General features: G+C 40.8%; 3 protein-coding genes across 3 annotated transcripts in view; 1 reads left to right on the top strand and 2 right to left on the bottom strand.

Moving 5' to 3' along the window:
* tpo (thyroid peroxidase) overlaps window positions 1-5,628 on the bottom strand; it is a 37,520-nt gene extending 31,892 nt beyond the window's left edge. Inside the window, exons 1-6 of the mRNA XM_084042450.1 lie at window positions 5,478-5,628; window positions 4,652-4,739; window positions 3,581-3,744; window positions 3,024-3,156; window positions 2,339-2,468; window positions 413-613 (exon numbers count right to left, since the gene is read on the bottom strand). Of these exons, the coding sequence (XP_083898576.1) occupies window positions 413-613; window positions 2,339-2,468; window positions 3,024-3,156; window positions 3,581-3,744; window positions 4,652-4,739; window positions 5,478-5,568 (807 nt within the window). The 5' untranslated portion in view covers window positions 5,569-5,628. The remainder of the gene's footprint in view (window positions 1-412; window positions 614-2,338; window positions 2,469-3,023; window positions 3,157-3,580; window positions 3,745-4,651; window positions 4,740-5,477) is intronic.
* A 14,341-nt stretch (window positions 5,629-19,969) lies between these two features.
* Window positions 19,970-21,866, top strand: LOC311059058 (cytidine monophosphate-N-acetylneuraminic acid hydroxylase-like; the record flags this gene model as incomplete). The annotated part of the gene is made up of 1 exon (XM_084076642.1): window positions 19,970-21,866. One exon carries the CDS (start codon window positions 19,970-19,972, stop codon window positions 21,722-21,724), a length of 1,755 nt encoding a protein of 584 aa, XP_083932768.1. The 3' UTR covers window positions 21,725-21,866.
* A 4,942-nt stretch (window positions 21,867-26,808) lies between these two features.
* LOC311056597 (transient receptor potential cation channel subfamily M member 4-like) lies at window positions 26,809-64,602 on the bottom strand. The gene is made up of 25 exons (XM_084073342.1): window positions 64,242-64,602; window positions 63,944-64,011; window positions 63,602-63,776; window positions 62,166-62,346; window positions 60,396-60,559; window positions 47,807-47,978; window positions 46,716-46,777; window positions 45,521-45,748; window positions 44,770-44,872; window positions 44,137-44,258; window positions 43,124-43,336; window positions 42,340-42,417; window positions 41,697-41,795; window positions 41,443-41,572; window positions 40,024-40,166; window positions 36,986-37,104; window positions 36,663-36,867; window positions 35,260-35,375; window positions 34,558-34,690; window positions 34,282-34,456; window positions 32,187-32,352; window positions 31,471-31,688; window positions 30,137-30,257; window positions 29,892-29,973; window positions 26,809-27,961 (listed from the first exon to the last, which is right to left on the bottom strand). Exons 1-25 carry the CDS (start codon window positions 64,374-64,376, stop codon window positions 27,878-27,880), a joined length of 3,492 nt encoding a protein of 1,163 aa, XP_083929468.1. The 5' UTR covers window positions 64,377-64,602; the 3' UTR covers window positions 26,809-27,877.
* Between the last annotated feature and the right edge of the window lie 7,487 nt (window positions 64,603-72,089).

Here is a 72,089-nt window from a genome sequence, read left to right as displayed (position 1 = left end):
GGACATAATGGTGGAAGAAGTACTCAGATTTTTTACTTAAAGCGGCACTATGTAGCTTTTTTAATTAATACAATTTTATTTTGTCCAATCTTTATGGTGGAGTATGTTGATATACAATATAACTTATACAATTGGGCTGGTTGTATTTTGTCTCCCTGCTCTTCTATTGAGACATTTAGATTGAGTGTCAAAGGGCATGTCTCACCTAGACACAGGATCTGACAGGAAATGTGTACACATTTTCACGATGTTTCAAAAATAGCAGCTCTACAAGCTATGAGCTTGTATAGATCTGCTATTTTTGAATAGCCAAATAAATCTACAAATGACACAGATTATTTCCCGGTCTAAATGGGTTAAAAAGTTGAAATATGTACAGCAACAGTATGGAGTACGTACAGTGTTAGTTTACCTGGATAGGAAAGCACGGATGCACATTTTCACATGTGCTCAAACAGTCAGCGCCTCCTTTAAAAGCAGCCTTACTGATGCTTTGAGGGGTGAAGGTCATGTCATGGTCCATGTACTGACCCCACTCCACCAGCATCTGAGAGTACATGCTGTCTTTGTGCTTGTGAGAGCTCCTCACTATGTTCCTGCTCACCTCCCGTACCTGTTTGATAAAGAAAATAAAGGCTGTCAAAATATTAAACGTTTGAATCAGATTAATCAGGCTGGGGTTCTCCAGAGAAGGCTGGAGTTGGAGAACAAGGGATTGAGAGGGAACAGGACATGGGTAGAGGAAGCCAAGACCTGTCAGAGGACCAAAGCCAGGCAGATAGTGACAGAAAGGGAAAAGCCAAACGGATGGAGAGCAATGCCTGAGGGAGAGGGGTGGAGGGACGAGGACATACAGTAGACATGGACAGGCACGACAAAAGTGACGGTTCATTTGCGGATGACGAGGAAGAAGAGGGCGAAGAACCATGTGAAGTGGATGCCAGAGAAAGCTGCTTTGGTGTTCACTAATAGTTAATAGTTAATAGTGCATCAGTCCAGCAAAGAGTTTCCCCAGGAGAGCAGTCAATACATGCACGTGCACACATAGACATCAAAGGGGGCTTGAGCCCCTGCCCTTTTGTCTGTCGGTAAAAAGTGCCCTTGTCTCCTCTGACTGTAAACTGTAGAAACCCCTGCGCCCGTTGGCCAGGCTTGGCCTCGCACCTGCAGTAAAGCTTACTTAATTGAGCCCCGTGCCATGCAGTGCTCGCGCAGAATTATAGTTGATTTACAAGCTCACAACGCGTCGCAACGCCAGGCATTGTGAGCTTGTGGATCGGCTATTTTTTGGGTGCGCGATACCGCCCGGCAAACGAAGTCTATTATACACAATCGAAACCTAAATGAGTGCACAACTGAACGCAGTGAATGCACGCAGAACACGGACCAATTGTTTGAGACAGATTAGGTATATGGACAAAAAAAAAATATATATATAGCTGTTAATTTGAAATTACTTGTCAAGCAGGAGCCTATATATATCTCTCTCTACCTCTCTCTCTCTCTCTCTCTCTCTCTCTCTCTCTCTCTGTGTCAGCGCAGCAGCAGTGGTGGGAAAAGTACTCAATTTCTTTACTTAAGTAAAAGTACTCATTATACAGAAGAATAAGTGGCGTCGTTAGGCGGGGGCTTCGGTGGCTATAGCCACCAATGTTTTATCCAAAGCCACCAAAAAACATTATTAAAAAAAGCTTTTTTAATTTTTTTTATTTTATATCTATAACCCTAACCTAACCCTACCCCTAACCCTAAAACCGAAATAAAGTAACAAAAAACGGGTAAAAAAGTACCCGAATCCGACGAATATCCGCAAAATTTCGCGCGCGCTTCGCGCGCGCAGGGGGCGCGCGCGTGCATTTGTCCGTGCATGTGCCCTTTTGAAATTCCAGCCCCTGCCTCTCCAAATCTCTCTGCACGTCTCTGAGTCAATATATTGACCGGGACATTGAGAATGAGCTGCAGACCGTTTAGCTGTGATTCATTCTGATTAATTATCGTTCATATCATAAAGATGCCAAAAAATATTGTTGTGGAAACAGAAAGATAAATGACAGCAGATTTATAGGCTACATATTTCTTTATTATGACGAAAAGTATGCAAAGTGTGGTTGTGCTACTGAAAATAAATAAATACAATTAAATAGATAAATAAAACACGGCCCCCTCGTGCAGTAGAAGGACAATTACCAGAACCAGGGACGCGTGTCTTCAATAAGTCTAAGGGAGTGTCTGCGCAAATGAATATAAAATCTAAATATTGAATCAAGCAACTTAAAATCCAGAGTAGATGATAAAATGAACCCAGAAGTGCTTTAAAGTGAAATACCCCTTTAGTTACCGGGGGTAGTTGGAAGCCGTTATGTAAGCGTCCATGGTTCCAACCTTTGGGCTGTGTCTCTCCATCCTCATATTCAGCAGGAAGCAATCTGCTCAACGCAGTGTTGCTGGCTCCCCACAGGGGATTTTGCCTGTAAAAGAAATATAGGCCTACTTTTTTTTTTGCATTGCATTGCATTGCAACCAGTGGTGTAAAGTAACTAAGTATATTTACTTAAGTACTGTATTAAGTACAATTTTGAGGTATTTGTACTTAACTTGAGTATTTCCAATTTCCAATACTTTAACTTCTACTCCACTACATCTCAGAGGCTAAATATAGCCCTATTTTATACATAGGCTATTTGAAAATAGTGACAATAAGTGCCATTTTGAGCACAGGCCTTTTACTTGTAACAGAGCATTTTTATATTGTGGTAGTGCTACTTTTACTGAAGTAAAATGTCTGAGTACTTCTTCCACCACTGATTGCAACACAATGCAATGCAATTTTTTTTCTTCCTCAATGCTGGGAGTCAGATTTGAACTCGGGGGCCCTCCCAACAAACACGTGAGCATGTGGTCTTGTACACTATAATAGCCTGAACCACAAAAGGGTACACATTTGGACCCCTTGGCGGTCCCAGGACCCGACGTTGAGAACCAGTAGGCGTAATGGAGGAATATTAATAAGAGTCAGAACCTACCTGTTGTTGCAGAGGCCTGATATGGAGCGGTACTTGTCGACGTGGTTCTGTTGGAGACACACAGCATGGTGTGTGTCTGGTGGGCATCCTGACAGCTCTGCAATGGCCTCCACGTCCTCCCAGGACAACAACTCTGGGAGAGGAAATACATGACATTGCTTTCGGGTGGAAACCTTGTATATTTCCAAAACTGTTGCACAACCTGAAGATGATGTAGTGACCGCCCAAAATAATCAGAACCCCCCATTTTGTTTGACTCCGTTCCACAGATAAATATTGTGAAAATAGCTGATCTACAAGCTCACCTATAGGCTCGTTGTGAGCCTGTAGATCGGCTATTTTCAAAATTGTTGCCTCTTTCTTATATTATTTGGCTTTTTCTTAATAGAAAAAATGATGCAGTAATGGTCTTTTTCTTATTTTTTTTGTATTAAAAAGGTCTTATAGTCCTTAAATTGTCACTTTGCTGTCATCTAGGGACCCCCCCCAAAATCATGTGGGGGTCCCGACCCACAGGTTCAGAACCACTGTGCTAGATGAAAGTGTGTATTCTGAACCTGATGCAGTGGTGTCTCTTTTATATCGGAGTGAGGTTCTGTCCTTCAGGACTTGCAGAGTTGTTGCAAAGACTTCTGCTGCTCTGGAAATCTCCTGGGTTTCTGGTTGGGCTTGTCGGGGGAACGTGGACATCGTATGCACCACGGACCTGGCTGTGTTGTGTCTACGGTGCAATAAAAGAAAAGAGGTGTTTACAGTGGTGGAAAAAGTACTCCCATTTTTTACTTAAGTAAAAGTATCAATACTGCAATGTATAGAAATGCTCTGTTACAAGTAAAAGTCTGGAATTAAAAATGTACTTGGGTAAAAGTACAAAATTATTGGCATTTTCAAATAGCCGAAGTCTATATAGAGCTGAAGTGGTTAATGCATTTCTTTTTTGCAATAATATTTAAAACACCACTGGGTGTTTAGTGGGGATGATTTTAACCCATTAAGACCTGAGGCGATTCTTAAAACAATTCTAAATCTCAACAGTTTTTTGAAAAAAATCTGGAAAAGATTTTTTCAAGATTTTTCAAAAATAGTAGATCTACAAGCTCGTAGCACGGCACTCGGTGCAGCGCTATGAGCTTGTAGATCTGCTATTTTTGAATAGCCCAAAGAAATCTTAAAATGAGACGCAGATGCGTCCCCGGCATTAAGACCTGGAACTGTGTCATTTTTAGATTTGAGCTAAAAAGCATTCTTTTACACTTTGGCTATTCAAAAATAGCAGATATACAAGCTCATAGCGTGGCACCGAGTGCCGCGCTACGAGCTTGTAGATCTGCTATTTTTGAAAAGTCGTGAAAATGTGTGCAAATCTTTGAATATATATTGTTTTAAAGCTAACATTTTTAACTCAAATCTTTGCTTCTGGTGGTCCCTGGAACAACATATTTTGATGGGGGTCCGCGGCTAAATACCTATAATTTTGGGGGTCCTTGACATGAAAAAGTTTGAGCACCACTGATAAACATACGTTTTTTCAGAATACTGTTGAGATTTAGGAGACATGTAGAATCGGCTTCAGGTCTCAATGGGTTAATAAAAGGAGATGATAACTGCAGCATGAGAGGTTGTATTACCTCTGACTGCTGTGGAACAAGGCTTTATCTACCATTTGAAGACTTTCTTGATATGAAGATAAAAGCAATTCCTTGGTGATACATGAAACTGTAAGTAGATCATGAAAAACAACATGTAGACCAGACAATCATCACATTAAAAATCGTAAAGTTTACATGAAGCGATGCCATGTGTATATATGAATACAACATAATACTGTTCAAACTGCTATTGAAAGCAAGTCACAAAGTGAGCGGAGCAGTGCCTCTCTGAGTCTAATGTATGCATCCTTACATTGTAACTATTCAAATAAATGTATGTTACTTTGCACATTTTTGCATATTGCTTAAGTTACTTTGCACAGACTATATAAGTTACTTTGCATATTGTGTAAGTTACTCCCCTGGCCACAACAGAGACACCAGGTTGAAAGTGGTTAAGAAATAGTGTCAAGTATAATCAACTACTTTTCTTTTTCTATCAAGTGTTGTTTAAACCTCAGCATCTGTCTATGAATTCTGTGCATACAGGTACAGTATATCTCAGATTAGGTTTATATCAATTAGCCACATTACGGCAACACTGTCATCACCTAATAAAGTGACATGTGCATGTTTGGATCCTAGCAAGAAAGATAACAAAATGTATTAACTTAATATATAAGTGAGCCAAAACATATTACAAGCTCTACTGATCAATGATGAGCAGGCTGTCCCTTGACAAACTGTTATCACACACATGAATATTAGTCTGGAAAAAACAAATGTTATAAAGATATAATATATCTTTATAAGATTATTTTTTGTTTACATTTTGATTGGAGTAACAATAAAGTTATGTACTTACAGTTTAAATGCCTGTCTTCAACAGAAGAAAACATTGTGAGAATAATACAGCACACAATTCCTTGATGTATGCAGTTAAAGTAACCAGCCATTGTGTGTTTATATGATACTACGGTATTAAACTAAAACACTAGATGCAGCACTTGCACATCTGCTATTTTGACATTACTGAACTATCTTTTCCGCATGTTAAGTATTCACAGTTAAATCCCACACACTGCATTGCTCCCACCCAGTGTTGCCATGTCCGCTTATTATAAGCGACTTGTTTTTAAAATAGCCGATGCACATAGGTTTAAAAGTGCACATGTGGCCTATAGTTGCTTCTTTTGGGCTTGTTTTATAGAGACCTGGTTGCTTATTTCTCGCACAAAATGTGGCAACACTGCTCCCACCCATCTTCGTGTGGCCCATGAACACTGTTGAGATGTTCAAGTGGGCCCTGATCCAGGAAAGCTTGGGAACTACTGGTTCAGAGCAATGCGTCACACACTTAGCTTATTATTGTTCTACTTCAGTGCGTTTCAAACTTGTGTCTAAGTCTCACTAGTGCAGTGGTTCTCAACATGTGGGACCCCCCTGCACATGATTTTGTGGGGGGTCTTCAGGTGACAGTTAAGTGACCATTACTGCATCAAAACAATTCACAATTCCAAGTGCTTGTCAGGTTGCGGGTCCCCAGTTCAAATATGATTATTTTGGGGGGTCACAGCCTGAAAAGGTTGAGAACGACTGCACTTCAAGTCAAATCTCATGAAACACCTGTATTCATATCCGTGGAAAAAAATGGCCTCTATAACGCATGTTATCACTCTTATCACTCTGTAACCGTTTATTTGTATTTATTAATGTCAAATAAAAAGTTTAACGACTGAACGGTATAGGATAACTGATTTTCTTTGGTTAAAGTAAGTGTTAAATACCTTTATATTCTGATAGTAATCATTGCTATACTGTGTTTGTTCAGTAACAGGTATCTCCATGTCTCTCCAGCTCTTTATCAAACAGAAAATGCATTTTCAGGTTGGAATATAAATGTTATCCAATCAGGATAGAGAACTCAGTCAGGATACAGATACAACAAGTGAACTTGAAGTGATGACACAAAGAAATGATCAGACTTCACATTGGAACTGGAACACTATAACAATTTAAGCTGATAAATGGGTACTCTCTCCTGATTGGCTGAACGTTTGCAACCCACCTGAAAATGTGTTTTCTGTTTATTAAAGAGCTGGATAGACAGGGAGACCCCTGTTACTGAACAAACACTCTATAGCAATTATTACTATCAGAAAATAGTGCTTTAACCTTCAAACAAAAAACACTTTATTTCAACCATAAAACAAAATTGTATACAGTCATTTCATGCTTTTAAACATTTGACAAAATAGCTTATCTACAAGCTCACATCAAGTCTTCCTAAGGCCTCTTATATGTGGCAAGACTGTTGATTTTCAGTCCGAAAACTAACAGTACATACAAGTTATAACTTATACTGTTCGGGTTTCATCTTTAGATTTGTACTTTTTTAATTAACCGTAACATGCAGTCGGTTGTCTTCCAGGCTTGTGACGCAGGTCATCATGGTTGGCTAGCTGTAAGGAACAGCACTACGGTGGGCTTTTGCTTTACCCTCATTGTAAACACTTCAGTTAGCATTCAAGGTCCACTGGTGACAGTGTCTTCAAGTGTCAGTGTGTCACACAGCCACGTGACAGCTCCATCAGTCCACTCGAATGACACTTGACTCTGGCTGATGATGTGTTTGCAATGCAAATATAAGTGGGGTAAAGTAACTAAGTACATTTACTCAAGTATTGTACTTAGGTACAATTTTGAGGTGTTTGTACTTTACTTGAGTATTTCCAATTTCCAATACTTTTACTTCTACTCCACTACATCTCGGATCCAAATATTGTACTTTTACTCTAATAAAATGATTTGAAAACTTTAGTTAATATTTACTTTGCAGATATAAGTTATTATTAGGGCTGGGACTTTAACTGATTCATTTCGGTTAATTAATCACCGAAAATTAACACGATTAAAACAATTAATCGCATTTTAATCGCGCTTAGTTTATGCACCTCGGAACCTTTCTCATGGACGAGTTTCAGGCGTAACGATCATACCAGTGCACCAACCAACAGCCAACACACCCCAGTGCACGCAAGCCGATCAGACTGCTTTGCTTGGCCCAGTGGATGGGAAATTTAGATTTAAAAAAACTCTCTGATGGAAGCGTGGATAAAAACACGGTTGTGTGCAGAACTATTTTTTGTTGCTTAAACTTGTATGTATTCACTCATTGATTCACTCATTTACCAAAATCTGTTTTAACTGAAAAGAAATTGGTTCTCAGGTTAAATATTGATATGCGATTAAACATGCGATTAATTTCGATTAACTAATTACAAAGCCTCTAATTAATTAGAAAAATGTTTTTAATCGAGTCCCAGCCCTAGTTATTATATTATAAAACATACATGAACCATTTTAGTACTTTTACTTTTGGTACTTTAAGTATATTTTGGTGCCAATACTTTTGTACTTTTACTCGAGTAACATTTTGGACACAGGCCTTTTACTTAGTATTTTTGTATAGTGGTATTGGTACTTTTACTTAACATATCTGGGTACTTCTTCCACCACTGGCAAATATGAGGCTCTCTGGACAAATGGAGGCTCTCTGGAGTCAAATGACCCTTTATCACCAAATGAATCTAAATCAGCTTTTTTCAAAGTGGGGGTCCAGGGACCCTCAGGGTTCTTTGAGGGGTTTTCCAAATGGACCTTTACAGGTCTGTAACTCTAAGAGTTATGGGGGGGGTCCTTGAAATGAAAAAAGATTGAGAACCACTGCTCTAGATGTAAAAACACACAAACAAACAAACAAACAAAATGTTTACATGCATAGGCCTGTGCGATAAAAGTCAAACATTGCACCTTTAAACTGTCTAGCAAAGCATTTCACTAGTGCAGAACACAGCTATGTTTGTCAGACGTTTATTCACCTGCCATTTGATTGCACGTTCATTTTTAACGACTGCAGAATTAGATTGCTCAAAGGATACATTTCTGCCCGCTCGTCTCCTCCCTCCTCCAGATGTCATGTTATATTGGACGCTGTATTTCTCTTTAAATATGCTTAGGTATTGAGTTGTTTGACATGCATTTTCACGTTTTTAATGCTCCAAAGGTTGAATGTCCCATTTCACAAAGTTTTCGAAATGTATAAAATTATTTTGAAAATAGCAGATGTACAAGCTCACAGTGCGTCGCATCGCGACGCACTGTGAGCTTGTAGATCGGCTATTTTCAAATGGCCGAAATGTATATATGGCTGAAGTGGTTTTGTAACTAGTAACTAAGGTTGTCAAATAATTGCAGTGGAGTAAAAGTACAATATTTGCCTCTGAGATGTAGTGGAGTAGAAGTAAAAGTAGGCTGAAAATTATAAATACTCCAGTAAAGTAAAAATACCTCAAAATAGTACTTAAGTGCAGTACTTGCGTGCATGTACTTAGTTACTTTACACCACTGCTTGCTTAAAGGGATATTTCACTTTTAAAAACAATTATTTTATTTTATTTTTTTATTGTATTACATTTTTTTCCAAAAAATGTTTTCAAAATAAATGAAAAAGTATTGGAAAAAACACAGGCCCCTCGCGTATTAGGAGGGCAGGGTGAGTCACCAGAACCAAGGACGGGTGTTTTTGAGTGGAGTTTGAAGTTATAATGGGTTTGTATAGGAAGGGGGCGTGTCTGATAAAATGAATATCAAATATCTAAATACTGAATCGAGCAACTTAAAAACGGTCTGGGGGCTGACAAAAGAAGATAAAATGACCCAAAGTGTTTTTGTAAAGTGAAATATCCCTTTAAGGGTCCTGCCTCTGCTTTGCTGTCCTGCGCTTGGGTCCTTCACTCCTGTCTTCTACTGTGATAACAACATGTAAATTAGCACATGATCTGGTGCCCTGCACAGTCAAATACAATGCTAATGTAACCTGGTAAATAGGGAGTGGCACAGGACACAGCAATATCCTTGGGGTTCTTCATTTCCCAGGAAGTTAGTGGTTTGTATTTTTGTTACTGTATTTTCTTTCTATATGAAAAAGGAAGACACAACTCCAATGCCACACAGTTTGGCAGATGGCGCGCAAGCCTGTATGAAATAAAATAAACTAGAACAAAATAAAATTATAAATTGGAGTATCTGCATATAATACACAGTACACATTTTGACAGTCAACAGACTACTATGGGTAAATCTACATTGAAATAAATAATAATAATATGGTGGTGGCTCTTTCACACCAGCTCACACACTGAACAAACACTTCGGGGTCTCCGCCCAGTACAATGCGGACAGAGGAGCTCAACTAAGTTGAAAGAACTACACAGCTTCCACCCTCTTGTTTACAATCAAGATCATCTCTTCACAGGATGCACAACACCACATTTGTTTACATTCAAGAAGTTCCCAAAATCTATATGTGCACTTTGATGAGTTTAAATGATAGAAGAATAAAAGTCCCACTGTGTGCAGTGAGTCAGTATTGAAACAAATGCAGTCAGGTAGTCATCAATCATAGAACCGCAATACCGTTTATTACCTCCAGGTTAGAGAGCAGAAGTTGTGCGCATATTAACTTGTGAACGAGAGAGAGAGAGAGAGAGAGAGAGAGAGAGAGAGAGAGAGAGGGGGGGGGGGGCGGGTGGCAGCATCATTCTATTATGCTTAGCTTGACTGCTCTTTGCACATTTGATTGAACACTAGTGCATATTGTTTAGATATTGTATCTGCCCATTATAACTGCACATTTTTGATAAGCCTAACATTTTTGTACCCTAAAACTAACGATTCTTTACATTACATCTCAATCTTAATTTTGCTTCCCTCTGGGCATCTTTCTTTGTCACATCACAGATTTACAGGCGTAAAGAAGTGGGTGAAATTATCTTATTTGTGTGCGGTCCATCGTATTTTAGTATTCCGTGAGAAGAGAGAGGGTAGCGGTAGAGTGAGAGCAGATGAGAAAAGAGAAAAAGATAGGTGAAGGAGAAACAGGCTAAATAACTATACTATATGTACATACTGTATGCAGATAGCGTATCCATATGTGATAGCAGGTATGTACTGTAGGCTCCATGATGTTTAGAACATTACCATAATATGCAGGTGTGTTCAGAATTCTCTTCAGAATCAAGAAGGTTTATTTGTCACTAACTTATACGTATAAAGTACAAGCAGCGAAATGTTGTTGGGACTTGTTCTGCAAATATTGTGCTTACATTCTAACCTAATGATATTAAAGAAAAAAATAAAATAATAATATAATACAATGAGAAAACAAATATAGGTTATTGTCTTAGACAGGTACAATAGCTTATAAATTAGCAGCAATTCCAAAAATGTGCAGGTACACATAATCAATAGCAGCAGCGTCTCAATCGAATGTGCAAATGAGTCAAGCATGAGAGCGAGAAAATAGCCAGCACACAATAAATGTCCTTTTCACAAAAATAATTCAGTTACAAAATGTTGATATTTTCTTTCTTTTCTTTCTTTTTTTTTTTTTTACAGCTGTACTTACAGTACTGTATCACTCTGGTGTAGCCTACTCATTACAATAAAAGCATAAAACAACATAAAACAATCCACGTCAATGCCGTATCAACTTTTAAATGAGCCTATACATTTATACAGGATCTTATCTTCTCTGACTGACTGCACCACTCAGTAGGTCACTGATCAAACACATTGCATTAGGCTATGTTATAAATATGGACTCAAGGTTGACTGTTTTACTGTTACATTATAAACATAAAACATCTGAGTACATACGGATGGAGGGATGCAGGTATAGTACTCAAATGGTAAATATTAGTTACTATTAATTGGAGTCGGGTTAAATTAATTTGTCTTAAAACCATTGACATGGCAGCCTTTTAGAATGCAGATTTGTGGGGGGGGGGGGGGTCATTTAGTTTTTCTTTCAGGACTTGGCGGATGGATTGAGATGGACAAATTTCTGCCGGGAAAAAGGCTTTTACTAAGCCTAGAGCCCTTAGCTGTAAGGCATCTCAGGCGTTTCCCATTTCACATCATTGTAAACAGTGATGATGCGATCATGATACTTGTCCTTCATAATGATGTTTGCCCTGCTCAAACACCTGTACACCTGTGCACACTAAAACATTTGTCACGGACATTGTGCTGTTCCTGCCAAAGTGTATTCTGAACTTCAGCTCAACAGCGAGCTAAACTCCACTTCCCATAGAAATAATGACAGAATCGTGACGTAAGGCTTGTTCTTTTACTGAAGATTCTTCATCTTTTACAGGTCATGGAGTAAAAACTGAAATCAAACATAATGTACAATGTAACATGAGATGTTGTCCTGTTTTCTTTACAGTGGCTTGTAAATACAGTCATTTTTAATACACAATAACCATTAATTGACGTTTTTAACATTAACTTATTTAACTTAATTATGCATACATGAAATTGTCACAACAACATGAAATTATAGCTTCGAATGAATTATAGCTTACAGCATTGCCTCCTGGTGAAGGTATGTAGAAGGTTAAGTTGACAAGCATCAGAAAAGGACACAGAAATGAAGAGCATGCACTCTCTGCTGCTACTGACATAAAATGCTGTTTGTAGGCTCACACAGCTGTTCTGTATCCAGTGCAATTAGCTTAACTCACACACCTGCCTTAACTTAACGACCTCTATTAATCAAGAGGGCCTAATGTCACAGTGACCTCTTCTTGTCAAGAGGGCCTTTCAATATAAGGGTACATTTGTCTTTCAAAATAAAGCCATTCTAAGCAACATAACAGCATACAATATAAATCGCATTATAAGACAAGACAGACATAGACATGTCTTGCCATGGACACGTTTGTCCGTGTATACGGACAAGTTGATGGTCAAAAAAACAAGTTCATATGGTGCAGTCCAAAGACCAGTTTGTGAAACAAGCATGTCAATAATTCATCTCAGGTGAAAGCACGCCAGGTAGAATCTGCATGAGGAGGTGTTTGCTGTTCATACATTGACATATCTGCCCCGCCTCAGAGACAATCCTGTCAGACTCTGAAGTGGATGCTACTGTACTGTGAGTCTTGCATCATTTCGGTACTCCTCAATTGTATGGATTGCTGAAATGTCTGGCCAGGAACAAGGGCCCAGCATCCGCCTTTGAAATTGAGTCGATATAGGAAGTAAAGGTTCATATGAATGGCCTGTAGTTTTGCTGTTTTACCCCTGCTGGTGTCAGAAGAAATAACGCTCCATGCAAGCGAATATAGAAAGATGGCGGATTTGAAATCGTTGAAAAATAGGCTTCATTTACGGTCTGTAAATAGAGTCTATGGGCGTAACTTTGTCCATACCTTTTCCTGTCTATGGCCAGGAAGCAAAGCCACTGCTAACTCTGGATTACCCTGACAGGGTGTCTCCTGACACCTACCTATTAAAATCTAAATTATTAAAGAAAAGCCGACCTGCAAGCTCACAATGCATCGCATCACGACATGTTGTATTTTGAGCTTGCAGATCTGCTATTTTTGAAACATTTTAGAAATTGTTCTAATTTGTTTCTCTTTGTTTGTTTGTTTGTTTGTTTGTTTGTTTTATGTTTGCCTATTATGACATCACCAAAAATGGAGATGACAGCAAAGACAGCACAAGCAGACTGATGAACAGTTTCCTCCCCCAGGCTGTAAGACTGCTAAATAAGTCTAAACAATGAACATTTTCATCTCCCCGATTCTTGCCTCCCTCCATTGGCTCCCTGTTCGTTACATGATTCAAACTGAGAGTTGCTGTTTCCGTTAGGCAATGTGTCTATTATGTTGCACCCTTAATGTGTTTTACCCTGTTTATTGTTTATTGTTTTACTCTTAGTATCTTATATTTGCTTACTGAACGTACAGCACTTTGGTTCAACGCTGTTGTTTTTTTATGTGCTCTAAAAAATAATGTGACTCCAAATAAGTGGAGTTTTTCTGTCTTTTTCTTCTTTTGTGCAGTTTCTGTGTTTTTAATTCTTTATTGCACTGCTGCTCCCCTTGTAAACCCTTGTAAAACTGACATTTGAAATGTTATTTAATGACCTCTTCCATTAAGGGAAGGATTCCAAATAAGCCTGCTGGCTTCTTCCTTTTCTCGCACATTAACTTTAATTTGATATGTATTGTTTCTATTTTATATCACAATGTGCTAATAAACTAAACTAAACTAAACAGGTAGGTTAGAGCATGGTTGTTTTATAATTTATGAACAAGCACTGAAAATAATGGATCAAAAAAACGAATGAAATGGCACCATTGCATAATTCTTAGAAAATACAACGTGCTTAGTTTTGACAGTTTTATGCAATTCTCCTTTATCAAATTGATTTTTAAATGTGTTAATGATCTAGCCCCAGCTGTACTTTGTCCTCGGGTGAAAGGGACAGTAGTGCTAATAGAATCACCAGGGGATCAGTGAATGGAGACCACAAGGTAGCATTGCGCAGCACCACATTTGGTCTGTCATCTTATTCAGTAAAAGGGATACACGTGTGGAATGCCCTACCAAAAAAAAAAAAACTGATCTTAAAATATTTAATGAAAAGGTTGAAATCAAGCCAAAGTACTGGTTGAAATCAAACCAAAGCTGCAAACACTAATTATTTTGTATATATTTTTTATTGGTGAATTGATTGATTGATGCACTTTATTTAGTAAGACATGAGAAACAGTATATGGAAGTACAATTCACAATACAAGGTCAACTAAATTGGATAACTCGTAAGGCACTACGCTTGTTTAAAATGAGTTCCCACGCACACAAATCATGATGACATACAGTATAAGAGACAGACAGATATGAAACGAGACTGTGTTGCATATACACATGTAATACCTCCATTTCGACTAATTTGGGTGTAAGAATTTTTTTAGTAAGAATTTGAACATTTTCAGAAATCTTAGGTTAGGTTTTAGAAGGCGTTTTTAGAATCGCCCTTAGGTCTAAATGGGTTAATATACAGTAGGATAGGCCACGTCCGATTTGATTTAATTTCGTTGGCTATCCCTTGGCCTTATGACAAGGGATAGCCTAAATGTGTATAATAAATAAAAAGTTTCAACATTTTTGTCAACTAAAACTTGCGTTGGAGCCTGCGCAAATGTGTGATTCCAAATGCATAAAGATAACTGATAGTAGGGGGAATTATGTGAAAAATCATTACGAGGTGATACAGGCATGACATTTGGCACACATGTAAACTGTAAACTCAACATCATGTGTGCGTGTGTGCGTGCGTGCGTGGGTGCGTGGGTGCGTGTGTGTTTATCTTACTTTCTGCATATTCTTATTTATTTTACTCTGCATATCATTTATTTTACACTCATCTTATTGAACATTACTGTTTAGTATTGACTCATGCGTGCCATTTGTCGCTCTTACTAGACTGCCTCTCCCACTAAGCTACGGCCGCCCCAAAGGACAATTTGATATACAGTACTTCCAGCAACTATAGGCGTCTAATTTATAAACTATAAACATAGCAACATTGTTTGGTGCAAATGTGTGTGTACAGTATGTCTGTATGTAGGGGACACAGGGAAACTGTCAGAACCTTCCCTAACATCCGGGACAACGCTCCATATGTCCCAGACTTCCAAACTGTGGAACAAACTCCCCTTTGCAGTTAGAACTACAGACTCACTCCCAATGTTACACCGTAATCTGAACACACCTCAGACTCCACTTTAGCCTGTAGCACTTGACCTTGACGACCATGCTGTCTTATGCAAAGGTTAAAATGTAATTTCCTACAGTTCAAAGTACTTCACAGAGTTCACTATTCTAGATCCCGTCTATCTGAGATATACCCATCCATTACAGATCAATGCGAAAGGTGTCACGGCTGTCACGCTTCCCCATGCAATCTGAGTCACATGTTTTTTCTTTGTCCCATACTTAATATATTCTGGAGTGATTATTTTGCCATCCTGTCAAAGGTTCTAAGCTTTGAATACAGATAAACCCTCTCATAGCAATATTCAGGGTCTCAAGCCTCCCCCTCCAGACTAATTCTACACAATTAGACATAATAGCCTTTACATCTCTCTCTTTACATCTCTCCTGGCAAGACAGCGCATTTTACTGCAATGGAAATCTTCCAAGGCCTCGTCCATCTCTACCTGGCTAAAGGACGTCATGTCTTTTCTCAAGCTGGAAAAAGATTTGTTTTTCTGTTAAGGGCACCCCCGCAATTTTTTTCCATAAGTGGAACCCTTTTATTAACTATTTCAGTTCCTTACAAACATTACCTTCTGACTGAATTCCCCCGCCCCTCCTCTTCCCCGTCTTCCCCCCTCCCCCTCATACCCTGTCTTTTTTATTATAATTTGATTTCTCTTCTTTCCATTAATTATTTCCTTGTATTTTCTCTTATTATGTATTTTTTAAATTGTTATCCTTACCCATTTTGTTCAGTTTTTTTGTGCTTCAATAGTTTTACTAACATTGTAAGTTTAAATCCTCATACCATGCAAATGTTGGATTATTATTGCCATTTCTCCATGTACACAGAGATAACGGTGAAAAAAAGCACAAAAAAGGGAATACAAATCTGTAAGTATGTACTTACAATATTCCCTAATAAACATTTTTTTTTATTTTTTATTTCATATAGTTTGTACATATCATTATTTATTTCTATTGTACTGTGTAGACTGATGCTAGGTTCTTGGTTGACCTATGATCCTATTACTGAGGCACTACACTTTCTCTATGCATTTGATGTACGTGTTTACCTTGTTTATTGTAAATCGCTCTGGATTAAGAGCATCTGCTAAATGCCTAAATTATAAATTGTAGGTCTGTTTTTGCAATTGCAAACCATACAGTATGGTACCGCACAGGCTTATGAAACAGCTTTTTTCACTTCATGGGAGAAAACTGAAGATAAAAGATAAAAAAAAAGAGAAGTATGACTAAGTTACAGAAGTGGTAAATTTTATCACGAACTTCATGTCATCGGTGGACTGGAAACAAAAGTCAGCCTGGAAATATTAATTACAGCGGCCCTCATATTTGTACAGTAATTAAAGAAATGATAATAATGATAAATAGTGGAAGCTCATCTGTCAATCAAATAAATACAAATAAATGCAATAAAATAAATACAAATTAAAGGGCCCCAACATGATAATCTATAGGGCAAGACCCCTACGGTCTTTTTTTTACAAACCAGTATTGTACTGCACATGGCTTATGAAACTCTCATATTTTGACACAACTTGCCTTTTTTTTACGTTATGGGAGGAAACTGATTACAAACAGATAAAATAAGAGAGAAGTGAGCAGTTACAGAAGTGGTCAATTTCATCATCAACTTTATGTTGAAATGTGTGGACCAGTAGATCATATCTCACACTAGATAGGCTATACTGTAAATGGTACTAAATGGCAGTAAAAGTGGTTCTGTGTGTGTGTGTGTGTGTGTGTGTGTGTGTGTGTGTGTGTGTGTGTGTGTGTGTGTGTGTGTGTGTGTGTGTGTGTGTGTGTGAGAGTGACACCCATGACGCCAGAAAACGCCAGGACGGACAGACGCTGCCTGCAAACTTATAAAGGGCCGTTTTATGAGTGGGACGGCGCTTTAGATATCATCTCCATAGCACTAGCACGCAGACTGACACGTGCAATGTTCGAATCCAGGTTATGTTATTAGCATGTCGGAATAACGGCGTAAACAGCTAATAGCATAAACTTCTCATGGTTGTGGGTACAATTCGGATCCACATCGGGTCACACACACACACACACACTACACTTAAACAGGGTTAAAACACTGTCCAAAACTTAGTGTCCACTGTCCTCCAGTTCAGGAGGATACATCTACGGGCTATAGTGAGGCAAAGGCTAGAACGTCTAGTTCCTTCCTGGAGAAACCAGCAGGTGTGAGGGGCACCACTAATATGTTAGGCACGTTTTAAAACGTTAACGTCACTGCTTTCATGACTGTAATTTTGGAATATTATTGTTTAGATTAGAGCTTCATGCATGTCCTTTTTGTAATTGATATTTTTTACAAGGTAGGTATTTGTATAGAAAGGCCTAACCAGGGACTGGGGTCGCAAATTAGCCGTGGCTATAAACCCCATATACAATGCAACGGTTTCATGTTTTATAACATGATACATTGTTTTTTGTATTGTTCCTGTCATTTTTGTTACTTCTACTCCACTACAATGACAGCATTTGACAGCTTTAGTTACTTGTTACTTTGCAGATTTTATTATTAATACAAAACCTACAGTAACCACATACAGCCGATCTACAATGTGACGCGTTATGAGCTTGTAGATCTGCTATTTTCTGAAAATTTGAGTACTTTTACTTTGGTACTCAAAGTATATTTTGATGCTGAAACGTTTGTACACTGCAAGCTCCAAAACTCCCCCCCCCCCCACACACATACACACACACACACACACACACACACACACACACACACCCACACACATACACCCCATACTACACCACCACCCCACCTTCCACACCACATGACATACCGCCGATCTACAATGTGATACGTGATGAGCTTGTAGATCCGCTATTTTGGAAAAAGCTTGACAGTCTTTGGAACGTGTGAGCTTGCCCACAAATCAGACCCTCCTGGGTATCCATTCAAAATGAAATTCTTAAACTGATTGGAATCAAAATACCCTTAAATCCACTCCATTATGTTCTAGGGGCAGACACAAATATCATAGTAACAAAAGAAAATCGACATCTAGTACGAGCTTTGCTATTTGCTGCTCGGTTGTCAATTCTTAATAAATGGATCGATGACAGTCCTCCAAGTGTCTTATTATGGTTTGAAAAAGTGCTACGGTTAATGCCCTTGGAGAGACTATCATATGTTCTACGGGGTACCTTGTCCGAATTTGTAGAAGCATGGCTGCCCTTGGCACCACATATAGGGGATGAGTGGCGCAATGTCTTGTGTATTGGAGTGATGGAGGATGTCAGTTAGTTGCCATATTAATTGGGAGGCAGCTGAAGGACACAAATGCTCTACATGGTAGAGAGGGTGTTGGTAGCAATAATGTGATGATTATTATATAATATATTTGGTGTGAAGTCTTTTAGGATTTGCATTTCTCTCCTGTGTTTTTGTTTTTGTTTTTGTTTCTTATTGTATTGTTATGTTGGGCTATGTTGCGCCCTCTGTCATGTCATTTTCGTGGTGGATTGTCTACTTTCCTTTTTGTCTAATAAAAATATTGAAACAGGAAAGTGTGGCGGCAGTGGCTCAGGGGTAAAGTGGTCGGTAGAGCGGCTGGATGGCAACTGTGAGGTTCACAGTTCAATCCCGGGCTCCCCCAGAGTTAGTGTCGAAGTGTCCTTGAGCACGACGCTGAACCCCTAATTGTTCTCGATAAGCAGGTGCCTTGCATGATTTCTCCGCCATCTGTGTGTAAATGGGTGAAATTTTGATGGCAATAATTTTGTCAATTTCAAGCTCCAATTTAACACTAATGGTGTGTATTGGACATAACCCCACACAACTCCCTCCACCCCACACCCCATACCCCTCTCACACACACACACACACACACACACACACACACACACACACACACACACACACACACACACACACACACAAAGCCAGAGATACCAAGTCAAACTGAATTTGTACTTTTTATAACTACAGTTTTTTGAATCGAATGCAATATCATTGCAATAAATGGTTAATGATTAATCGTACATTGTGCATTGTATAATCCTTATACAATGGGAAGATTGTTTAAAAGATGAACCAACCCCACACTGGGGGTGATTTGTGCCAAAGGCACAGTTTTTTTTCATTGACCAATAATTTGTTAACTATTACCTAGGCAAAATGTTTTTGTTTGTATGGGTGCTTGTGAGAGAAAGAGAGAGAGAGAGAGAGAGAGAGAGAGAGAGAGAGAGAGAGAGAGAGAGAGAGAGAGAGGGAGGGGGAGAGAGGGAGGGAGCGAGCGAGAGAGAGGGAGGGAGGAAGAGAGTGAAGAGAGGTTATGCTTTTTGTGTTCTGATTAAAGCATACTAAGTTACAGTACATGATTTAAAACTGCACGAAGTAGACAACAAACGAATATTAACATTTATTTGACTTCATCTCATGGAAGTTGGAGACGGGTGTGGTGAGAGGAAGCTACACGCACCGGAGAGACCGGTCTTTTGCATTATCACAGGGGTGCAGCAGGTGTAATGTTCGGCAGGCACAGTCTTTGTGATGAACAGGAAATAATGAATCTCAGGTAAAAAAAAAACATGCCAGGTAAACGCTGCGGGAGGAGGTGTTTGCTGTTCAAACATTTGCATATCTGCACCGACAGAGAGACACTCCTTTCAGACTCTGAAGTGGATGGCACTGTAAGTCTCGCATCATTTCGGTACTCTTCAATCGTACTGACTGCTGAAATGTCTGGCCAGGAAGCAAAGCCACTGCTGACTTTGGATTCCGAGGCCGTTCGCTCGCTCAAAGACGGAATCAATTTCAGGAAAAACCAAGAAGATGGTAAATGTTACATCATGTACAAGAAGGAGGGCAACGTCCTAAAGGCCTGCAAGAACCAGTGCAAACACCAAGGTGGGATATTCATACAAGACATAGAGGAATGCGTTGTGAAGTGCACCAAACACACCTGGAAGCTGGATGTGTCGACCATGCAGTATGTCAATCCACCAGACAGTTTTGCACAAGACGAGCTTGAAATTGAAATGTTGAAGGATGGAGGGCTTCAGCTATTGGAGCTGAGTCCTCCAGACCCCTGGCTGGCGGACCCTCGCCCCGCTGTGGAACTGAAGGAGGGGGAGGTTACCGTCACCTACCTGACCCACGCATGCATGGAGCTGAAGCTCGGAGAGAGGAGGGTCGTATTCGATCCCTGGCTCAAGGGTCCGGCCTTTGCCAGGGGCTGGTGGCTTCTCCATGAGCCACCTAAAGACTCCTTTGACAGACTGTGCAGGGCAGACTTCATCTATGTCAGCCATATGCACTCGGACCACCTCAGTTACCCCACGCTGAAGGTCCTGTCAGAGAGGAGGCCAGACGTGCCCATTTATGTGGGTGACACGTCAAGACCAGTCTTTTGGTACTTGGAGCAAAGCCAGGTTAAGCTGACAAACATCAACGTGGTTCCTTTTGGCATCTGGCAAAATGTCGACGAGCACCTGCGGTTCATGATCCTGATGGACGGCGTCCATCCGGAAATGGACACCTGCATCATTGTCGACTATAAAGGTCACATGATCGTGAACACGGTGGACTGCACCAGGCCTAACGGGGGAAGGCTGCCACACAACGTGGATTTGATGATGGGCGACTTTGCCGGGGGGGCCTCCGGGTTCCCCATGACCTTTCAAGGGGGAAAATACACCGAGGAGTGGAAGGCAGAGTTCATAAGAAACGAGCGGAGGAAGCTCCTGGTCTACAAGTCTGGTCTGATGAAATCCTTACAGCCTAAGATCTACTGCCCAATGGCGGGTTACTTTGTGGAGGCACATCCATCAGACGGCTACATTAAGGACACAAATGTCAAAAACACTGCAGAAGAGCTCAACGGTCGTATCAATAAGAATTCACCCGACATCAGGACGTGGACACCCAGGCCAGGTGCAGCGTTGGATCTGGCCCTCGCATTAAAAGACCCAGACCAGAGACTCGGTGGGTCCGTCACCAATCCACCTGACGGCACGAAAATCTACAAGGACAGCTGGGATTTTGACTCGTATCTGGATGAGCTGAACAGCGCCATCGGCTGTGAGATCTTCCGACGTCCCGGTTGGATCCAGTTCTATTACAACTGGGCAGGTTTCAAAGACTACAACCTAGTTGTACGGGTGATTGAGACAGACGACGACTTTAAGGCCGGGCTCGGCGGCTACGACTACACGGTGGACTTCCTCGATCTCTCCTTCCCTACCAAGAGGCCTGACAGGAACCACGCCTATGTGGAGATCCGAAACAGGATGGGAGTCATGAGACACGTGGTGCTGAATGGCCTCCTGTGGGACGACCTGTACATCGGCTTCCAGAACCGCATCAGCAGAGAGCCAGACGTCTACCACCACAAGTTCTGGAACCACTTCCAGACCCAGCTGCCTGTCACCAGGCCAGACTGGACACAGTTCCTCCTGCAGACGCCTGGACCTGAAAGTGAGAGCGCCAAGTGAAAAGGAGGAGAGTTACTGTGTATTGGCCTGATCCTATTGATGTTCGCTGTCGGATGGAAACCTTGTATGTTAAAAAAAAAACGTTACTGTTCAGGAAATGGAACAAATATTTTCAGAAATATTGAAAATAGCAGATCTACAAGCTCACAACGCGTTGTGGATGCGACGCGTTGTGAGCTTGTAGATTGTAGGCTATTTTTCACTACTTTAGCTTGACACTCTAGTGCAGTGATATTCAACGGGCGGCCCGCGGGCCAAATCCGGCCCCAGCTGAGCTTTCTTGTGGCCCGTGGAACACATTCCAATGTAAAAATACAATATTTTTTCATAACCGGTAACTGAAGCTCGTTAACGGTTAACCAACCAATAACCCGATAAGAATAAGATGTAGGCTACTGTTTAGAATGAAGGAATGTTTGGGACTCACTCAGGGTCAATTAACATCCAACGGCTACTGCATTTGCAGTCAAGACACTGCTACAAGAAATGGTGAACGTAATCATTGGTGAGTAAATTGTGGAGACCATCCACCACTCTGGGCGATATGTTTCCTAGTATACTACTCTAGATCTGCTGTGCTGCGTGTTGATTTAGCACATCTGGGGCAGCTAGATTAGGCAGGGGGCCACAAATGACTTGAAGTTGGGGGCCACAAGACCGTGGAAACAAAAATCAACAAAATGTTCATAGTTAAACGTAACCGGAAACCGTTGAGGAATTTGTAACTGGTTCAATAAAGGGTTAATTTATTAAGATATTATTTTATACATTTTTGGTGCGAGGGTAGCTGTCAAGCAGGCATGTTACAAATAGCTGCAAGTAACTGCCTGGTTCTGACTTAAACGTTAAACATGGAGAAATTAACAGTGGTAAGTGCTTGAAAGCCATACTTGAGTAAAGATACAGATACTGCATACATTCATCCTCAATTCATCGTGGGGGTGTAGCGTCACGGCCCGGTCAGTAAAAACCCTGCCTGCCCCGTCTGCTCAAACTGCAGGACAAGATTCGCCAGGGGAAAAAAAACAGCATGACAACATTAGCAGTCCCTCACCCTCTTCTGTTGTAGCCAACCACAGCAAGTCGCCTTTGTTTTGGCCCTCATTTGCAATGCCCCCCCCCCCCCCCCCGTATCTGTATCTGGGGAGATACAGATCTGGCCCGGTCAACATTAGAATCCACCCTACGCGGCTGCCGTGCACAGAACACACTGAAATATCTACTTCCTATTTCCTCAATATCCAAATCAAAGTCTGTGCATTATAAAGGACTGGCACATAAATTATCCTATCAAACATCATGTTTGCAGTATGAAGCAGGCCCTAATAAGTTACCATAATGGACATAATATGTCCATTGTTGTGTCCTATATACAGTAGCACACACAACAAACAGTCAAACAGTTAACCACGAACACGGTCTTGTGGCCCCCGACTTCAAGTCATTGTACAATTGTGGCCCCCTGCCTAATCTAGTTGAATAGCCCTGCTCTAGTATGACGAGGTAGGACATTAAGTGACTAAGAAATATAAAACGTTGAAACATGGAGATATGAGGTTTCTAACCGACAGCGACTTCATATTGTGTTACCATTTTATCATGAGATTGGAATATACTTATTATAGGCCGCCCTGAATAACTGTGTGACTTATAATGACTGAATGCTGTTTACGCTCAAGAAAACACTTGTTTGGAATCTTTGATTGATTGAATACTTACTTAACAGTTTGCAAAAGGTACAGGAGTACAGCTATACAATATTGCTTAAAGGATAACACAAGGGCTTGTTTCCATTGTGGTCCTGTGTATTCAATTTGTGTACTACAGTGAGCAGCTTTTCTTTTTTTGTATTCGTTTTTTAGATTTTCTGCCTTTATTGATAGTTTTCAAGTGAAGACATACAGCCTAGCGATCTGGGCCAGTGAGCAGCTTTTTATCGGTATAACCAGCATTGTTGTCAAAGCTTCATAATCCAAAGTGAAGTAGACCTGAAGACAAACCACGACATGTACAGTATATTATCGCAGCTGTTCCAGTCACGTACCATACAATTCAGTTGACAAAAAGGAGTGCATATGACTGGAGAGTTTTCCCTTGGTATCTGGATCAAGTCTGTAACTCAGTGACAGACTCGATCCAGATACCAAGGGAAAAATCTATACATACATGTATACATAACATAACATGCTCTTTGGGGATATTAATTTCAGGTGACTTGACTGATCCCATTATCACAGAGCTTCACATCTGGGTTTTTGTTTTTGTTTATTGTGTGTGATTAGGACACGCACAATAAATGTCTTGTGGAGAAAAAATTAAGTCATCAATTAATTAAATTGATTGATTTCTGTTCATCAAAACCTTTGAGATAAAGAGAATTATATGTACATGCTGTGATACTGCTTCAACCTGATGTTTATACAATGCAACATCCCAATGCAAGAGTTAAGTGCTCCCTTTTTTTTTTGATTGATTGACCTTATCAACAAGATTAATAACAGTACAGGAAGTACAGTCAAAAGTTATGCTGAAAGGATAACACAAAAAGCCCTAGGGGCTTGTTTCCATTTGTGGTTCATTGTCCGCAATCAGTAATACGTAATACAATACCATACAATAAAATAGAAAAAACATATCGGGATAAAGCTCAGTAGAGTCAGGTATATTTAAAGAGAAAGCAGAATATTCTACTATCAGGATGTTCAAGGGGTTTATCTACTGTATGTCCACATGTATTTTGAGAACAGGAATTATTTTAGGTCCGTTTTGAGTTTGGGTAGGGAGTGGGTTGGTATACGGTACCAATGAAACTCATTCACCTAATATGTTTAGATGACTTTGCTGCTTTAGCTTCTGCATTATAATGACCTCGCCGGGCAGTTGATGCTATAAGCTTACACCACATACATGTAGGCCTAGCCTGTTACACCACCCTATGCTTTCCGTTTCACAGTGGAATTACACAACCTGTGATTAAGAAAGTTATTTGCTTGGGTGACATTATATGCAATGACCTTTTCCATTATGCCATTTAAATGTCCCCAACAAAAAAGTATGAACAAAAGGAAAAAAAGAAAGCTATTTGGTGTCAGTGTCAGGTTCAATAGCCTATTTGTTTAAGCACTGGTGACATCCAAATGACAATCCTTGGGGCGCGCCCTTGTTTGTTATTCATCCTCAAAATCATTCAGTTCAGTGAACCATTCAGTTTAGTTAATTATTTAGTTTGATGGTTTCTTAATGTGATAAAAAAAAAGACAGACAGATCCTCTTCTATATGGCTCACTTCTGTGGAGCCACGCTATAAAAGAGTCAGGGGTGGTGAGTTCTAAGGTACTGTAGTTTGATGTCTGAGGGAAACACCTTGCCATATAGCATAGAGGGTCATTTTTTTTGTCACTTTGTAATGCAACCCACGCAATGCAACCTCTTGCGATGCCATTGGTTTACCCCTCTCTGTACACTCTCCTGTCTGAAATAAAAGCATAGAAATGTCACAAATCTATTTAATAAAATAACAATACCAACTGAAATGAAGCAGTAGTCGAGGAAGAACTCAGATTTGTTACTAAAGTAAAAGTAGCAATACCACTTGGTTACAAGTAAAATAAAAGGCCTGCAACATTTTACAAGAGTATAACCATTCTTGTATTAGGAATAACTATCAATCATTAAGCGGGGGACCCCCTGTAACCCCCCCACACCTCCCCCCCCCCACCCCATCCCTCAAGGAACCCACGTTTAGAACCACTGCAAATCTGCATTATGAGTTACCTATCAAATTCAACAGTGGCATTCTGAGGTTGAAATGCATTTTCATCAGCAGCCCTTAAAACATATTATCTGGCGCCATCTGCTGGCAGAACTGAGAACAAGTGAAATCCTGATGAGGAATCGAAAATGGCACAGCCTCCAGCTGCTTATTCTCCATCCTTCAAAGATAAGAAAGAAAGTAGGCTATCTATCACATTGTATAACACCCCGTGTTATACTGGCTGCCACAAATATTATTTAGAACAAATATTTTTAATTCTAATTTCTTATATAATAATTCAATCATTATTCAACTCCACTCCCCTTTGGTGGACTTAGCTGGTTTAGCAGAAAGTTTGAGGATCCAATGGAGTTAGCTGGTTTTGTCAGAAGCACCAATATTATATATACATATATATATATATATATATATATATATATATATATATATATATATATATATATATATATATATATATATATATATATACACAGTATAACAGTCCATTCAGCTGTTCTTATCAATGATGAACTAAACCTCCTAACTCCACTTCTTTTTGGAGTTAGCTGGTTCCTGCCCGACAGCAGAGATATATATCATACAATAATAATATTCTGCCTCTCAGAAATCGTGATATGATATTTTGGCCATATTGCCCACCCCATATGAATAGTTATATCAGCATGCCCATATATGGGCAATTTGGCATACTCAAGACATACTCATGATATACTCATGACATCAGGGATCTCCATACGTGGGAATGAAAGGGACAAGGACTGACAGACAAATACCGATATCTCCATATATGGCCATAATAGGAACAAGGACTGACAGACACACACATCTCCATATAAAAAATGGCTTATCATCTCCATATCTGTCTGCATATCTGTCACATCGCCAGTGGCACGTAGGTGTCGAACTCTAGAGTGGCCCAAACTTCTAGATGCATACAACCTTCAATATCCAGAGCTGTTTCTCATAAACCATTCAGTTATCGTACGTGGGTTCAGAATCACTACATGTTAGGTATAAAAAAAATAGACGTAATGGTCCCATGGTGGCGCAATAAGAACCAACTTAGCATTTTCACTTGTAACAACTAGCACTAAATACTTGGTTGTACGACAAATAGTAAAAATAGTAAATCTACAAGATCACACAGATCGACAGATGACATTGCAAAACATTGTGAGTGTGTACATCTGCAATTTTTCTGCATGTAAAAGCTCCACACAGTTTTTATTTAGTTTAGTTTTTTATTCAAAATGAAAGCCCCTCACATATATATATATATATATATATTTTTTTAATAAAAGCACCCATTTTGCCACAAAAAGCCACAGACCTGACATGACACCAAAATCAAAAACAAAAATACATACATAAAGACATATAAAGATGAGAGCAATGTCCACCACTCAGCCTACCCATGGCCTAAAACCCCTGATTAAGCCTCAATGTCGTCTGATGGACAAAGGACCTCTTCAGTTTGACATTATTGTATGTTGGAACACCATATCTCCTTCCTGAAGGCAGCAACCTATACAGTATATTCTCTATACAAAACATGGCTCTTTAAGATAAACTGTATATGTTTCAAAAACGTAGCATGCAATGAATGGCTTTCACATCCATAAACATCAGACACCAACACAGATTGAGCTCAGAAGATGTTCTTTATCCGAATGAATTAAATTAAATGACACTAGATCCACACAGTTCAAAAAGAAAGGTTTAAACAATAAGTCTGTGTGTGTGATGTCCAAACCGAACGCAAAAGTCAGTGACTCACACACGCACGCACACACGTTACCGCCCGTACCGTCCTCGCAGTCCACTGCTGCACAGGGTTGATATCCTGATGCTACAGACAACCAGGCCAGTACCTATATTGTTGCTGGCATGCAGAAACCTCTAATCTCCGTATTTAAAATGTTATTATGTTTAATATTTGTTGCCTAAATTATTAAAGTGTCCCCTACTTCACCATACAAGAGTGTTGTGAAAATAGTGTATCTACAAGCTCACAACAGTAGTAGTAGTAATAAAATAGTAATAAAAAAGGGACGGTTTTGAACATATAAGGTTTACACCCGAGTGACGATATTTCAGATATTTGGATTTGTCTGATGTGCTATTTGGGCTGTCACTATGCTCACAATCGAATAATAATAATAAATGATAACATTATCCTAATGACACTCCTACACAACGAGAGCTGATTGAACAGATTATTATCATCACATACACTAGGGTAATTTGACCGTAACAGTCATACATACATTAAAATGCATAACAACTCATGGCCTTACGGTTTTTGCATCTTTTCTCTAGCTGTATAAAGCAGTTATTTTGCCATTCCAGATCTTGGACAAGCATCTGCAGAGATGCTTCTACAGGCCAGTGGTGGTCGATGAGGGTTTTGCCCATGGTGCTTTGGCCAAAGTATCCAAGATCTGGCTGAGAGCATTCTCCATCTAGTGGATTCAGACAGTAAAAATGTCATCAGAATGGTACAGTATAGGAATGAATCTCAAATGTTAATTGTTAAACCCTTTGAGAAAATGGTGACCAATATTTGTTAATAAGATCAGTTTGAGCCAGGCCAGGAACACGCCATCAGAACATGAGGAAGCTGTGGGGGAAGATAGATTGTGTATGACAGTTTGTGGTGCCCCGGCAGAAGTAAAAGCCGTTTTGGAGGCAGGCCCGTCAAGATAATCCAAATTGGGTATTATTTGGAAATTGCGTTCATGATATATGGCACTTTTTTGTTTGTTTAGTTAAGCTTAGTTTAGTTAAAGAGGTGGTGCCATGGTTTTGCACTTTTTCTGTTTTTCATGTGTCTATGAAGTTGATAGAACTTCATTAAGCCCCCTGGTGGTGTTTTTATGGTGTTTTATGTCTTCTCTACTTTGAGTTTCTTCCTGGAGAAAAACAGCGCTTTAGTGACATAGTAAAGACATGCCCTCCCCCTCATTATCTTAACACAGCAGGTGTGGGCATGAGGAGGAGGAGGGACTAGGATAGGTGGGTGGTGCTAAGGTGGTGGAGGAGGTGCTAAGGTGAGAACCAGGTATACTTAATGAACTGGAGGCGTGTCCACATAAAAACATAATTTTAACACTTTCTGTACACTTTTTTGAAAAAAATCTTCCTCCTAGTATAACCATAATACCTGATGATTATGTTTTTTTGGGGGGGGGGGGGGTCACTGAAAATCACGGCACAGCGTCTTTAAGAAACAGGCCCTGTCCACACACTTTGTAAGGTAATTACAGGCAAACGGTATGGAGTATGGGGGAAAAAAAAACATGTTTCTGCAATAAACAGTGACATTTGTAGCATTTATGGCAAGGGAAATAGCTTTTGGGTCTGTGTTGTTTAGAGGCCCCTCATTGTTTGCTTCAAATTTGGGGCAGATCAGACTTCATGATTTGCGGCATTTTTTCCCCGAAACAGGCTCGTCGCATTTGAGCCGATTATAGTGTTGGAATGGAATATGAAAATCATGCAGATACATTTTGAACACACAACTCAAGACATAATGTGTACAAATGTGTGTGAGTTTTGGTCAAAATATGTAGGGCCTTCCTCACACAGTTAAAACAATCGTTTTATGGCTGCCTTATGCCTTACGTGAAGCATAAGGCTGTTTCAATTCATTTCCTATGGAAGTCACGTGTTTTGATAAAGCTGACTTGCCTTAGGGGGGGGGGTAAAGCCAGAGAGCGGCGAGGCAAGTCAGCTTTATCAAAACACGTGAGTGCAGAGCAATGTGAAAAGGGTGCCATTTCTTCTCAGGCCTTTCACGGCAATCCGACACTGCATGCATTCAAGATTTGAGGCATTTTGTTCCAAAACTGTGTTTTGCTAAATTAGACCTGCTGGTGGCGCTATAACAGGCTAATGTGGAAAGAGTGGCATATCTTCCTCGGCCTGATGGGAATGTGCGCGCAAAATGTCACGGAAATCACATGCTGCGTTCATGATTTGAGGCATTTTGTTCAAAACGAACCAATCCTGCAAACTTTGGAAGCCAATCTTAGCCAATCAGGATGGAATATGGAAAATCGGACAGATCCGTGTTGATCACATGACTATAGAGATACTGTGTACCGATTTGCGTGATGTTTGGACAAAATCTATAGGAGTAATGTGTGTAATAGTAATAGTAATAGTAAAATGTCTTTTGGTACATCCCTTGTTTCATTCGAGTCAGTGCGATGTGATGCGATTCAAATTATTACAGTAATAATTGTGGTGCAGCCGAATACATAGAGTGGCGCTCAAATTCTCGCACCATGAACAACTGGCCTAATGACGCGTGTCATTGATGCTTTCTATCTGTCGGGGCCTTTAGTTATTGACATGAAGTGAAATGCAATGAAGTAGTTTTCATCTCACTTGCTTAAGCCTCTGGTCAAAGTCTCTGGTTTCAGTGAGCTGTTCAGTCAGCTGTTTCAGCTTACTGTCCACTCTGTCCACTCTGCCAAGACACACACAGTTAAGTACAATGCAATGCAATGCAATGCAATGCAATGCAATGCAATGCAATGCAATACTATACAATGCAATACAATACAATACAGTATAGTACTTTTCAAAGCCTGAGGTGAATTTAGTGATTGCCATTGAAGTGATCAACTCACTTGAAAGATATCCTCTTAATCCCCTCAGAGTCACTGCTTCTCTGAATCTTGATCTGGTCTTTCAGGAAATTCTCCTTCTGAACGGTCTCCCATCTATTAAGCCGGTAGTACTTAGGTAGTACTTTCCATTGAGGGAAAATGCTGAAATTAACTATTAACAGGATTTGCACAGTAGCTAAGCAGGCATGAGCTGAGGTTGGGCTGAAAAGCTTGGACTTAGAGTAGACAATGTAAACCATCATAATCAATGTAATGTTTAGTCGGAAGTACTGTAAAGCACAGTTGACAATTTTGTATATATGAGATCAGTTTTCAAGAATATTTCCTCTGGGAATACTCCCATCATTGCGACGCTTGCATTCATGCATGCACGCACACACACGTACGTGCGCGCGCGCGTACACACACACACACACACACACACACACACACACACACACACACACACACACACACACACACACACACACACACACACATTAAAATGGATGTTATCATGAGGTAGGACTTCAACCAATAGTTTCATCACACAACTAGAAAAAGTGCTCCTCGGAGCACAGGTCTCCGCCAGGTCAGGTAGATTATTGTGGCCTCCTGGAGGCGCTATAATAGGCCAATGTGAAAAGGGTGCCATTTATTCTTAGGTCTTTCACGGCAATCAGACACTGCATTCATGATTTGAGGCATTTTGTTCCAAAAATGTGTTTTGCTAAATTAGACCTGCTGGTGGCGCTATAACAGGCCAATGCGAAAAGTGTGGCATTTCTTCCTCGGCCTAGTGGGAATGTGCGTGTGAAATTTCACGGAAATCGCAAGCTGCGTGCATAGTTTGAGGCTTTTTGTTCAAAACGGAGCAATCCTGCAAACTTTGGAAGCCAACCATAGGCAATGAGGATGGAATATGGGAAATCGGACAGATCCGTGTTGATCACATGACTATACAGATACTGTGTACCGATTTGCATGACGTTTGGATAAAATCTGTAGGAGTAATGTAAAAAAATTTGTTTTGCACAAATCGGCCTCCTGGTGGCGCTATAACAGGCCCATGTGAACAAATTGGGGCAGAGGTTCTGAATTGGCATCCAGGGAGTGTGTGTGCACAGTTTCGGAGCCAACGGGCCAACGGTGCCGGAGATTAGCTGGTAACACACAGACAGGACGGACACACGGACGGACACACGGACACACGGACACACACACGGACGGACGGACGGAGGGTAAAACATACTCTCTCGCCATGCCTTCGGCCTGGCGGAGACAATAACCTTTTCCTAAAGATAAAATAAGTAGCCTATTTATTCTGTTTCATTCGATCCAAATCAAATACTGACCATCATCCGTTTGCATGTCACCATCAACCTGGTCGATTAGGCCGGAATGCAACATGCACGTTTCCCTCATGACCAAAGAGAAGAAGAGGTAAACAAGGTAGGAGAGGATGATGAACGGAGGAGCCAAAGTAGGACGGGAGCTGTACTCTGCAATGAGCTTGTAGCGCTGGGACCTCCAGTAGATGTCGCTTTTCTCCTGCACCTTGGAGAAAGTGTTGCTGCATGGAGGATCGAAGGGACAAAACGACAAACTTGTATGTTAACCTATAAAAAAAACAAAGAGGATTGTGAAATAAGAAGGCATGGGAAGTGCATTACATGTAGAAGGCAAGATAACAGCTGATAACAGATGAGAGGAGATAACAGCTGAGTGAGGGACAGGGGTGCAATGCTCACTGGATGGCCTTGCACGCCGTGCCGGAACCTATTTGACCAGAAGCACACGCAGGCACGCGCATAGATTTAAAACTACTTTAAATTTGCACCTCAACAAAGTTTTCAAAGGCTCCCGACTCACACCTAGCGAATTAACATAGGAATAAGCCTAGATGCATATCAATTGTCCATTGTGTGACTTGCAGTGTAGGTGTTAAGCGACGTGCGCGTCACGTCATTGAAATAGAGTGCAAGAACATACCAAATGAGCATTGCATGCCTGGTGAGGGAAAGAGAGAGCGTACACTTATGGAGCCACAGACAGCAGGCTGGTTCTCTACCTGAGTATGGCAATGAGGAGGTTGATGAGCAGTATGTTGGTGACCAGTAGGTAAACCACCAGCAGAATGATCACCAGCCAGTTGCTGTACAAGTTCCTGCATGGCTCAGCACCGCCCTCTATCTGTGTCACATTGTCAGTGCATGCCATGTCCCACCGTTCTCCCACTTGGATAAAAAATAAAAATAATGATAGTTATTTTTTACGTACGTACATATTACATACATACATACATACATACATACATACATACATACATACATACATACATACATCAACCACTCATTTTTGATAATTGGGACAAATCCTAACAAAAAAAACAAATTATTATTTATTAACACACTAATAAAAACTATATATATATATATATATATATATATATATATATATATATATATATATATATATATATATATATATATATATATATATATATATATATATATATATATGAATTACATAAGATTGATACAATGTTTTGGTCTCAGACAACGATTCACAACTTCAAACATAAAAAATATATAATTATTAATTGTATTAAATAACCATGTGTATTGATAACAGAGGTGTAAGAATATACTATTAATATAATATATTTTTTAAATGTGTTTTTGAAAAAAAAAAAAAAATCCCTTTAAAGTGGTGTCCAAGATCAATGTCAACTCTCTCACATTTCTAAAAAAAACATAATTTAATCATATATCCTAAGGTCCCCTGTCTCATTTCCTGGTTTAAAAAAAGGCGGGAAAGCTGTGGAAGCTTTATTTTTTTTATAAATGCACTACATAATATTACTATCTGGTGTGTTCCAACCATAACATATAAAAAAGGGTAATTCTATAAGCATTAATAGAACCCAAACACCTTTAAAAAATAAATTGTCTACTCACTATACGATTGTGCTGTGGAATGAAAACAACATTTTGTCAACTCCGTCAGATATGCCATCTTATGGAGTTGACGTAAAAAAGAACTGTGGGAGGTTGGCCCATTACATGGTTTAATAGTCAACACTTTGACCTATTAAAATATATTTGAATATAATTGAAGAAGAAAAAATATATACAAATAGAGGTTTTGTCCCAATTCTCAAGAATGGGTGATATAGAATAGGCCTGTTTTCAATCATTGCAATTATAGCTGCCCCCTTTTTGGCCAATAAGAATAGATTTGTTTTAACTATTTTTGCCATGATACCATTCTGCAAAGTTTCGTACTTAGTGACTGGGCAATTATGCAGGTAGCGATGGAATAAAAACAATAAAATAAAACAACACAGATAGAATAAGCTTCCTATTAGAGGGTAGCACAGGTCCCAAAAACTTTACCCGCACATTTGGACCCGAGGAAAATTGGCCCCAGTCGGAAACTGATCCGAGGATAATTAGAATATAATTTAACCGATGCTATGCTCATTTCACTATGGCATTGAAACTAGCCATCTATGTGAGTGTCACCTTCACGAATCCCCGCCCCTCTGGAGCGGCATGTGTGGGAAGTGTGTACATGCGTATCTTTACGTGGCACGTGTGTGAGTGGTTCACTGTGCCTCCTGTTTGTGATGAATTATTTTAATTAGTTGCAGCCTTGTGTTGCAATCGTATGCCATAATCAAACAGACATACATGTACATACAAACGCACAAAGTCACTTAAAGAAGCAGCTGGCACCACTTAAAAGCTAATTGGGTCCTCCTCATGGGTCCATCAATTTCAGATGCACTTACCCCGAGACCCCCGGCAACTATAATAAATAAATAAAAGTCAATATACTGGGTTTTCGGTTCCGGGTGGACCCGTGCTACTCTCTAGTCTAGTGCCTATGCACCTGCAGTGCTTTGCCCCTAATCTCTCTCTCTCTCTCTCTCTCTCTGTCACACACACACACACATACACACACACACACACACACACAAAAACATACAAAAACACACAAAAACACACACGCATGCACGCGCGCGCACACACACACACACACACACACACACACACACACACACACACACACACACACACACACACACACACACACACACACAACACACACACACACACACACACACACACACACACACACACACACACACACACACACACCATCTAATTCCTCAACAGGAAAATGTCCAAAGATGTACAGGTAAGGTCTGTAGAACACTCGACGGAAGATACGATTTGGGTTGGGATCATAGGAATAGAGCAGTGCCTGATTGGCTACTCCATATGCCATCAGCCACACCACCAGGAAGAAGAGGAAGAAGGAGACATCTTTCATCTGAACAGTGAGAAACAGATATTTTGGGTTCATTATATAATATAACCAATGCAACTCTTAAAGCATGATAAAAGAACATTATTATCTGTGTATTATCTTACCATCTTCCAAACAATGATTAGTTTTGGTCCCATCTCTCTGTGAATGGCGAAGATGTGAAAGAGGCGGAGTGTGAAGACCATGTAGTCGATACACAAGACACATCGTCCAGACTCATAGGACGACTCAAACATCCTGAAGCAGAATAAAACACATTTAATCTAATTGAATGAATTAAATGCCTTGCCTGGAATGCCTTGTACAGGATGAGGACAGTGTGTAAAATTTGAGATGGGAGATGACATGAAGAGACGGCTGTTCATGTCTAGAGTACAATCAGTACTGCTCGGGACAGAGATATGGGCGCTCACAGTACAGCAGGACAAGGCCCTGGATGGCATCTACACATGAATGCTACGGGGCCTCTGGCGGGTCAGAGACAATATCAGGGAGAGAAGGATGAGGCTGGCTGGGCACTGTGTCAGGCACCCGGAACTGAGCTCACTGACATTGGGGCAGCCGGCCCCTGGGAGGGGGGAAAAGCGAGGATGGGAAGGGGGTGCGCCATCTATGTGGACACACTGTCGCATGCCAGCGGAGCTAGCAACCCTGCAGAGCTCTGGACCCTGATGTTGTATGGGAAGAGGAGTCTTCATCGCATCACATTAATTAATTGATTTAAAAAAAATGTTTTAAATATTATTATCACAGTTTTGGCATTGCTCATACGAGTAACCAATGATGAAAAATGTCTTTGTACCAACCTGCAGAAAAGACCAATAATGAACAGAATGATGGCAGTGAGGTCACACTTGTTCCACATATCATGCATGTACAGCCTCATCCTCTGGTGCAAAGTCATGCCCTTGAAGAAGAATGCCTGAAAGTAATTAAACACATCAATCAAACTGAATCAAGCTGATAGATTTGTGAATAGCAACAATCAGTTGTTAGAACAGTGTTTGTACTGCATTTTGATATACCGGTATCCATATCCATTCCATTCTATCAGTATATATCTATAATGAAGGTAACAGAGAATGCAATGGAGGAGAATATATAAGGTGGTTGATAATGTAACAAGAAAAGATGTCAACACATCGTAAAAAAGTGTTGGAGCAACAGTGCAAACACCAAGCACACAAGATTGAGTCATCAAACTCAAAAGAAAAACAAAGAGCATTAGATGCAGGGTGCCATGCCATTAGTCCAACAGTCCATTGTCCACAAGGCCCATAATTCCGAAATCTCGATAGTCCGAAAAATGTACCATTAGACCGACGATCCATAGTTCTGACAGCCCGTTCTTCCGAGGGTTCATTGATCCGAAAACAAATATCTCATTATTTCGAGGGTTCATTGATCAGAAAATGAGCGCTCTCCATGGTGCTGAAATGCCTCAAAAATAATGTTTGCACGCCAGTAGGCTATATGTATTAAACTCAGCTGTACGTCAAAGTATAAATCGAGCTCACGTGTTTGAGAAACCACAAAGACATATTTTTAGTTTATGGACGCATTACGTGCATGGGAAATTCATTCAACATCATAAACAAACAATCATGTATGTACTGTATAGCCTATTGGACTCCAAAAGAGTCCAAGGAGGAAACCGTCTAATCATCACGCACTAGCTCTGGTCCATAGCATTAGAAGGAGTTCTCTATGGACCAGAGCTGATCCCGCGCATGCGCGCGCGCACGAACACACACACACACACACACACACACACACACACACACACACACACACACACACACACACACACACACACACACACACACACGCGCGCGCGCACACACACACACACACACACACACACACACACACACACACACACACACACACACACACACACACACACACACACACACACACACACACACACACACACACACACTTAATATTATACTGTACAGATATGTAAATCATTTGTTGTGTGTGCAAACATACAAATGTGGCAATACAAATAACTCAGATCCTGAATATTTTACAAATAACACAGGAAGGTTTTGTTCCTATATTCTGGCTTTTTGGCTCTTTGTTATGTTAATGACACAGAATTCAAACCTCAATGTTGCACTTACAGGCATTTATTGGATGAGTGGGCAATGTGTGCTAACACAAGACATGCAATGTAAGAGAGAGGTAACCTCCCTCCACCCACCTGTCGGATCTCCTCACATATGAAGGTGAACACCCAGAAGTACAGCAAATATTCAGTGATGGACGGGCCAAAAGGGGGTGGTGGCTTAAAGTCCACCAGCAGCACGTAGGCAAACAAGAGGAGGAAGAGGAAGTACATCAGCACATTGCCCCAAAAGGTAGTGACAGGAGCACTCCAGAACTGAAACCATCTGGATTGTGGATTTCTGCAAGGTGGAGCATCATGATAAACCTGCTCAACTTATAGTCTGCAAACACATTTTGAAATTCATGTATAATTTACAAACATATTATTGAGTTAAACATGAAGGGCCTGGCGTTAACCTGAAGGAGATGATCTTGGTGCAGCAGAGCAGCATGGGGCAGAAAAGGTTGAGAAGGACTTTCCACACTTTTGTGTCCTTTGCATCCATGTGTCCCCACCAAATCTCAGACAGCTTGGACTAAGAAGCAGAGTGGTCTGTTTTAGCCATTTCTGTGTGTTAATGTCACACACTGTGTATGCAATTTGATTATGTAATTTCAGTTAGACACTTCAGCTCAGGATTAACCATTTACCAATTATTGCAATGATATTGCATTCAGTTTGGTGGTGTGAATCTGCTCCTGTGATACAACAGATTACCTGCATGCGCAAGCATGACAGAGAATCTGAGATCACAAACCCCTCGGGGGAGAGCATAAGACACAGATATTACATGAACATAACATTGAACCTTTCAATTGCATGAGTTAAGATACCACATATTATAGTACAATCCATAGAATCGCAGTACCATCACAGAATCAACCATTAACATAAGAACTAAATGCCACAGGAAGGAGGCCGGTCCTGGGAATTTGAACAGAGACAGCTGTACGACAAGTTGTGACAGCTAAGCACTTAGAATTCACAGTGAATATTGGACTGGTTAATAGGGCCGCCTGAGTTGCACTGTGGGAATTAGGGCGTGTGTGAGTTAGCTTGTAGCGAATGGAGAGACAGACTGACTTGTGGGTGTATGAATTAATTAACTTGTTAGCGAATGAATGAGGGGGCTGGGGAGAGTGAGCTAGCAATGTACAACTCCTGCCTTCCATGCCTACCTGAACTATCGCTCTGCTGGATTAATCATTTGATTTACATAGGCTAAACTACAATATATTCTAAAACTGTTACCAAAAGTAATACAATTAAAGTGGGATGAACCCCTAGGCTGATTGTGGTAGTTTATGTTCCAGTTAAGGTAAAAAAAAAAAAAACTACAGCTGGGTAAAAACATGTCAGACTGCATAACACTGACCTTATAGTACACAGTGATGTTAAGCAACACAGATGCAGATAATCAAATTAAAAATGGGTGTGTTAGATTTAGGTGTGTCAATAACCCATAACCCATGGACATTTTGGATCGGCCTGCCCTCCGCAGTAACCGCCAGTGTTGCCAGATTTTGCGAGAGAAATAAGAAACCAGGTCTATGAAAACAAGCCCAAGAGAGCACTTTAAACCTATATAGTACTGTATACATGGCCTATCTACAAACTCACAACGCGTCACATCCAACCACCAATATTTACAAGCAACTTTACAGGAAAAGAAGCCCAAAGTCACTTATAATAAGCGGACATGGCAACACTGGTAACCGCCCTCCGCTCCCCTCATTCATACTGCAACAGTTGCAGACAGACAAGCAATCCGAAAAACAAGTAATCAGGTCTATGAAAACAATCACACACACACACACACACACACACACACACACACACACACACACACACACACACACACACACACACACACACACACACACACACACACACACACACACAGAGCACCTGGTAGAATATGACTTTTGTCATTTCGTTCTTGTTTTTACCTGAATGACCAAACAAACGACAAATCAAGTTTCATAACTCTTTAACTCAGTGTTTTTTTGGGTGTGTAGCAAGGCAGAGGAAAAATGAAAACCTGCATGCAGACATTTCTTTACGGCATACGGAAGAAATGTCTGGAAAATTATTGGTAAAATATATATATATGTTATTTTGTTATGTACAATGACAATGTGTGTAACAATGTTACACACTATTTTTGCCGGTTTCTTACCCGTTCACACTACCCGCGAATTACACACAAGAGAGCTGGCACTGTCCCTAAACGGTATCATTCGCCCACTATACCCGCTATTCATTACGCCTGGAGGTTGTTGCGCTTTCCCTAAAATTGCCCACACACGTTTAGGGAAGCATAGCCGATTCTAAAACCACCCGCTATGCCAGATTCGTTTGGTAGAGCGCGCCTGCAATGGACATTTTGAGAGTCGGGCCGGCCGGGCGCACAACGGCACAACATTCAGAGGCTCCCTCTCTCATAATTCTCAACGAATCTCTGTGATTCAAATTTTCCTATAATCAGCAGAAGCGAGAGTGTCAATTCCTTGTGTCAATTGTGTTTATATAAGATGATAGTCTATTCAAATAATACAATTTGTGCTGTGTGCGATGCAATGCACTCCAAATTACACACTTCAGTTTTATTCATCCAGCGCAGGAAATAATGAACTGATTACAATGATAAAACATTCTCTATAACCAGTAACATGTAGGTGATACTTACATGTATGTCTATCAAATATGGTTTAATTGAAAGGCAATCAAATGCTAGAGCCTATGAAGCAAACGTTGGGTGTATGGTGTCCAACATTATCGGCACCCCAGTGCGGATGCAGAGTTCACTTCGGAAATTAAGCGATTGTGAATGTGATTGTCATTACAATTTTACTGTAATGCACAAAAGTGTGACTGTAAATTCCTTGTGTCAATAAATTGTGTTTTTATCAGCTGTTGCCAGTTAAGCTTATCAAAGACTAATACAATGTTGTTTAATCTGCGTTTGCTATAACCATACCAGACCTTAAATTTCCTTTAATTATTCCAGAACACAAGCTGATTGCTGTAATTTAAAGTTCTCTATATGTGTGAGTGATAATTCTGTGTATCTAATACAATTTTATTCCAAGGCAACGCCGCTCTTCCATGGGCAGAGAAGGAGAGAGCGTATAGATTGCATTGGGGATAATGGCTTGCGCAGTCTTCTCTTAAAGGCAATGGCATCTGGCACAAGGATTTGTTTTATTATTGTAACGTCCAAACCACACATATATGCATAATGTAACGGGTAGTGCAGGTGTTTTAGGGATAAGGCTGTTGTCCAAAGATAGCAGCTTTTGCACGGGAACGCCCCTTGCGCCATGCTAAATCCCCAAATAGTGGGTATAGGAACTTCGGCCGAAAATAGAGCCCTATGCCTTTAAACCTATAATAACATTACTCAGATTGTTTCAAGATACCAGCTGAGCCAAGCAGACAAAGACGGGCGAACCTGTACTCCATCATGGCTGAAGAAGAGGCGTGCATCAGCAGCCATGCCCATCTGGAGGCAGGTCGTGCCCCATACTGGAGACTCGCAGGTGAGCAGACAGAAGGAGTACTTCTCATCGCTCTGGTAACATGAACTGAACATATCTGAAGAGAGAATTCAGCAGCACACAGGAAAAGCATTTTTACAGAAAGCTTAAAAAATAAAAGTAAATAAGGGATAAGAAATGCGAAATTTGCTTAACGTGACTATAATGCAATATAATCTGCCTAGAACACAGTTTATTTATAGTTATAAGCACTCATACATACTCATAATGCAACACATTATAAAGCATGTTATAATAACTCTAAGATCAAGTTATAATACTTCATAATTGCTGGAAACTCACAACATTTTGTTTTTGCAAGGATCATTAGAATTGTCATAGCTGTAATACATTATAATACTTTATAATGTATTACATGTGGGTGCTAAAGAGAAAAAAACGGCATAAACTCTATGTAACTCTAAGCACACACCACTGTAAAATGATCATTATTAATTATTTTAAAGGCTCAAAACATCATTCTGTGGTTTCTATACAGTTTTAGTTTCTAGTTTCTATACAAATTAATTAGAATTGAGGGAAAATTATTACAATTAAAAATGAGTGTGGTCAAAGTGTTTAACTTTAACCACAGTTCAGATACTGATTCCAATTTTGCTGTGAATCGCACTGTTCTTATCTACAATAAGAAAGCATGACTGCCTTACCAGTACTACAACTTTTATCTCTTATGAACCATTAACAATTGCTCTTGCATAGATTTAGTATTTGTCTTGAAGCAACAAATGACCACTTATAGTGACTTATAATTGTGTGAGTGATTATAATGCATTATAACAGTAATTATAAAGGATTATACAATGATTGTAATATATTACTACTGAGAATTAACATAGGATGCATAGGAAGTGTTACCAAAAGGTCTGCCATTACCCAGCAAATATGAAGTAGTATAATACTTGTCATAAGTCATAAAATGCTGTCAACACTATATCACCTGAATACCAGCACACACTCAAATAGAGTAGTACCGTTACTCATCAAAGGCGCTACTTAATTCACACTGGGTGTGACTTTTATGGTTTACATGAGCTATGCACTTGGTGATGACAGTACCATACCCACAATGCATTGCACAAACAGCTAGAGCAAAGGGGAGTTGACCTAACGTTAGATAAAAGGTTTGAATGGTTGTGTTTAAGTAATAGGGTAGAAATGCGTTCAGTGTCATAAGGTTAGGGATCTGGGAGAGCAGTTAGCCAGTGAAATTGTGTGACATCAGATGTCTGGCTTCTGAGCTTATAGACACTGGATATCAGTTCAGGAACCACAACTTGAAAACTTTAGTTTGAATGATTTATTCAAGGTCTCACCATGTGCCAGCTTCTCGAACTTCTGTGCCAGCTCTTTCATAGAAAGTTTGATCCCTGTCTCACAATCCATCTTTGACATCTCCCTAAGCATCTTACAAGCACTCAGAGCACTCATCACTGACTCCTCCGCCTTGGAGATGGACAGAGGGACAGCGGGAGAGAGGGCTGATTACAGACTTCTAACAGAAGTCATATACATTACCGACTTACATTATACAAATCGTTCAGCCTTCTCTGAGCATCAGGGGTTTTACCTTCTCCCAGAAGAAGACAGCCATCTCACTGCGGTTCTGTAGGACAGCCCAGATAAAGAGAGAAGGCCAGGCAAATTCGCAGAGCTGCTCACTAGCATGCTGAGAAGGAGAGAAGAACAGAACTATGAAGAAGAAATGAGAGATGGGCATTAAACGTCCAATCCGGGAATGTTTTGAACAAATAAATTAGGTTTATATTCATTCTTAAGGAATTAGATTTGTAAATGGAAAATATCCTATTTACTATGTTATCATCCTTACGTGTCATTCACGTGTGTTAAACTGAAGAAATCAGTGATCTAATTTGATAAAACAAACCTTGAAACCTTGCAACACTTAAACCATATACTATACTACCTATTTGTTATAAATAAATAACCTTTGGAGCATAAAAAAGTGAGTTGCGAGCCTCGCTTTGTTCCCCTGGGGTCTGTACAAATGTATTCAAGCTACAGTGAACATCTTCACTGAGAGTATCTACAAGCTCACAACGCATCGCAATAGCGCGTAGTGAGCTTGTAGATCTGTGATTTTCGTTGAATGTTTACCCCAGAAACTGGACGCTATGGTTCATGTTTAAAGAGTGGATGAAAGACATTAGTAGTTACTGTACAAACATTAGTAGTAGTATTCGGAAGCTTACACTTAGAGCAGAGTAGAATGGCTTGTACTCATCACCCATTAACACATCGCCCATTAACATCTCTAAGATACGTGACACCTGCAGAGACAGGGAAGAGTAAATGAGACAAACCTATCACATCAAATCAACCACATAGCTTTGTTAAAATTCTACAGCATTTTTGTTGCTGCAGAAAATTATTCATACTGTACAATATTCTATTGTCAATAGCATTATCAAGATTATATTACATTCCAAAACCCCTCCCCACCAACCACAATATTACCTTACAGCATCTTGCATCAATGTACTGGTTAAATAAAAGTTCTATATTAAATGCATATTACTGTTGTTTGGTAGACAGGGATATATTTGGACGTCAGTGGTGGACAGTAACGGAGTAATTGTACTTGAGTACTGCACTTGAGTACAGATTCTGAGGATCTTTACTTTACATGAGTATTAGATTTTTTTTTATACTTATTACTCTTACTTCAGTACATTTCCAAGACAAAGTTTTTGTATAGGTATGCTTTAATTGCCAAAGGTCATTGTTATCGTTGATACAACAAAGAAAAAGGGTGAGCGGGGTGCAGGAACGCTTGTCTTCGGACACTGACGGAGGAGCGCTGACTGAAGGGGGCTTGAGCCACGAGAGGCACCGCCGAACGAGCTAAGGCGAGCAAGTCACCGTGCAGAGCGTTGCGAAGTCACCTTCAGTCGACTCAGCACCGTCCGAGTTACGTTCCGATAGGGACAGAATCGTAAATGATCTCCCCCCTTTTTTTTCTTTTTTAAACCCCACCTGAAACAGGCTGATGTCGCCCTCTGGCTCCTCCAGGCCCTGCTGTAGCAGCTTGTAGGCCAGCGTGTCATCAGACACTGTACTGTACAGTTTCTCCAGCCGTCCACAAGTCAGGTAGTCCACGATGTTGAAGCCATTCTCAATGAAGAGACGCACAAACTGTGGCTTGTCAGTGACCAGTGCGTCTGTCATGCAGTCCTCCAGGTCTTGATCCTGTTGGACAGAGTGGAGGTCAACAGGGACAGATTATTTACAGTAGCTGTTTTTGAGCTGTACACCAGAACCTTTTTTAAATTGATAGGTTGGTTAAAATCTGGGGCTACAACTGATGCAAATCATGGTGTGTGTGTGTGTGTGTGTGTGTGTGTGTGTGTGTGTGTGTGTGTGTGTGTGTGTGTGTGTGTGTGTGTGTGTGTGTGTGTGTGTGTGTGTGTGTGTGTGTGTGTGTGTGTGCATGTAAAGAATATGCATAAAGTAATTTGTACTGTTTGCTAATGTCAATTGGTTACAGAATGGGCAACAGAAGTAGGGGAACAATTAAATGAATTCCAAATCTACAGTGGCAATATTATTGTATCACTAGGTTAGTATTTACAGTACATGCATGAACACCCTCAAGAGTTATATTTCTGTGACTTCAACATTCAGATATTAGTCCATGAGCCAGACAAGATTTCATTATCGAAAGAGTGTTCATAGGGTCAATACGAGTAAATAAATATATGATAACCTCTCCACAGGAGTAGCTTTTTCATGGTTATCACACATTTTGTTAATTTCCCCATACGTACATGACAGGTGAAAGAATGACAAAATTTAAAAAAGAGTTATCATAATGAAACTTCCTGAGTTGATTACTTACATGAAGACAATGATTTATCGTATTACAAGTTTTCTGAAATTGTATATTTAAATATACAATTTCAGAAAACTCAGAAAACTCTTTCGATAATCATTGCTCAATTTTGGGGCTCTGGCTCATGGACTATATATTGTGATGTGTTGTTTCTCACCGTCCAGTTGATGTCACCATTGAAGAGCTCACTCTTGGCAAAGTCCACACTGTTCCAGGTGAGTGCTCGCTTCAGCTCCTCAGTGTAAGGGCTGGCATCATGTGATACACAACGCTTACTGACTGAATACACGCACGCACGCACACACACACACACACACACACACACACACACACACACACACACACACACACACACACACACACACACACACACACACACACACACACACACACAGAATGTTATATTGTTGTTGTCGGGCAGAAACCTTGTGTCTCGATTATTCAACTTTTTTTGTTTTGTTTGTAAATGAATGTCCTACTTTGTTGTGTAACAGTAACAAAAATAGCCGATCTATAAACTCACTCAGCTTACAGTATATATATCGTATTCTATCACTATTTCTGAAAAACTGAACGTGAAAGTTTAAGTGGTTAATGAAAATAACCTATGAAAAGTATTAACAAGAGCTTGTTACTATATAATAACTACATAATATAACTATATAATAACATAATATAATAACCCAACACAACACAACACAACACAACACAACACAACACAACACAACACAACGTAATATCATATCATATCATATCATATCATATCATAGTATTGATTATTGTTATATACCTTGCACGAGGGTCTTGAGCATGACTCTATCAAAGTCATCAAGCCTCTCCTGCTCTCCATGATAGACTGTTATCAGGTCCCTGTTCTGGTAGATGCTCAGAGCCTGAGGGTCAGGGTCAAGGGTTACAGGATGGGCAAATAGCAAATTCTGCAATTACGCAACTGTAAACAGGAACTTGCAAGACATTGTGATATTCTACTGTCATTCAGTTTAATAATATAAAATGTAATGGATTTTCTGCTCTGTTTGGCTGTTTGGAGAGAGAGAGAGAGAGAGGGGGGGGGGGGGGGGGACTTGCTGTGCAACAAATACAAATGTGCTGCCGGATTCAAACCTGTGACACACGATACTGTACATTCCCGCCCACTGAGTTGTTCACTCAGAGATTGGTAAGGTTTTGGGGGAAATTGACTATTTCCCCCCACTGTAATTAACCAGAGGCAGATAAATTCATGGATGGCCAGGTATAAAGACAGTTTGTCCCTGTTTTTGAGAGAAGCTGCTGCTTGACAGCCAGGATTTAAGCGAAACTAGCTAAGCTTACATGTTAACTTGCTGTACAGTACAGTTCAAACACCATACAAAAGACATCCAATACTTTGTCTGACTCTGTATACTGTAAGTAGAATGATACAATTGTCCCCAAAATAAACTAAAAAACAGACAAAGATTGTCAACAAGGCACACAGGTTCTGGTTCTCAAGGGTGTGTTGCAAGCCTCATTACTCTGCACCACCCCAGTGCCCTTACCCATTCAACAAGTTTGTCTGTCTGTGCTTCAGAAGGGAAGTGTCTCCTGACCCGTTCTGCCACTCGATCCTTCAGCTCAACACCAGGAGTACCATCTCCCTCATTGGAGCAATGGACAGCAGGGTCAGATGATAGCTTCTCCAAGATGTCACTCAAGAGGTCAGCCACACCTCCTGAACCTGCCAGCACCAGCCAGGGAATGGAGTTCCTCAGAGACAAAGCCACCCACTTGGAGATAGGGGAGGAGGGATAAAGAGAAATACAGAGGTGGAGGCGGGGGTTAACCACAGCCTGGCTGTTATTTCTTTATATACTTGCTTTTATAAATGATCTACTGTCTGGATACAAAAGTACTGGCCCTTGTTGTCTCCGCCAGACTTTACAGTCATAGTATATTTTCTTTATTTTCTATATTTTCAAAACACACTTTTTGCTACTACTACAACATATTGTCCAACAGTCAACAGTCAAATGAGGTGATCATGATTTATTAAACAGGTTTTGTATAATCCATTACCATGGCCTTTGACTGACATCCAAAGTTTGTGGGCGGGCCCGTTTTTCAAAAGGATATCCACAAATAATGAACTGATCCAATCTGCCTCAAATTGTAATCACACAAGGGGCCTCTAACCAAATGCTACAAATGTCCCCAGCATTGTCACATGACTAACGAGACCATTTGTACCTAAATTGGTGAAAATGTTGTTTAGGCCCCTCATTGTGTGATATCCAGAGATACAGCAATTTGTGTGAGTTTCAGACAAAACTGTAGGAGTAGTAGCAAAAATGGAATATAAGTATAATTGTTTTGTGTGATTGTATGACATACAGTTCAAGGGTTATAGGTTAAAACGTAAAGCGGCTTCTTGTAGCGCCACCGTGAGGCCCATTTGAAAAAGATGTGTTCTTCCTTGGTGTGTGCATGCAAAGTTTTAGACCAATTGATACAGTGATGTCTGAGATTAGATTTCCACAGACACATCATACATGCAATCTCCACCTCCTAGGCCTACTGGCCTGGAGGAGATAATAAAGTGTTAGCTAAATGCCTGTAGCTATAATGATAAATAATTAGGAATAATAAAAGTAATATTCAATTAATGCTCCTGGAGCATGAAAGTCAACTTACATGAAATCAATGTAACGCAAATGATATTGAGTGACTATTGCATTAAGAAACAGTGGACTGTACCTCCAGCATGGTTGCCTCTCCTGACATGAGCATACAGAGGACAGGAATGTCAATGCTGGTGCCTGTGAGAAAAAACATTGTGAAATGATCTCCTTTTCTAATTGCTCTATATACAGTATAGAGCAATGTATGGCTGTGGTTGTGAGTTTCAACAGAATCAATTGAAATTAAAGCTGCAATCAGCGATAAGCGGGGCCATTCCATGATAGGCAAAAAGCGATATGGAACAATAGCACAATAAGACGTAGAAACAGAATAGATTGAACTTGAGACAAAGCATTCCATGCAACTAACAAATGAGCATTCTCAATAGTTGAGCGCTGAGGGATGGCAGCTAGCAATCCAGGGTTAAGGACCTTATTCATGGACACCTCAACCCATGGCCATAGACAGGAATCAAACCCTCAACCTTCGGACTCACAGGCTGTCACAGTAGTGATTGAGCTAAGGCTTCATCCAGCCTGATGGTGTCTGTTGAAGACTCCATTTGGAGTAAGATTGGTTCCAGTGATATTTGGAATGACCCTCTACATTACTGCAACGTTTCAAACAAATGTGAGTCTGCATGTATGTGTTAGGGGCAGATGAATAATTGTTATAAAACTGCAATATACATTGGCTCATAAAAGCTTGTGTCTTCACCGTTTTCCATGACCCTCTACCATATTGAGTTTCGTAAAAAGTGACCACACGGTTAGGCCAGAACTGCAAAAAACGGCGGAAGAAGAATAATGAAAGTGTAGAGATGCAATATAATATAACCGCTCCCGGCAGCCATCTTGGACCGCCATCTTCAAACATACACTTTTCCGGTTTCCTGTTATTTAGCATGCCCAATACTAACACAATCCATTGAAAAACCTTTTGTATAATGTTTTGGGGGTCAAACCATATATTGATTGACATGTCAATAAGAACATAATTGATATTTGCAGCATTAGTTTCTTCGAGCAGTTCAACAAAATCATCCAGTTTTTTTTTTTTTTTTTTTACTATGTTTAAGTCACTTTTTGTTGCACCTTGTCCTGGCAAACAAAACAAATTATTATTTTAATTCCAGTAACAAATAATTTATGTCCACCGTCTCTTACCCCTGATGCGTTGGTGAGAGATGTAGTTCTCTAGCATGGCCCTGAAGTTCATCTCTCCTCCTCTGCGACCTACACTCCCATCATCCACCAGCAGGAAGGGATCATAGTTGTTGGCCAGGCAACAGGAGACTCCGGTTGTGTTCTCAACATAGTATGCAATATGGTTCCATCCCTGAGATGGAAGAAAACAGGAATTGCATAATTATGACTGTCTGTTATCTACTGTAGGTGCTTTTGGTGAGTCTAATTTGCGGTTGGTGTCACATGTCAAGGCTGAACTGACTCAATTTGGACACAAGACAGGAAATTCAGAATGTATTCACTTCATACAAGGTGAGATATTTCCCTGCTAGGGGCTTGATTGATTGAATGTTGATTGAATACTTTATTAGCAGTTTGCAAAAAAAGGCACAGGAAAGTACAGTTCAACACAAGGTCTGCTAAAGTGACATACAAGGTCTGACATAAGGAGCGCTGACCGACATAAAGGTGGGTGTTTTGTCTCCCCCTCCGCTCCCTCCGGCCCCATCGTCAGCCAGCATTCCTGTCCGTGCGGTTGAGAATTACAGTCAACCTGACGTCCGTGTTGTGTACGTTGCCTGTAGTACCCTAGGCGCCCTTTGTGCAGTATTGAGGAAAAAAGTTTTCCTCTGCCCCCCTCCTTTTCCAAAAAAGAGGAAGTGTATTCGATCCGCCAGTCCGAACGGCTGGGGCCGTGACAAAATGAACCCCAGCCGTTCCTTAAACACACACATAAATAATATAGCACAGTGCAGTAGGGGGCGAAACTCAAGTTTTGTAGACAACCTTTGTTTCTGTCTAGTTTGTGTGTTTATTTGGCTGGATGCTACATGCTAGCTTCATGCTAGCAGTGTTGCCAGGTTTTGTGAGAGAAATAAGCAACCAGGTCTATGAAAACAAGCCCAAAAGAATCGACCAGGCGACATGAGCGCTTTTTGAAAATAGTAGATCTACAATAAATATTTGAGAACCACTGGTTTAAATATTAATTAGCCTAACTAAGCAACTACACTTTAGAAACAAGCCCAAATAAAACCGCAACCACCAATGTTTACAAGCAACTTTACAGAAAAACAAGCTCAAAGTCGCTTATAATAAGCGGACATGGCAACGCTGTCTTCTAGACAAATACTAGCTACATGCTTTCACAATGCATGTGCCATAAAGAACGTGCGACATCCCTCACCCCCCCACGCACGTGAAACCCATCTAGTTTGAACAGGCCTTAAGAGAATTATGCCCAACTTTTACAATGGCCAGTTCCAAATTGCAGCCTCCTGTAAGTGCTCTTTTAGAGCGGTTTTGAAGGAGAGTAAGGACATTCCACATTTTGGTGGCATAGCAATAGAACAAATTTGACCCCTTGTTTGAGACAAATTTGAGTTGAATGTGATTTGTGGAGCCCCCCCTGGTCTTGTAATTGTGGACGTCTTTGATGTTTTTGAAGTAGTTTGACAGGTACATGGGTGTCTATGTGGTGTAGTGTATCTTGCAGATCAGGCCCATTGCAAGATGCTGTACTCTGTTCTCTACCCTGAGCCATCCCACCTTAGCAAAATGAGCAGGAGTTAGATGAGTTGTAGGTGTGAGGCCAAGCAGTAGCCTGACCAGTTTGTTTTGGGATGTCTGGAGCCTTGTTTATAAGGCCTTTGTGGTGCAATGGTACAAAGGGGTGTGAGCATAGTCTGGGTGCAGTACGTTAGTCCGACAGCGCATTCCTCCGACAGCGCAGTGCTCCGACATTAAACAGTAAACCCGAACCAAACCCGCACCCTAACCCTAACCGCACGCGGATGCCACATAGTCGGAGAAAAGGTCTGTCGGATTAACGCATGCCTCCCAGAGTCCTCAATGTATTCCTACTGACCAGAGAGGAGATCCTGTACACAAATCTTGTTCTTTGGTTGACTTTTTTGATTACTTTAGTTGCCATTTTTTCCCTCTAAAATGCCACCCAGGTAGGTAATTTCCTCTTTTCTTGTGATCACATTGTCACCCACTTTTACTGTGAAGCCGTCAGCCTTGCAGAGGTTTATTTTGGACCCAAAGAGAATGGATTCAGTTTTACCCAGGTGTAATGATACAGCAGTTTGTTATCAGCAAGCCAGGTGCAGATTTAACCGAGTTCAGAGCTGAGGGTTTTTTCGACCTGTAATTTGTCCTTATACGAGACCAGGAGATACAAGTCATCCGCCAGTCATCAACCAATTGCAGTCACAATTAAGCTGATGTCATGTTGTTTATATATTGTCGGGCAGAAACCAATTTTCCGTTTTTCTTTTTTTTCTTCATAAATCAACGCTGTGTGTGGGTTAAAACAATATTGAACCAATGAAAAATATTAAAAAGCGCTCCTGACAAAACCAGCTAACTCCATTGGTTCGTCAAACTGTCGGCTAAACCAGCTAACTCCACCCCCTCTCCCTTGCGTGGCACACAGAGCTCAGAGCTGTTTTAAAAATATACGTTTTTTGTAATTTCCTGTAAATGTTATGTTTTGTATTTTCAATTCCTGAAAAGGTTTGATTTAGCAGAGATAAATTAGGAACAGTAAAGCCCCTAGTATGCTTCCGTGCAGAACGCCACAGCTCACTGGGAGTGTTCTCTCCCCTCCAGATAGGATTGCATCCAGTGTCAAATGCCTTTTGGAGGTCCAGCATGACCATGCCGCAGTATTTGCCCACGTCCACCTCATGTTTGATGCGGTCATTCAAATAGAGAAGGCTTGACTGTAATACTATGTATAGCGGAGACAATGAGTTTCATCCTGGCATTTGCCAAGGCACCAAGGCAGAACTACCAGTCAAAGTGACGACTGGCCAATCACAGCGCATCCTCGCACATTTTCCGGGCCAAGGACCCATTAGCAGGGACCCCATAATGTGTATTCTCATTTTTTAGAATGCTTTCCATTCTGTCATACAGAAACGTGAATAGCGCTTGCATTGTGTTCTTGCATTGAACTTTAAAAATTCTGTTCAGCTCACAACCCAGACATCGTCGTTGAAATTGGCAGCCAGTTCTGTGCAGTTTAGGAGAAGTAAAAACTACACATAACTTCAACATGCGTGAGAACACTGTTCCGTGTGAAATCCATCGAACATCAAAATGGTGAAGTAGAGCAGTGTTCTTCACAGCTTCTTCACAGCTTTCATGACATCTGACAATTCAGCACTTAACCGAAGACCGGGAAAGCATCTGTGTCATTTTAGATTTCTTTGGCTATTCACAAAATAGCAGATATACAAGATCATAGCGTTGCACTGAGTGCCGTGCTACAAGCTTGTAGATCTGCTATTTTAGAAAAAAACATTTGTGCAAATCTTTAAATATGTATTTTTTTAAGCAAACATTTTAACTCAAGTCTTTGCTTCGGGTATTCTAAATCCTAACAGTTTTTTGAAAAAAAATTAAGTTGCTATAATATCAGTGGTTCTCAAACTTTTTTCATGTCAAGGACCACCCAAAATGATATGTATTTGGCCGCGGACACCTCCATCTCAAAATATGTTTTTTGAATAGCCCAAATAAATTTAAATTGACACAGATTCTTTCCCGGTCTTAATGGATTAATGTCTTTGGCAACGAGTGACTCCCTAGTCCCTGTGTAGCATGCAGTTTAACCTGTACCTGTGTAGCATGCAGTGACTCCATCAGGTGCACACATAGAAGCCATGCAGTGCTCAAGCACCTGCCTGTTTGCTTTCATAAGAGAAATTCTCTTATTTAAATACTAGAGGTGCGGGCGGCCTACGGCCGCCCGAAACCCCTAGCCGCGCACGGGGCCCAGCGTGGGCGCGTGTATATATGGGATGAACATTTGGGGAAAAAAAAAAAAAAAAAAAAAAGTTGTAATGTAAAAGTAAAAAAATTGAGAAAAAAATTGGGAAGAAATAATATTTTTTATGTTTCAGGGGGTCCGCGGACCCCCTGGTGGTCCGCGCCAAAGTCGTCGGATGAAAATCTTCAAACGGTAAAAAAAAAAAAAAAAAAAAAAAATCAAAAAAAAAAATCATGCAGGTTCTTGCTTGTTTCTGGCGTGGCATCCCAACCTGGCATCCCAATGCCGGCGATGTGTACTTCCGGGTTGCATAATGATGACATCACTGTCGAATCCTTTGCTGTCATGAACCTAGCCTGGTGTGTTGACCAGTAATGATGACATCACTGGCTAATCCTTTGGTGTCATGAACCTAGCCTGGTGTGTGGAGCAGAGCAGAGCAACGTGCTCTTGTTGTTTTGGGGATTTTCAATGGCGGGCCGTCGTGTTGTGTTGGCCTCGGTGGTACGCACGGTAAGCGGTAGGAAGCTGCTTCCACTTCCGTTGTGTCCGACATTTGGTGAGTAGAATTAATTATGTTGCGAGGTGGGAACGGTGTAGTGAGGCATGCCAGGTGCCCTACGCGAAACGTAAATTCAGGCCGCCCGCCGTGGCGACAGTGTTGGCGACATGTGGTCTGACGGTGTTGTGTTTAGTCGATAACAGAGCTGTGGGGTGTCGCCACCGAGGGCACGGAAGTTGCTCGCCATTTATATAGTTAGATAGGTCTTGCTGAACCACATTTGCTCTCCACCCTGCTCTCATTCAATCCAATGCCTGTAGCTTAGGTTGTTTTGTTTTCTCATCCTGAAGTCTGAAAACGTTTTAGTTGAGCATGGTCTTCTCCATGTTTCTTGTTAAAACCAGAGTATAAAAGGCACGAAAATAGCAAATTAAGTTGTCAGCACTCGCTATGAAACACTTTTAAAAACACGCAGCAGAAGAAGGAAATGTAAACATTTCTCAGACACTTTGTAACTAAGTATCTATGTGACAGTAGTAGCCTAATATGCTGGCATACCTGAAAAATATGTACAGGGCAAGGTTCGAGCCAGAAAATGACATGAGACATGAGACTGCACTATAGCCAAGACGAGACAAACATGGACCACCCGTGATCATGTCATGGACCACTAGTTGAGAAACAGTTCACTCAATGACCTGCAGGTGATCTAAGATGTCAATGTTGTTGTTAGCTGGAACTTCCACAGAAAAGGGAACTGGAATCTCAAGAAGTGGAAGTTTGGCCTGGTTGAGTCATCATTATTAGGTAATGTGGTAGCAGTTACTGAAACTTCCACAGAACAGGGAATTGGAATCTCAAGAAGTGAAAGTGTGGCCTGGTTAAGTAATCATTATTAGGAAATGTGCTTATATAATAGAATGTGTCTGCTCACTCATCAGTTAACATGAGTTTAATATAGAAGGCTGGATGAAGTAAGAGAAATTCTCAAAAACACTCAAACACTCAAAAACGCTCTGCTCACTAGCATTATATTTCCGTTAAATAATTAATGTTAATTACGGGCTTGATTAAATGGGTTGCGCATAGCATTGTGCAATGAATTATATAAAGCCCTTGACAGTCATTATTTAAGAACATGTGTCTATGGACAATTGGTTGAGAAACAGTGTTATAAAGGGTTATGAGTATTTTAGTTCTTGTAACTCTAATCATACAGAGTAGTGCAGCAGATTAATAACATAATACTTCACTTTGTGATACAAGCATGAAATGTGGCACAGATACTTTGTTGTATACTTTGGGCCACTCTGGTGGAAAAAGGCGCTGGCCTTTGGGGAAATGGTAAGTATTGCAGTTGCACAATTGTGTGCGAATCATTGGAGTGGACTGGCTTACACAAAGGTTTCCACTGTAAATAACCTAAAGATTTGATACCATGTTTAGCCTACATGATTCTAAGGAAATTATGAATTATGAATTACTAGAGGAATTACTAGAGGCTTGCCGTGCACGGGGCTCTGGCGCGCTTATTTTGGGGTACCAAAATTGTGGGATACAAATTTCCAATAGAAAAAAAAAAAAAAAAAAAAATCCTGGGGGTCCGCAGACCCCCTGACGGAACCCCTGGAGAGCCACGCGAAACAGCGCGTACCCCTTCAGACCCCATATAGATCCAGCGTGTTGCTCCCTGTGGCTTTTGTTTTTTTCATGAACGTCCTTGCTTGTTTCTGTCGCTTGTTTTGTTGAAAACCTGGCATCCCGACTGACATCACTGACGTATCCTTGGTATTTGTACTTCCGGGTTGCATAACGATGACATCAGTGTCGAATCCTTTGGTGTCATGAACCTAGGGTGGTGTGTTTACCAGATGCAGAAACCCAACGCGCTGTTGTTGTTTTCCACGCGCACGCTAATGAAGCACTAAACGGAGAAGCTTGTGATTGTGAGGTTGAGCGTGAATGTATTAGCATTGTAGTCACCTGAATTGAGCGTGGAAGCAGAAGACACAGTGAAGGGGAGGTGAAGGAGGCGCTTCTGTTGTTGTTCTTCTGGCGACGCAGAGAGCTGCGGAGTTTCAATGGCGGCCCTTCGTGTTATTTCCCCGAAATCCGTCGGCGTTCGGTGTCGGTGGTGCGCACGTTAAACGGTACGAAGCTGTTTCCCCTTCCGTTGTGGCCGAAATGTGGTGAGTAGAATTGATTATGTTGCGAGGTGGAAAATATGTAGTGAGCAATGAGAGGTGCCCTACGCCACCCGTAAATTGAGCGCGCACGCCGTGGCTACTGTGGTGGTGAGATGTGGTGTGTCGGTGTTGTGTTTACTCGACAACAGAGCTGTGGGTATAGCGTCAGCGGGGGGGCGGAAGTCACTCCTCGATTATATAAGTAGATGAAGAAATTCAATAAACAAAATTTTATGTGTGTAATGCATGGGATAACTTTTTATTTTACCATTACATACATAAATATTACCTTTGCAGAAGGGGCTTTTTAAAGGGTCTACACCATGAATTTTAACTTTTTCTTCATTTTTGTGTGTTTTTGGTCTCCCCCACCTCTCTTCTGTTCCAACAAATACCCGACTTCGAGCATGCAGGCTTTCATAGGCTATCTGTGTTTTTTATGTAAATTGGTCTGAAAACAGTCCGTCAGATTTGTTCCCCCACCCTACGTCACGTCTGGGAACAATTCCTCCCGTTTTTCAGTTCTAACCAAAAAACAAAACAAAACAAAACAAAAAAAAAAAAGTTTTCATTTTTTTTTTTTTTCTTATTTTTTTTTTTACTTTTTCCACACAGAACCAGGACATAACATGCATACAAACTGGCTCAATAGCGCCCCGTGCCAAACAGGACAATGTGGTATTGCAGGTGAAAGTGCTTTATAAGCCAGAGAGAAGTTAGTTGGAATGAGTATATCTGAGGCTTGATTTAGGCTCAAACCTTTTGAAAAACGTTTGAGGGACATAAACAATATGATATCAAATATTATTATTATTTTTTAAATTCATGGTGTAGCTCCTTTAAACAGTTGTTTACATGCGAGGCACTTTTTTGTTTTACCTACTGTAAGTGAGACAAATTGAATATCATGCAGGTTCCACCTCAGTTCATGTAGTCCGTAAACTAGGTCACTAGAGGTCAGGAGGAGATCAAGTTCTACCAGCACTACTAAAGTTGTGGTTTCCATTACGGTGATATCTTGATGAGATGAGACATCTTCTATTATGATGAGAAAGTCTTAGACCTTGCATAGTTGTGATGCAAGGCATGCCAATGTAAGTCAAAACCATCATACTGTACGTGTACGTACATGATGAGTGATTAGATAAGGATAAAACGCATGACAGGATTTAAAGGAATGCAGTGTCACAACTAGGTTCATGCAAGGGCTCCTAACTTTGATCAGAGGTGAGCAAGCTGGAGGTCTGATAGTGATTGTGGACCCCAGGCTGTGGATCAAGGGTCTACCCTCCTTTGCTTTTGTAGCAAATAGATCCTTCTGAACAGATCGGTTTGTGATCTTTTCCTGCTAAAACTAAAAATGGCCCACGGACATAGACAAGTCTTGCCACGGACACATTTGTCTGTGTACGGACTTGTTGGTGACCCCTGTTGAGCAACTATGTGCTATTTTTCATATTAACTAAATCTAATAATCGTTTACAACCAAGCTATCAAAAACACACAGTCGGCCGTGAGTGTTTCTCTGTCTTGCCCCTGTAAAGGAATGTTAAAGTCCAGGCGTTCCTCTTCCTCAAGGTCAGATACCATCTTGCTAAAGTCCAAATGTGGAGTTGTTGTTTAGGGGTTAGGTTTCCTCAGGAAATGGGTCCTGGGCTGCACATCTGATGTGTCTATCTGTCTATCACATCTGATAGACAGACTGTGTGTGTGTGTGTGTGTGTGTGTGTGTGTGTGTGTGTGTGTGTGTGTGTGTGTGTGTGTGTGTGTGTGTGTGTGCGTGCGTGCGTGCGTGCGTGCGTGCGTGCGTGCGTGCGTGCGTGCGTGCGTGCGTGCGTGCGTGCGTGCGTGTGTTTTGGAGCTGAAATCCCATCACAGACTCTGAATCTGATTCATCATGAAGATTCATTAAAACAGCAATATGCTGCAGACACCCATTTCGACAGGTTCAAGTAGTTCACCCAAAAAATGACTTATTTCTATCAATTACACACCGTATGAAGCCTTGAATTCATGGAGATGCCAATCATTTGATGATGGAGACTCCGCCAGTCATTAAATTATTGGCTCAGGAATGCGAAAATCAACCAATCAATCAAGGCTTCATGGGGTGTGCAATTGATAGATTTTTTGGGGGGAGGGTGAACTACTCCTTTAAGTTAATTCCTTACATAGGCTATTCCACTTTAGTTACAATTTATACTGTTAAATACAGTTCATTCCTTTATGTAATATTATTTTGGAACGGTTGATGATAAAAGTTTATGATAAAAATGACGCTTCTGTAACCTAGTCATACTTCTCTCTTTTTTATCTTTCCTCCCATAGAGTGTGGTACAGATGCTGATGTGTGTCTCTCTATCACTCCTTCATCATCTTCTCTCAAAGACTCTCTCTCTCTCTCTCTCTCTCTCTCTCTCTCTCTCTCTCTCGGGGCGGGGCTTAAGCAATTTCAGCCTGTCCCTATTGGCCGTCTAAGTGCACCTAGGAAGTTTTGGAAGACTAGCATGCTGGGAACTAGAGTTATAGCTGTTTAATGGCCCGCCAATAGGAATTGTAGATCGGCTATTTTCACTTCCTGTTTGGCGTTGAAGTTTGACGCTTCACCGCGGTCACGCCATTTTATGAAAACTCAAGCTTTTGATAACTTTTCATCGTTAACGTCTTTTGTGTACTCTGAGCGAATTTGAGGCGGAGGAGGAGTTTGTTAGAGTACAACCTGTGAAAAGTGTGTGAAATTCACAAAAACGCCACTATCGATTCAAAAAGGCCGACTTCCTGTTTGGTTTAGGTCATAGCTCCAAGAGACTTTTTTGTAAGTTGGGACAAGATATAGGTGTGTGCCAATTTGCACGCATGTAGGTATAACCGTATTGTCGGGCTTGAAGCACAAACTTTTGTAGGGGGGGGCGCTATTGAGCCACTAGGCCGCGACCCTTTTTGAGACGATTAAAATACGCAATTTTTCGCCACTGGTAATGTGTGTGTGCAATGTTGCGTAACTTTTGGAGTAGCCTACGTATTGCCCCTCAAAAACACAATTCATTATCGGGAATCCTCCTATAATCCTCCTATAATTTGACAAACCTCTGTACCTCTGTCTGTAGTCCTGTCTGTAGTCGTGTCATGGTGAAGCTGCCCGGTTCTCCTCAGTGGCTGGAGCAATTGCTCTGATTTTGCACACAGCCATTGACCATTACCATCTGAACTTAACTGCGAAGCCCGTTTTTCAATTTCATCAAATGTCAGCTTCTTATTAGCATTTATGTGTCTAACAATGGGAGATAATATTGCCAGGTTTCGTGCGAGAAACAAGCAGCAAGGTCTATGAAAACAAGGCCAAACGAAACGAGCCCTACAAGCAACAAGGTCTATGAAAAGAAGGCCAAACAAAGTGCCTTCACACATATACCTTGCCTCTTGGAAAACAGCCGATCTACAAGCTCACAACGCGTCCCCACACCCACCTGCACTTTCACAACCAACGCCAAAACACACTACCACCAATATTGCCCCTTAACCGCTTACAATTGGCCAACATGGCAACACAAACGTCTGTCACACTCTGCCAGTGAGCTAGCCTGCTTCCACACAATAGACCCCGCCCACTCTCTGAGTGAATTCTTACGGATCCCTCCGTGCGCGTGTGTGTGTGTGTGTGTGTGTGTGTGTGTGTGCGTGTGCGTGTGCGCGTGCGCGTGCGCGTGTGCGTGTGCGTGTGCGTGTGTGTGTTTGCGACGGGACCCGCGGGGTTCCGCGACGGGGGGGGGGGTGATATGCCCGTGGGGAGGGGTGACCGCGTGGGGTGCTGCGACGGGGGTGACCCGCGGGGGGGGGGAGGGGGGCCGGCACGACGGGACGCGCGGGGGGGAGAAACCGCGCGACAGGACGTGCAATAACCCCAAGTTTGCAACTACTTTCGCCTGTGCCCTTCACCGGGTATGGTCTAGTAATAATAATCATTGCAGTTTCAATGGGGCTTTGCACTACTGTGCAGTGCTCGGGCCCTAATTAAAGCTGTAAGCAGCGATGACCGGGCCCTCGCATCTCTGTCCACGATACAAGTCTGCACGGAAATCAGTTCACACCCAAGGTCACACCCATTGTGAAGTGAGCGTTGCCTTTGATGAGTTAATTTCATTAAACTAAATGAACTAGAGGAACAATATTAAATCTCTGTCTGTTCATTTCAAGGCTGCTCAACAGGAATACAGAGCGGACGGGGCTTAAGCAATTTCAGCCTGTCCCTGTTGGCCGTCTAAGTGCATCTAGGAAGTTTTGTAGGTTTTTGATGATGGGAACTGGAGTTATGTCTGTTTAAAGCCCATACAATAGATAACATGTTGCCTATCCAATCATTCTGGCATAATCTTTTTAGCTAAAATGCTAAAAGTGTACAGAGAAAGAAATAGTATTTTGTGTGTGTGTGTGTGTGTGTGTGTGTGTGTGTGTGTGTGTGTGTGTGTGTGTGTGTGTGTGTGTGTGTGTGTGTGTGTGTGTGTGTGTGTGTGTGTGTGTGTGTGTGTGTGTGCGTGCGTGCGTGCGTGCGTGCGTGCGTGCGTCAGGCTATCGTTGTTGTTGTGGGTAGGCTACTTGTGTTGTTGTTGGACCTCTTGCTAACAAAGTATAGGCCTAATAGTATAGTGTCATTGCTGTAACCCGGTATTTGGAATGTGACGCTGTTGCTGCAGGGTGAACTATATGGGTAGCTTATAGTATAATAGATTCCTCAGCTCCTCATTAGAATATGTTAGAAATGTGAAAATGTTAGTTTTATAGCATTACAAATATATTTGATTTGATATTATTAGATCTTTATCATTGTATTCATTGGTTTTCTTTTATTATTATTGTTTTCAGTTAAAAACACAAACGCATGCTGTCCTTCTGAGTGAAAAGAAAAAGTGCTGTCGTTATTTTTAAGTCTAAAGACATAAAAACACTTTTTTTATCACAATTCATGCATGAAAGGGTTAAAACAAAACAAAACAAGCATCAGAAAAAAAAGGGTGGCCCCCCTGCAGTGACTCAGACTAGGGCCGCCTAGGGGTCACGGACCCCCTGTTGAATACCCATGATGTAGATCCCAGTGGAGAGTACGTACTGTGATAGGTTTCCTTCTTTGAACAACACAGCGTGTGGCCAATTGGAAAACAAAAAACAAAAGGAAAAAAAAAAGAACAGCTAACCTAAAAGTAACTAGTACTTCACAGCCTTCCTAGAAATGTACTTGAGTAAAAGTAAAATATTTGTCTTGGATATGTACTTGAGTGATAGTATAAAGATAAAAAAATCTAATACTCAAAATATGTACTTAAAGGGCAAGACCACTTTGGTAGAGGTTTGGGTTGTGTAGTTACCTTGCCATGATGTAACTCCAAAGGTGGGCAAGAAATAAAAAATAATTGCTCCATTGATTAGAAAATGATAATTCAAAATATGCTCCTCATTGACTTGCATTGTACGGTAAAACAGCTCTCAAAGTCACTCTTTTAGCACATAAACGAACGCAAACAAAGTTGATTCAGACAATATAGAACATCACCCAGTACTGTTTGTTTTTTTTATAAAAATGTCAACTTCCTGTTGATTTTGCCATTTTTAATAAGTAGAAAACCCGGACTGGATCCGCGGATCCGGATCCAGATCTTCAAATAGTAAAATCAACAGGAAGTTGACATTTTTATTTAAAAAAAAAACAGTACTGGGTTTGGTGATGCTCTATATTGTCTGAATCAGCTATGTTTGGGTTCATTTATGTGCTAAAAGAGTGACTTTGAGAGCTGTTTTACCGTACAATGTAAGTCAATGAGGAGCATATTTTGAATTATCAATTTCTAATAAGTGGAGCAATTATTTTTGATTTCTTGCCCACCTTTGAAGTTACATCATGGCAAGGTAACTACACAACCCAAACCTCTACCAAAGTGGTCTTACCCTTTAAGTAATGTTTGTTAATAGGACGTTCGTTTAAAGTGCTACCCTGTATAGTAAATTTACTCTGTTACTGTCCACCACTGCTGATACCCCAAACTACATAGTGCTAAATATATTGCAGTTATAATGCAGTACTTGTAAACAGTGTTTGCATGTATATACCTGAGGGTAGACCAATCGATGTCGGTTGTGCAAAAGACCCCAGGGAGCGATGCCCAACGCAACAACCGAGTTGTCAGAAAAGTCTCCGGCGACGAGGTCCCTCACCGCCTCTCCTACACATCTCCCTACGCCTTCATGCAAACCTTCTGTCAGTATCCAGGCTCCTGAATGTGCGTATATGTGTGTGAAATATGTGTGAGCAAGAGTGACATAAAGAGTTTGAGTGTTTTGTTGGCAGAAAGGGAGAGAAAAACACATGCAAAGTTGATTGTTAGAGATGTCCTGATAATCACAGTTCAAAGCTGACATTTTATATAAAGTTGAAAAATAAGCTTTAGGAGACATGGGGGGTGCCACAGTGAATTTGGTATCAATCATTAACTCATCAACCTTTTACTCCACCTCTTGAGCCAATTAGGCCTTTAGTCCTATGTATTGTATTTTGATAACTGACACACATTATTTAATATTCAGAATGTTATGCCAATTTCTGTCATTAGTTTAGTCTACTATTGAAGATTTCTTCTGTCCCATGAGTCCCCTGATGCCATTGTTGGATTCATACGGCGGCAGATGCCTGAGGAGGGCTAAAAGAATCATAGAGGACAAACAATACCCCGAAAACAGTCTGTTTGAGATTATTCAGAATGGCAAGCACTTGAGGTGTCTCAAAGCCCAAGGCTCAAGCTTCAGAAAAAAAAAGTTCTATCCGACAGCTGTTAAAGCCATGAACAGCGACATGGGACCGCCAGTTTGGTCAGCTGATCGACACGTCACATCCACCCAAAGGTAAATGGAAGTTCAGAAGTAATAGTGATAAGATATAATGAATACAGGAATACTCAGGGGGCCCTATTCTGACCCGTGAATTAGGGAGAAGGGAGCTGGCACTGTCCTTAAATGGTATTTTGCGGCTGCTATACCCGCTATTCGTTATGCCGACTCCGTTATTTGCGCCTGGAGGTGTGCCCGTGGGCGTGTCGTTGCATTATCCCCAAAATTGCTATTTTGCCCACACATGTTTTGGAAAGCGCATGGCGGATTCTAAAACCACCCGCTATGCCAAATTCGTTTGGTGGAGCGCGCCTGCAATGGACATGTCGGGAGACGGCTGGAGCGCACAACGACACAACATTCAAAGGCTCCCTCTTTCCTAATTCTCAACAAATCTCTGTGATTCTAATTTTCCTATAATCAGCAGAGTGTCAATTCCTTGTGTCAAATGTGTTTATATAAGATGAGATCAATTTGCGAGAGGAATAAGCAACCAGGTCTATGAAAACAAACCCAAAAGAAGCAACTACAGGCCACATGAGCACTTCAAACCTATATATGTCGACTATTAAACAATGTGCATATTTATATATGTTGGCTATTTGAAAATAGCCAATCTACAAGCTCACAACCGCAACCCGCAACTGCCATTATTTACAAGCAACTTTACAGAACAACAAGCCCAACGTGGCTTATAATAAACAGACCTGGCAACACTGGCAGAGTCTTCTCTTAAAGGCAATGGCACCTAGCTGGCACAGTGATTGGTTTTATTATTGTAACGCCCTAACTACACCTATGCATAATGTAACGGGTGGTGCAGGTGTTTTGCGGATAATTCCTGTGCAAAAGTTACTATTTTGGGACACCAGTCCCAAAATAGTAACTTTTGCACAGGAATGCCCCTTGCGCCACCCTAAATCCCCAAATAGTGTATTTAGCCAGTCTGGACTAAAATAGGGGCCTGTATAGTTTCCACATACACAACACAACTACCTTTGCTTTGCAAGGCTTTGACCAGACCCTGCCGGAGGACCTCTTGAACCCAGATCTTGACCTTTGCACTGACTTTTCCTCCCATCACAGACACCACCAAGTTGGGTTGTTGCAAACCCCACTGTGTTGTCATCAGGTCGTAGACAATGGAAGGGTCTGTGTCCGATGACAGGCGCAGGAACTAGGCGATCAAAGAGACATAAGATGATGACAGTGAGGGAGGGTTGAGGTATACCTGCTCAGCAGGGGTGTCAAACTAATTTTCAAACTAAATAAATCAAATATCATTGATCTAATTAAATCATTCCGTTCTGAGATTCCAACATAACCATTGGACCATTGGATGACCACGATCTGCAATCCTTTTATAGAAAGAGATTGAGATCGGCAATTTTTTATTTATGCTTATTTATGACACACAACGGTATCGCAGATCTACAAGCCCATTGGCGATGTTCCATGCGCGATACCGTCATGTGTCGAAGTATAAACCAAGCTTATTGAGGCTTGAAAAGCACCACTCGCTGAGTTCTCAACCGATTTACACACAGTTTGGTTTGTATGATACAGGGTTATTGTTTAAATTAAGAATGCAGATTTTCATACCAAGATGCTATACGTAGATAGTAAAAAAATATTGTTATAACTTATAAAACAAAACAAGTTTTTGTCTGTTATTGCAGTAAATGGATATGGATCACAGCAGCATTTATTATTAGCCTAGTAAAAAAGCTGTAGTACTATATAATTATCATTTTTGCTAATGTCATTAGTTAGGTTATATCTGTCTTTCACAAATGAATTACTAGGGCAGGGCCTAAATACAAAATAATAAATAAAATAATTTTCATTTAACAAAATAAACATACAACATAGTACATGTAGGCGTATGTTTTGGTGACATCATCAGTAGGCAGGTTTAGTCATTTCAAACAAGATTTCAATAATTATATTTATATATATATATATATATATATATATATATATATATATATATATATATATATATATATATATATATATATATATATATATATATATATACATATATATATATATATATACATATATATATATATATATACATATATATATATATATATATATATATATATATATATATATATATATATATATATATTGTATTAATGTGAGAACAATGGCTTCTATTATAGCATGCTAACTTTCCAGGAATAGAAAGCCTGCAGTTTGGTTCCACATCGATGATGTCACTGCAGGCGGGTTTCTGAACTGTCTCCTCTGAGCCACAGACCGAGTAGACAAAGAATTGCACCATATTATAATGAGCATTAATGAGGACCAATTATATGAAGATAGGTTGAAAATGGGTGCTGTGGTCCTTTAAGAATTTTAGATTGAAGATGCAAGACAGAGTACCATGAACCACAGAGAACATTTATCAGGTTGTCACTTACATAGCTACACCACTGGTATTCCACAAGCTCTATCCTTCCAAAGGCATCAGTTGGATATTCAGAAGAGTGCTGGGCACTGTCCCAGTGGGTGACCACGGCTGTGTTGAAGGAATCGTCCAGAGCCACTGGTAGATGGTTGTTCCTCAGGCGTCCACACTGACATCGCGTGCCATTTCTGAGTGAGACAACAGGGCAATACATCAACTAAGCCTCTCATGAACTGTCTGTGCAATCATCAAAATATAATTTCTAATCAGTTCCACAACTTCCTTATTTAGTTTTTGCATTTTCAGTGACTTTCTCGTCATTTTAATGTTTTGCGATAAAGGATGTATTGTTTACCTGGAAGAATCCCCTACAAAGGTGGTGCACTCTCTTTTCTTGATGTGTTTTAGTATCCATCCAGCAGTCTAAAAACATTTTACAGAGTACATAGTATATTACAGCATAATGCGTAAAGGATATTTACGTTTTGGAAAACCAAATGTACTTTTGTACCATAACTGCATGGGTTAGATCTCTTATTTTTTTAAACTTTGTATTTGCACAGTGAAGTACACAGTACACTTTTAATTTTGTTCTTTTGAAAATATATTGTTTTTTTTTTTTTTTAATAAATAACCAGTTTTATAATGCCCACCTTTTTCTTAACATAAGTCGACTCTCTCTCTTCTCTTGTTAATCGTCTCTTTTCATTGTCGCTCTCTGGGTCACTCTCCTCTTCCTCTTCAGATTCAGATATTTTGCCACTGCCTCGTCCCTCTTCAAGTTCCATCTCTACTCTCTCTCCCTCGTTATGCTCAAAGTTTATTTAAAACAAATTGAGGAACTATCTGTCCTTCTCTCTTGAAAGTCTGCTGACTGTCAGGATAGTTGTGATATTGCATTCCTTTAAATCCTGCCATCCACTTCATGCAATTATCTGATAGCTAGGAAAAGCTTGAGTATGAAATACTTAGTTAATGTTACCGTGACGCGGAACCAAATTAGAGAAGAGAATACGGAGTTCAATAAATTGGGAGAATTCTGAAGAAAGAAAAGCAGCAGTTTACATACAGTCAGTAAGTCACTCCCCTGAGGGGAGTGACTTCTAGGAGCCACAAAGTAAACCTTCTTAGCTTACTGGGCATGCAGGAACACGTGTGTACTCACACTCACAAAAACGCACACGCAATCTTTAAATACACACTCCAAGGATTATGAGCCCTAAAATAGAGTCAAGATATGCTTAATAATACTTAATAATAATTTTAATTAATTACTCGATTCCTCGAGGAAAACGGAACAGTAGACCCCTGAGAACCCTGGGCACCTATATGTATTTATTGTATATCTTAGAATGTAGGCTATTAAATAGCCTATTTACATTTAGTTTATAATTGCCACGGTATAAAAGCCACGGTCAAAACAATAAAACAAATAGATAAATAGATAAATGGCACCCCTCTGGTCGTAATCTGATTTTTCCATTCTTTATTCAAAACACAAGAACATAAATTGGAAAATGAGGCGTTTTCCTTATTTTTCATTTTTCCATTCTGAATGTATTTAGGAACAATACAGCGAATTACTTCCGGTAGCAGTTAAAACGAGAAAATGATAAATAGACAAAATGACAAATTGAAATTGAGGGCTCCAAAACGGCTTTTTCTATTTTCTCAACCTTTGATTCAGAGCCAAAAGTTAGAAATTGGTAAAATGAGACATTATCCATTTTTTTTCTTCGTTTTACAAACAAATATTTTTTCATTTTTCATTTTCAGATTTTATTTTGAAAATCAACTGAACGAAAAGTACACGGATTCCCCAGGATTGTCATTTGGATGTCGCCAGTGCTTAAACAAATAAAGGCTATTGATTCTTAAACCTGACACTGTGACACCAAATAGCTTTCTTTTTTCCCTTTTGTTCATACACTTATTGTTGGGGACATTTAAATAGCATATGGCAAAGGTCATTGCACATAATGTCACCCATTTTTAGTTTTTGTTACACATCACAAAACAAGCCAAAAGCAACATACAATACCCCCCCCCCCCCCCCCCCCTGGAACAGTAGACCCCTGAGAACCCTGAGAACCCCCCCCCCCCCCCCCCCCCCAAAAAAAAAGAGTAAACAGCACAACAACATAATAGAAGAAGAGAAAAATGAAGAAGCAAATACCTTTCTAAATCACAGGTTGTGTAATTCCACTGTGAAACGGAAAGCATAGGGTGGTTTAACAGGGTAGGCCTATGTGGTGTAAGCTTATAGCATCAACTGCCCGGTGAGGTCATTATAATGCAGAAACTAAAGCAGCAAATTCATCTAAACGTTAATTATTAGGTGAATACGTTTCCTTGGTACCGTACCAACCCACTCCCTACTAGGGCTGCCAACACTCCTGGATCCTGCAGGAGTTTCCTGGATTTTGACAATTATTATGTCTCCTGACATTTCTTCTGGTCTTCCCAAACTTCCAAAATTCACCAGAACACAGGAAATTACATCTACTATGTTAAAAAGTTTCTGCGGGAGGACCCCCAGACACCCCGCTTGGGGGTTGTGGTCAGTGCATGCCATCATACAGAGATATTCACTTTTAAGTAATGAATGGTTATTATTAAAGATAGGTATAACGCCCGAGTCCTATACTTGGGTGCTACTGTTAAGTGTAGTGTCAAAAGTCCTGTACTTCTGGCACTATACTGGTTGCCGAGGAAGTTCTGATGTGTGCTGAAATACTGAAGGTCCAAACGTCCATGGAATTCATGAATAATGCTTTATTCTCTGTAGCCTTGTCGTGCCAATCACTTTAGCATGTACATTAAATCAACACATAAACAAATAAACACAGGATACAGACCACCAGCTCTATCAAACACAGTCAAAAGCTGTTTGCCTCTGCCACTGGCAACACCTGACGCTGATTACAGACCTTGTTAAGTACCTAGGCAACCTTGGCCTTGACCGCACCCTGCGGTGATGTCATCCATTAAGACACAATCATAGAAATGGCTCAAATGGCTCTTACAATAGGTCTTACATTCAGTCATCAAATCAATTTCTGTAGGCTTACTTTTAGCGGTTTAATGGGTGAAATAGTACCCCTCATTGTCCAATGCTTGTACAGCAAGCCTGATAAAAGTATCACACTCACACAACAACCTTTGTTGTAAACCCTTTCCAGTGAAAGTGTATAGAATGTTGATTTTGCAATGTTGACATTGACAATGCAATGCAATGTTGGCAGCCCTGCAAAAAGTTGATTTTGGTGAGGTGGGGGGCTCCGAGTGTGGGGGGCTCCAACAAACAAGAACAGACAAGAATGATGAGAGTAATAATTAAGCAACACCCTCGGACCTAAGTGTCATCTGGTTTGAAAGAAAACAGATCTTCAGTTCAGATCTGATCTCCACAAAGCCAGGTGTTCAGGTCAACACAAGCAGTAAATACCTTTAACAAAAATACCTTGCCCTCAAGCCCCTCATATCTCATGAACTTTCCCACAACTGCTTATGGAGAGAGGATAATGTTTTGAATATTTGAGTTAATTTAAATGTTCACAGCTCAGAATTATTCCACACTGTTCAGAAATCTGGTGGTCTTGCCCTTGATAGTCCACGCTACGGTCATAGTAAGTGTGTGAACGCATGCCCTTGTGTAATTTATAATTAGTATTTTTGTTGCTTTATTGTAGTTCTTAAACTTTGGGGCATATTGCTTACAAAGAGGACAATTCAATTTACAATATACATTTCCTTATAACTTGTATGCCCAATTAAGAGGAGGTAATATCAATAATAGTCTTTGATTGTGTTTATTGCACAATCTGTCTTCACAGTCTTCATATGCAGATCTATTGATATAATAATACCAACATTCTTTCTCTCTCTCTCTCTCTCTCTCTCTCTCTCTCTCTCTCTCTCTCTCTCTCTCTCTCTCTCGCTCTCACACACATGAAGTAAGACACAGACACAGACACAAGACAGACATGTGTGGTATGTTGTTCTTATCAAGATAATATTTCACCAGAAGGAGAAAAAAAATGTGTCACTCCACTGGGCCCTCTACAGATCTGGTCAATGGAATTTTTCTATTGACCAGATTTTTAAGCCAAAAAGTGTATTTTAGACGTGAGGTGGGGGGCTCCGAGTGTGGGGGGCTCCAGCAAACAAGAACAGACAACAATGATGAGAGTAATAAGCCAAACCCTCTGACCTGAAGTGTCAACTGATAACAAGGCGTTTGAAAGAAAACAGAACTTCAGTTCAGATCTGAGGGATCTCCAGCTGTTCAGATCAACATAAATACCTTCACATAGTGGCCATTTTGCTCTACATCATACATGGGCAACTGGCAGCCCGGGGGCCACATGCGGCCCCCACCTTCACTTAATGCGGCCCACAGGTTAATATCAGAATACTGATATATTATTGATTTCAGCTGTTACAATTGCAAACATGACCCGCTTTAATTACTTCAGTCGTAGTAGCTGAATGACTGGTATTAAAATTCTAAAGATTTCTTTTTTTTATGTCCAATGTATTTGGACATAAACTTAAAAGTTAAACTTAAAGACATGAACTTAAAGTTCATACAGTTAACATAAGTAAGTATGTAGTAAATGCATTTGAAATGAATGCCCCCCCCCCCCCCGCCCAAAGAAAAAAAGAATCTCCTGGATTCTGACACTCCAATGTTGGCAGCACTCCCTACCCAAACTTAAAACTGACCTAAAATAATTCCTGTTCTCAAAATACATGTGGACATGGATAAACATCCTGATAGTAGAATATTCTGCTTTCTCTTTAAATATACCATATGATTCTGCAGAGCTTTATCCCGATATGTTTTTTCTATTTTATTGTATGGTAGGCCTATTGTATGTATTACGTATACTGATTGAGTACAATGGACCATAATGGAAACATTGTGTTATCCTTTCAGCCTAACTTTTGACTGTACTTCCTGTACTGTTATATTTAAAAAAAAAAGGGGGAGCACTTAACTCTTGAAGCCCAACAAACCCATGGTGAGGCCTTTAGGAGGGCCATTCAAGCAAACCGCAAGTGGAGCTAATACCATTAGACGGCCCAATCTAGTGGTATCGGCCAAAGGCCTATTCCAAGTCCCTTAAAGATGCTCAGTCTCAGTTCTACTCCAACCTAATAAATACAAATCCTGGCAACTCTAAGCAGTTTTTCTCCACCATAGACCATCTTCTGAAGCCACAATCATCCTCCTCAACTGAGGCAGCTGAGGAGCAATGTAATAATTTTATTGACTTTTTTTTAGATCTAAGGTCAACAGCATTCGCTCTCAGATGCCCAGCTCTTCCCCTCTGTCTCCTCCTGTCACCAACCCCCTGCCTGGGAGTGTGCCATCCCTCTCATATTTCACTGAGGTTCAGCAGAGCCACATGGAGAAAATCCTCAGCAAAATGAAACCTTGCACGTGTGCCCTGGACCCCATTCCCACTGCTCTTCTCAAATCACACATTCCCATCCTCAGCCCTCTCATTACACAAACTGTCAACCTCTCCCTTCAAACTGGTCATGTCCCAACTGCTCTCAAGGTTGCTGTCATCCGTCCCCTTCTCAAGAAGCCCACCCTGGACCCGGAGGTTCTAGCCAACTACAGACCTATTTCCAACCTCGCCTTCCTGTCCAAGGTGTTAGAGAAGGTGGTTGCCTCTCAGCTCCAAGACCATCTCAACCACAACAACCTTTTTGAGACATTTCAGTCAGGCTTTCGTACAGCCCACAGTACTGAAACGGCTCTTCTGAGGGTGACAAATGACCTGCTGATGACAGCCGATGACGGATCACCATCACTCCTCATCCTCCTTGACCTAACCGCTGCATTCGATACGGTGGATCACTCTGTCCTCCTGGAGCGTCTACATACCACCATTGGACTGTCAGACTCAGCACTCAAGTGGTTTCAGTCCTACCTTTCTGATAGGACTGAATATGTCTCACTAGGAGGGTGCAAGTCCAAACTGCTCCCCGTCACCTGTGGTGTCCCGCAGGGGTCTGTTCTCGTCCCCTCCTTTTCATAATTTACATGTTACCCCTCGGTAGTGTCATCAGCAGACATGGAATGTCCTACCATTGTTATGCTGATGACACACAGCTGTACATTAAAACTGCCCCCACCCCCTCTGCAGCTATGTCATGTCTCACTACCTGTCTGGAGGAGATACAGGCATGGACAAGAAACAATTTCCTTCAGTTAAACAGCAACAAAACTGAAGCTCTCCTTGTTGGCACACCACATCAGGTCCAGTCATGCCCCATATCTCATCTCACCTTCGACAGTCAGGTCATCCCCCTCTCCTCCTCAGTCACAAATTTAGGTGTTAAATTCGACCCTCACCTGACTTTCAATGACCATATAAAACATCTGTGCAGAACTGCATTCTATCATCTCAAAAACATCTCCAAACTCCGCCCCCTTCTAGCCCTGTCAGATGCAGAGAAACTTGTCCATGCCTTTATCTCCTCTAGACTGGACTACTGCAACGCACTCTTCATTGGGATTCCTTGCAAAAGTATTCAAAAGCTGCAATACATCCAAAACAGCGCTGCCAGGGTCCTAATGAGAGTGCGTAAGCATGACCACATAACACCGGTCCTATTTTCACTGCACTGGCTCCCCGTGTCAGCTAGGATCGACTACAAGGTCCTGCTGATCACCCACAACTGCATAAATGGACATGCCCCTCCCTACCTACAGAAATTAATTAGGCCCCCACAAAATTCCACCCGCACCCTCAGATCTACCAGCAGATTCCTCCTCGATGTCCCTGGTACAAATCTACGTACTATGGGTGACCGGGCCTTCTGCTCGGCAGCGCCGCGCCTATGGAACAGCCTTCCTATTGACCTGAGAGCACCACAGACCCTGGACTCTTTTAAAATAGGCCTGAAAACGTTTTTGTTTCAGAGGGCATTTTCATGTTGAATTGTTGTTTAGTCATATCTGTTTTTAAACCGTGCTTTTTAACTTTATATGATTGATGATGTTTTACCTTGTGGCACTTTGAGATTCCTTGTGAATGAAAAGTGCATTACAAATAAAAAATATTATTATTATTATTATAAGGAACCATCACGCCAGAAGGAAATGTTTGGATCGGGATGGTGTAGAGGATCTGGTACAGCGCTCAGGTTCTGGACCTGGTGAGACGAAGGAGGAGCCCGGCCAGGAGACAACCCACAGAGCCTAGTCCCTCCACGTGCCAGAGCCTCCCCCGAGTTCCGCCAGAGTAGTTTCGGAGAAGCGGACTGAGTGGCCCTGTCTTTCCCTATAGGACTGACCGTGGGTAGCTACCTGGGACGTAAGTTGGGGCTTGATCAACCCCGGCTTGGTCACCTGGCTGTGTATGTTGCGAGACCCGAAACACCATATGACCCCAGGCTACAACACTGATGATATGTCCCAGGTGCATCCATGTGATGTATTCTTTAGACCACAAACCACTTTTTGACCCTTAATAGTCAAAAATGCCATCAATAATAAACACTTTTTTTTTTTAATTATTTGTAAGCATATAGTTTAAAAAAATATATGTTGATAGGACTAAGGCCTTTGCAGACAGGGTTCGATCTTTATTGTTGCGTTTTTTTCGTTTGCCGCATGATTAAAACGCATCGGATTTGGTGTGCAATGCTGTGCGTATTCCAAAAAAGAAATCTCTCACTTTCCCGGGCAAATAACAATAGCCGCCCCCATTATTATTTTTTAAATTGTATGGCACATAGGCTACATACTATGAATAATGTCTGATACTTTCCCTGGCGTGGCTTGTACAGTAGAGTGTAATGCTCAGAGCAGTGAAGCAGCCTGAAGACGTTCCAATTCAATTCAATTCAAAGGGCTTTATTGGCATGAGAAAACATACGTTTACATTGCCAAAGCAAAAAGCACAATACAACAATACAGCAATACAATCAAAACAAAGAAATGTACATTTGAAAGTCAGAATCTTCAATAGATCAATTTCTATGTACCAAGATCACTGGGTGCAGGTATAGTGCAGGAATATACACAATGATTAGTCTTTAGGGTGGTTGTGTTCCGTTTGATATCCTTCTCCTATCACAGCAACTCACGAATCTTGCTGCTGTGTTTGCACATTGTTGTACTTCTCCCAGAAGATATGGGAGTTTTTTGTCATTGGTCATGTTTTCAAAATCTCTGTGTGTGGTTGTAATCTGTGGGAAGTATGTGTCTCTGATGTCTTGGTACAATGGACAGACGGTTAGGAAGTGTAGCTCGGTTTCCACTTCCTTTTGTGTGCAGTGGGTGCATAGACCAATTATTTGTTTACAAACATTGAGACTAGACGCACGGGTGACTGCTTCATGTAATCAATTCCCAACAGATCCCCAAACCTGCTGTTTGTGGGGTGAGCTTGTTTCAGTTCATTCAATCTCCTCTGTGTGTAGGCTAGTGGGGTGCGCCCTGCTGTTCTCGGTGCGCAATACCGTTGCGCGATGAA

Source organism: Gymnoscopelus microlampas (assembly GCF_963454915.1).
Source record: "Gymnoscopelus microlampas genome assembly, chromosome: 2".
Classification (NCBI taxonomy): domain Eukaryota; kingdom Metazoa; phylum Chordata; class Actinopteri; order Myctophiformes; family Myctophidae; genus Gymnoscopelus; species Gymnoscopelus microlampas.
The sequence above is the reverse complement of the archived record's forward strand: the minus strand, read 5'-3'. Positions and strand labels throughout refer to the sequence as shown.

Coding starts and splice junctions, on each gene's coding strand:
- LOC311056597 (XM_084073342.1), bottom strand. CDS start 64,376: ATGGAACTTGAAGAGGGACGAGGCAGTGGCAAAATATCTGAATCTGAA. Junction 41,573..41,696: donor CTGTCTTCTTCTGGGAGAAG/GTAAAACCCCTG, acceptor TCCATCTCCAAG/GCGGAGGAGTCAGTGATGAG. Junction 34,691..35,259: donor ATTATTGGTCTTTTCTGCAG/GTTGGTACAAAG, acceptor ATTCTGCTTCAG/GATGTTTGAGTCGTCCTATG.